Source organism: Synchiropus splendidus, chromosome 10, assembly GCF_027744825.2.
Source record: "Synchiropus splendidus isolate RoL2022-P1 chromosome 10, RoL_Sspl_1.0, whole genome shotgun sequence".
In the NCBI taxonomy this organism is placed as follows: domain Eukaryota; kingdom Metazoa; phylum Chordata; class Actinopteri; order Syngnathiformes; family Callionymidae; genus Synchiropus; species Synchiropus splendidus.
Window position 1 is genome coordinate 12,003,512 of NC_071343.1, and position 64,354 is coordinate 12,067,865.

Genomic DNA, 64,354 nt, shown 5'->3' on the forward strand with positions numbered 1-64,354 from the left:
CGATGCGTATATATTTTTAATCCCCCCAACCTTTTCACATTCAGTGGCAACAGATCCATCCTGTATCTTTGCTTATCAACCACACAAAGACATCTTTTTTGCTCACTTTCATGCTGCTCTTTTGTGGAAAACAAATGGGTTCATGGAGGTTGAACTGGTAACAGCAGGACTGCAGGCACTTCTTTTTAAGTTTAGTTTTAGACCCATCAGTTGAGGGTTTGTCGTGCAGGAGCAAGAGATGCAGGCAGAGGTTGAATTTGTTTCTAAATGATTATTATTTTTTGAATAAGTTCATCCTCCTCTTTGAGTCTTGTGTTGCTTCTTTTTACCACCCTCATTGTGCAGCCAACTCAATACTCAGTAAAGCCTTTTCAAGGTCATTCCTTTCAGGCCATTCTTCATTACTGCCTTCAACCTTCATGTAGAGGAGGCAACGTTTGCATCTGTTATTCTGCAAATATGCCATCAATGTAGCAGTGGCCTTGATTCTCTGCCTCGCCTCCACCTTCTGTGATTGTTGGAAATGAATGAGACCGAGCTGGACATCTACATTACATTATCTGCTGTCGTGCTCCTTCCACACCAGCGAGCAGACCGACTCTATGGCTACAGAGCAGTTATCTGTGGAATAATGTGATATTCGGAGGTGAGCGTTAGCAGCAGGAAGAATGCTAGCGCCCCACTAACAAGCAGCAGCAGCAGCTTTGACAGCAGCCTGACAACCTCCGGACTGACAAGGCACAGGCTTTTGTGCTGAGCAGCTTGAATTTTCTTGGCATATCTGGTTCGGGGTTAACTCCTGGGATCGCGCCGGATCCGTTTATACTTCGCAGGATTCTGCCGTTTCAGACCGTTTCAGTGAGGAGAGAAAAAAAAACAGAGGACAAGAGCGGCTTGTTTGTGTGAAATATTTTATTGAAATGTCATGGTGACACGGGTGTAATGGGTCATTTACTTACCTGTTCCGGCACCGGGGCATTTCTTTTCCGGGACAGCAGGTGATTATATTGCTAGCCAGAAACCCAGCAGACAATGTAGCTGTAGAACTTTACCACACAGAAATCTACATTGTATGCCAGGTTCAGGACAAAGCAAAGGCTCTGAAACTACCGATATGTTCGGTAAATACTTACACGTGGAGTTTATGTTTCTGTCGAATCGGTATTGAAAAATGAGCTTTAAAATAGAGAACACAGAGATGACAAGGATGTGCGGAACGGAAATGGCCGTGGTTGTGGAAGAGGAAGGGTTGTGGAAAGAAAAAAAAAACACAAAGCCTTGACAAGGGCCCCTTGTGGAGTTGTGACACAGAGAACATCCTGTCTGTGGGGTCATAGGATGGAGCCCCCCTTTCACGGGAGCCAATGGGGCTGAGGAACTGTTGGCCGAGCCGCCAGAGACCCAGTAGCCAGATGTAGCTGCTGATTGCTACACAGGATCTACACTGCCTACTGAGCAACTGACAGAAGCCACGGCGGATCCGCCCGGTCATGAAGGTGCCAGGGCTTCGTGCGTCTTCCTGCGGAGAGCGAGAGAGGAGAAATAAGTGACAATGAACCAGAAGGAGAGAAAAAAGCACGGCCCGAGGGAGGGGAAGGATATGGGAGATTATCTGCTGACGAACATCTCCAAGCATGGCATTATCAGTGGAAGATTCCTGTCATTCTTTCCCATTAGCCCTGAGGCGCATCAGCCATGTCGGCTCCAACACTTAGCCCGACACATAATGGGAGCACTGACCTAGTCTCAGGCAGACACATGTAGGTGAGGAGAGGGGAGCGTGCCTGATCCTCTTCCTCCATGGTCACATTCCTGCCGCCGCATACCTAAGGCCACATGACCCCGCAGATCAAACAGCCAGCTCATGGTCACTTGACTCCAATTTCATGTTGTTATGGGAAATGTGCCACCGCACGCTTGTTTCTGGTCCACTCGTTCCCTCGCCATCGACGCGGTCAACTGGTTTATCACGCTCGCAATGATGACGACGCCACAGTCTGAATTACAGAGTGAGGGATCGGTCGCTCCACCTGGGTCTGAGGCTTCTCACGGGAGGCTTGAATCGGTTCCACCTGCCAGTGACGCCCCAGGATGGATGGTTACATGAGTGCACTAGTTCACTAGTGATGCAGCTCTGTCACAAGCCTCATTCACACAGCTCCACCTCCCAATCTAAATAACAGAGAGCCTAAAATTAAACTGAAAACATTTGGTTTGAGTCTTCATTTTCGGTCGCCATTGTTGTTTATCCACGTAATAAAAGTGTTATAACTTGGTGGAGGTGAAGCGTTGACAGTGGTGGGAGGAGAAACTCAACATAACCTGAAGACATTATAGTTGAGGATGAAGCAGATCTGAACTTGGTGAACTCTAAACAAGACAGTGACTGCATGTATTTCTTCTGAAATCCCATTTATATGTAGCGGCTGAACAAGCCTTGGCATTTTGATCGACATGAAGCAACAGTTGAAGCTGAGATGACTGCTGACCCAGCCCCTCTCTCTTTAGAATAATGGCTTGTGAGCTCCTATAAACTGAGCTAAATGAGCGTCTGAAATGATCTGGACATTTCATATTGGACTGATCGCTAAGTTGGGCTAAATATAAAGCGATCAGCATTCGAGGAGTCATGAGACAAATAGTAGAAAATGAGTTGAAGTTGAAAAGTGTCAAAAAAGAGCCAGTCATCTGAGTCTGGTTTGTCGAGTGCTGCGTCACCACAGACCGCACAGGAAGTCCCTGTATCCCTCGGCTAATCCTGGAAGCAACGTGCGGCATGTGATCCGAAAGCATCGGTCGATTCACTAACTGATTCCCATGTCAGCCATGAGCAGGCATCTCAGCTTTCTGAGCTCTGATTCATGAACCAAAAGGAGTCCTACAAACTTGGTGCTCCAATAGAGGCTTGAACAGGCAAGCGTGTGATGTTAGTTGCATTCAGCAAGACTCCAGTTATACTGGAGCGTACACGGCGCAGCGTAGTATTGACCCTGCCTCGTGTTTGACTGAACACCGTTTTCAAAGTGAAATCCGTCTGTGACAGATGTTTGGATGGAAGTGAAAGGGTTGGCAGCGATGAAACGTTTGTGACTCGAGCAAACTTGAAATGAAAACAAATGAGTCAGTGCTAACTGACCGCTACTGAGACAGATCTGAGACAAGCCACTGGAAATCCTTGCCGTGGCTGCAGTTGCTACTGAGCGTGGGGTCGGTCCACGGGCGCCACGGGACACAGCCCTGGTGACCTCCTGCCTGGTCTCATTAGTCATCACACTGACCCTCTAACAGCCACAGAAGCAACAGGTTTGGCATTGATCTTGTTGTGATCTGTGCTTTGATCTGGTGAGAAGAAAGTCCTTCTTTCTCTACTTCAGCTCAGATAACCCATGTATCATCTTCTATAAGGCACCAGCTCAGCAACACGGTGAAAAGGCGAATCACCGACTCGAAATTTGTGACCGACAAAACCAGGCTGAAGGAAACGAATAGTAATATTCGCTTTGTGAATGTCCTATTGTTACCTTGGATGAAAGTAGCCGTCGACTCTTGCAGAGGTCTCTCAGCAAAAACCTGAAACAAGAGAAGAAAAGAAGAGAGATTTACAGACACTCTGCACCTGTGGATGACCAACTCAATCGAAAACAGACTCAAATGAGCTCAATTCTGGAGCAAGTCTGACATGACCTGAAAGTCAAGTCGTGATTTTTCACTCCGCTTACAAGTCTAAAGATAAGACGATAAGGTCTTCAGCTCTTATCTCCCTCTTTTTCCATGCTTTAGTGATGCAGCCTCCACCACCAGTCGGGACAGATCTGTGTACATAAACTAATCAGATTCTTTCCATTGGAATCTGAGTCACTGGTGGTGCTTTTTTTGGGGGGCTAACGTTTTAATGCCTTAATGTCTGGTCTTGTCCCTTAAATTGGGCATCCAGTCGACCAGTTCCAATCTACTATTGAGTCCATCCATGTCAGTGTAAACTTGACTTGATATGCCACACTGGCTTGCTAGTACGAGTTGAAAAATGCCAAGAGAATCCCGGTCTCCCGAGGTGCACCCAGGTATTGCTTCAGTAATGAAGCCATCACCTTGATATTTTGTCTATGATGTGGGTTCGTGAACAAGATGAGACACGCTTTTATGACTGCAGTTGAAGAAAGACGACCAACGTTCGCATGGTGTTGATAGTGACGCACCAAACCGCTATGGATAATTACTCACTCATAAGGGATAAAAGCGTGGCGCTAACAAGTTCTGGGCTTGTTGGCAGCGACGCTCTGGGAAGGAGACATGGATTCAGTAGCTGACAGAATCAGCATATTTTACATGGCCTTTTACGTTTGAATGTCTTCATTTGAATCAACTTTTTTTTTTTTTTTTTTTTTTAATGGAGAGTCACTGCATTTGGACATTGGTGAACATCCACTTGTTGTCTGAAGGTTAAATGCGCTTCCAAGACTTGTTCTATCCACAACAATGCAGTGTGGTTTAATGTCCTGAATTTAGTAGGAGAATAACAGTTTTGTTTTTTTAATGGTGAAGGTGGAGCTGCCAGGAATCACGAATGGGGAACTAAGCCTCAAGCTACGAGGAAATGGGGAAACGTCGACTGAAAAAAGTGACACAAGACGACAGCGCAGATGGAACTTAAACAGGGTCGTTTGAAATGGGTGAGGCAGGGTGAGGAGGGGCGAGGCCAGCCGTGCCATTCCTTTCCTGCCCTCACTGGGCAAATCTATTCCTAGAGTGTGGTGTATGGCAGTTGATGTGGGTTTCCTCTTAGCTGCCTGGAAGATGACTGAGCCTGACCACATCCACATTCACGCACACAACGCATAAACACGGAGGGATGCAAAGGGAATCATTACTGTGCATTAATCTAGAAAGTGCCCACCACCACACGTGTACGCTGCTGTTTGTGTCAACACGATTCACATGCTGTTGATATTGGTTCGATGGTCACGCGCATGGGTTCAATGCTGCTTCAGTATGTGTAGGCATGTGTGTGGGTGGGTGTGTAGAATGTGAGATCTGGGTGTGGATGCATTCTCTTTCTCTATAGAAGTGTGTACGTACAGTATGTTCCGTACTGTCAGGGCTTACCTCAATATTCTTCTCCAAACAGTCAATTTTTACATGAAGAAAGTTTAAAAAACAAAGGCAGTTGAATATTATTTATAAGGACTTACTAAAGCTACCGTACAGGGATTTCTTCACTGTGAGAACCCAGGAACTAAGACTGTTCCAGAGTTGGACAGTTTTTCCTTCTGGGCGAGATTTTTGATCCCATCTTCTGGACAGATGGATGACTGCATTTTATAATGATAAATAAAGGGCCACATTCAGTTCTATCATCTCTTCCACTGCCTCACTTCATAAGCTGAAATTGTTGCTCATCATGGGGTGCAAACAAACACAATATTAGTGAGGTACGAGAGACTTGTTTGGCAGTGAGATGAGTGAGGATGTGAGAGCGAAGTGGTGCCAATGAGTACTCATGACAACAAAAAGAGGATGTACGTTACAAAACAAATAGCATGATGCACGAGATGAGCAGCGTTGTGGTTCTTCAGAAACGACAACCTTGTATTGTCTAGACAGACTTGTCTTGGTGTTCAGTTGACTTGGGCCAGCTACGAGTCAACTAATGACGAAACCGTGTTCGCTCTCACTTCTGCTTCCTCCAATGTCTAGGGATAAACAAATGTATTCAACCTTTTGTGCAAACAGGATGAACATGGAAACAAATTTTAGGGTTCAAGATCAGACTCGTTTTCTTTCGGTATCTCAGTAAGGAATGGGATCATTTTGTGGCGGGCTGCCAGGGTGCAGCTCGAATTTCAGCAGTTGCGTTCAACGTGGGAAAGTGTAAATTTAGTCTGGCAGGACAGATAATTCCACATGTATGACCAGATTTCTTTGGGGTAGAACCCTGTGTACTAGTTCATACTGTGATCAAAACTGTCCGCTGATATTTTGGGAAAGCGTGAAAGTACATCTCTGATTTTTGGACGGTGCTAGCTGTGACATTTATCCCCTCCACAAAGAAGGCAATTGGGTTTCAGTGTTGGTTCATTTGTTTGTCAGCAAGGGTTGTGAATGCATTTGCACTTGGGATTGGTCAGAAATGGGCAAATTTAGACAGGATTCGATTAGTTACTGGCATGTGACCGTCGTGACAAAACCTGTCATTGTTCATTCAGCGGCACATTTTGGTCAGAGCTGGTCACAATAATTGTTACAAGCACAGGAACCTAGTGAATCATGGAAGTTGTTAAACAGATTGGACTGTATTCTGTGTTTTTATTAAGACGGCAAATGAAATCCTTGGCAGACGGAATGCACTGTCTCAGTACTTTTCTAGGTTTCATGATGGTTTTGGCATTACTTTTATCACAATTTAGTTGGATTAATTTCTATGGACGAATTTGTCTAGATGAGGTTTCACTCAATTGCCTCTCAAAGCCCAGACAATGCTCACTAGTATTTCACACACTTGTCATCCGTTAAACATCTGGGGCCAGCAGCAAATCAGATAGCACTTTTATGCTCCTCACATTTCCTGCGATCAACTCTGGGAGTCTGATGTGCTGTGATGGGTGCGTGAAAGCATCTACACAGAAGAAGCCAATAGTTCAGATTCTGTGGAGACTGGAGTTACGGACGCTCAGCTTTTTTTTTGCCACCTTTGTTCGCGTTCCAAAGTTGTTCCCTTCCCAGAATATTCTCTTGCTATAGAACAGGCGGTCACTGCCAGACGCGCTGAAGTCACTCTCTCCTATTTCTCTTTTACCCTCCCGCTCGTGCTCGTGTTTGCCTCTCGCTTTCGTTTCTTATTATAAACCTAGCGGATGAACCCGTAAACCGATCCCCAAAGGTTTCTTTTGGTGGTGCTGCTCGGTTCACGCGGCCAGGAGATGCGAGGACTGAATCCAGGCCTGGAATCAAGAGCCAGGGAGTCTCTCCAGAGGGAGCCCCAGACTTAAACAAACCAGTTGTACCTCAGCAACCCCAGCACCAGGACTCTAAATAGGGGTGTCTCCAGGCCCTTCCAGGGGGCTGGACTGATGGGAAAGAGCTGGCAAGTTGACTGAGGAAAGCTAACTCCTTCCTTAAGCTGCTTTATGAAAGCCTGGCAATTGTGCAGAAAGCGAAACAGCAGCAGAACAAGGGAAACTAAGAAATGTACAGGAGAAGGCATCGAAGTGACGTTTGTGTTTCTATTGCTCCTCATATCTTGGGTTATTCACATGCTCATTGAATGGCTCCTTGTTATATCCAACTGCTTCATGTACTTCATTAAAAGGTGAAGTCATAATAAACCAAGGTAAAATATATTTGCATCAAAGGGTGGGTGGATCAGACGGCTGATCGACTGTAATGAATACCTGCAAAACTGTCCTTGCTGGCATGAGCATCTAGATTGAACCTCTTATTCATTTCATCCACAATCTATTTTCAATAACGACAATCATTCCATGTTCAAAAGAGTTTTCCACAGGCTGTGGTGTTACACAGTAACTGAGGTCACAGATCCTCCTCGATGCAGAATAAGCAGCCAGGCTGAGTCATTGTGTTAACTGATTACCTAAGGAAAACAAAAGCAACACCTTAGAACGCCGCTCTACGGGCCTTGCCCATTGATCCTGGTTTTCCATGACGTGCATCCGTCTCTACAGCGTCTTCCTTGTTCTCACACACACACACACTGCTACCTATTGGTATTCACAGAGGGGCCCAGGTAGGGGAAGCTTTGCCCATATATGAGCAAAGGAGGAAGTGAGCCAGGTGTGTTTCGTTAGTACATCATTGAAACAGGCTTGAAGTGAGTTCTTGAGTACACAAAAACACGTCTGGCCGACGCACACAGCCACTCAAACACTAACCGACTTATTCTGTTGTGTGTGCACACAAACCCGGACGGCCCAGTGACGTCTCAGTTCCAGCACTAAGCTTTTAAGTCAACCCGCCTGTGAATGAAAGACTCCGGTGAATGACTTGTTGCTGTATAAACAGAGACGAGTCATGCGAAAAAAGGAAAGTTAGGAAAACAAAAGAAGGAGTCGAGCCATGGTTAAGATTGTCATCACGTCGCTTTAACTCACTTTAGGTTATGTAAGTGTCGTGTTAAAGCGCCGTGTGACGCCAACGTGGCTGCGCGTGTTCATGCTCCATGAGCTGCGGATGACGATGGTTTCCACATTGTGATCGCTCCATGGCAAAATGAGACATGAGAAAAGCGAGCAGTGCAGATGCTAATGAGCTACTTGCGCTCTGCTTAACCACCATCACACATTCTTGGGCTGCTTTCACACATTCCTCACAATCCTGAACTTATCTCATCAGGAAGAGAAGTCCAGTTATTGTTTCTAACAAGTTTAAACGGTCCGTTTCTTCTTTGCGTCAAAACAGTTCTGTCCATTGTGTTTTTCTTTAAACACTACTTATTCCGATTTTACTTCATGAAGGCGGAATGGAGTGACTGCGTGAGAGCAGATATTTAAGTCTTTGGTATCACCTGATGTGAAAAATCATAAAAATCTTGTGGATTTTGATTTGACACAGGAGAAAAAGAGGCGATAAAGCCTTGAATAAAAGTCTTTGGAACCCGGATGATTCAAGACCACGAGGGTGTCCGTCACGTTTCCGGAAGAACTGAAGTCTGAAACATGATCATTAACTGCGACTTTTCACACATGTTCCGTTTGCTCTGGAACTTTTTTTTTTCCCTTGGCTGCGGGATCAGAGCCGGCCTGCTCGGTGGCTCCCTGCCAAGTGGGACAGGACAGGGCAGGGTTCATTCTGTAGGCAGGCTGATAAGACAGAGGGCAGATTCCATGCTAATCTCCCCCATCAAGATTCCTGTGATGCATCTCGCCGACAAATTTCCCTGCTATCACGCCGGAAGTGTCACTTAACACCTTATCGCCCCTTTCGCTATTCTTCGATCAAACAATAAACTATCTCCTGGATCAAACGTACGCACACACACACACACACACCACACACAGGTCCACGCACTTCCTTGTGTCGTAAAATCGACGTTGGACCAGTCGGGGTTCTCGGCTTCATAAAAGGATCGGAGTAGAACGAAGAACTGGGTGTGTGAGCTGGAGCAGGTGGAGATGATTGGACTGTCGCGAAACAATTATTCTGCTCAAGTTTTGACGCATAACCCATTCACATTACAGTTCATTTTCAAACGCACATATGAAGTGAACTCAGATTAGACTACCATCACACAGCTTTTTATTTTTGTAAAGTGCACGATGAAGAGGTATTTTCAAAACAAATGAGGGTACTTCATGGAGGATTCGACAAACACATGCACATGTTGAGTGTTATAAAACTCCTCCTAAATACGTCATGTAACACTTATTTTTTTTAATCACAAACTTCTAGGGAAACTGTTTGATGCAACAGGAATTCATCTTCATGTATCGTATGTCTGAAGTGAGTAAATTCAGCCGAGCGTCCAGGTTTTAATCGAGCCCTGCATGACACATCTGCGATGATTCACACTGTGACATAAACGGTCAGCAGCTGGAACTCCTCGAGGAGAAAGTCGTTCACGATAAAACTTGCTTCCTATCATTACACAAGAAAACGGTTTACGGATCGTGAGTCAACGCAGGAGAATTCCTAACGTGTCGGTAATTGTCTTAGTCATGACAGGAGGACTGTCTGAAGCCCAACAAATGTGCGGAGCTAGACAGGCAAATCTGATCTAAGCTTGTAGTATGAATGGCACCACCTTATTACTCTGCATCGGAAACAAAATACAGATGTGGCTTAAAAGCTGGTAACCATGAGACCGTGGCAAAAGACACACTGAATCGAAGCGTCGAATCGCGGCTCAGCACGCAGCCCTCGTCATCCTCTCCCAGCCAATCGCGTCTGAAGCCTGTCATGCCCATTCATAAAGAAGCCACACCACGACTGTCCGAGGCGTATGATATTGTGCCCCCCCACCCGCCTCCCCGCCCCACCATACACTTCATTCATGCCCTTCTGCTGCGGAAGAATGGGTGGACTGTGCTATCTGTGTCGAATGTGAAGGGGGTAGGCTGCGAGACGGCGTGAATGAAATGGAGAGGAAGTAACTAGAAAATTCACTTGACATGATCCATTTCAGCTCCGAGCTGTGGGACTCGCGTCAGAGCTATGTAACAGCGAGCCCCTTTCAAAAGAATCTGGAACTGTCACTTAACAATCCCGACTTAACCGTGATCATCTGACTTTTATAAAGCAAGTTAAAAAAAAAGAAGCGGACCCTCCTGTGCCGCTCCTCTGTGTGTTCCTCAGCCTATTAAGGATCTGGGAGCAGTTTCCTAACTTGTAACATATGATACCCATCAACAGCAGCCGCTCCACCAACATCCCCCCTCCACCCCCTGTTTCTTTTTTTCACTTACCCGTCTGATTTCCTCCCGGTCGCTTTAGAATAAGGGAACCCCCCATTCTTAGCCTCTGAAAGATTCTTCAGGCGTCCTTGTTTCAAAGTCCATCCAGAAGGAGCCTTTTCAGATCTCCAACTTGTCCACAGATGTTTGGACACAAAAAACTTGCAGCGTCCTTACATGTCTTCTCATCTCCTCTCCCTCTCTCGTCCTCCTGTTGCATTCTTCTGAGTGTAATCAGTAACAGGCTTAAACTACATAGCCCGGCTCACACGCTCACACACATTCTCTCTCTCTCCTCGCTCTCTCTCTCTCTCTCTCACACACACACACACACACACACACACACACACACACACACACACACTCACACACACTCACACACACACACAGATAGTGTGCGTGAGGCTCCCTCTGGGCTAAAGGTGCTTTCCCAGAGCTCTGGAGACACTACAGCTGTTAAACTCCCTACAAGCCCCCACCAAGTCGTGCTGTTCTCCTCTCTGCTATTTTCACTCTCCCTTTTTCTCCCCTCATCCTCCCATCTCCGACTAAGACTGTCAGACATTCTCGTTGAAACACACATGCACTTCTGAACGGCGGTACACTCCACTTCTCTTATACTGCGTCTTTTAAAGAGGGGGCTGAGCTTCGCGGCGAGGGCAGTCTCCTGTTACACAGTTTCATTGAGGTTAAAAAGAGGACACATCCATTGAGGAAAAAAAGAGAAGAGGGAAGACGGAGGAGTAGGAAGGAAAAGCTGAGGGTAGCGTCTGTGTGTATGTGATGGGGGTCTTCAGAAGCAGGAAACGCCCCCTTTAAGAGTAGAAAATGACCTGACTCCTGATAAGGGAATGGAGATAAAAATTACCCCGAGAGATTTCTAACCAACAAGTCACATATGATGCCTAAATGTCTACATACACAAGTTACACACAAATACTCAGGAGAACAACTTTTACGGACTCATGGGGCCAGTAGAGGGTGCTGTGCCATCTACTGCAACATAACAAACATGGCATCCACTTTCTTCATAGACCCACTAGCACACTCCAGAAAGACTGACAACATATGAAGCAGTTACTATTCAAAAGGTCTTTTTTTCCGCCTGTAGCACCATCTACATAAAAAAAGATGCCAGCTGTCTTTTGTTTTTAAACATGATCATTTTTGTCCTGCAGGTGTGTCAGACATTAACAGCACGTTGATGGCGCAGGAACAGAAATGTCAGTGTATTTGAATACGGCAGACATTACCAGTACTACAAACCTGCATGAGCACGCTTGTCAGTTGGTTTGGGAAAAACTTGCTCAAACACTCATTATCTACTGGAGACACTGAGCGACCCTTCCATACAAGAATGACCTGCTTTGTTTCTGCCGCTTAGTAGCAAGAGAATTAGGAGAGAGAGGCTCAGCAAGTCAGGTTTTTCTATGTCCGTAATGTTTCTTTTCGTCCCTGTTTGCACTCTTGAAGATCAACATTGAAACTGAAGGGCTGTTGTGGGTGGAGGTTCGGCTGAATGGGATTTCACAGACTTGATGGACCAAGATGAAGGGTGAAGGACCAGGAAAGGGTTTGCACTGTGGCTCTTCCTTCGAACGAGTCCTTGACCCAGATTGAGAGTAAAGCCTGAACTTATCTAAGGGGATCGAGCTCGTCCAGCAGACGAGTCTGGTATCGTCCCTCCGATGATTCTGAAGTCTCAAGAGAGATCTCATGTGATTCAGTCAGAGCTGGTGCAAGTTGAAAGGGATGTTTGGGACTGGTACTGGTACCTTCTTGACCCATCAGAACACAATAATATATGGGGACATCGAAAACCTTAAATGTAGGGCTGGCTGATTAACCATCTCAATTAATAATCATGGACAATTTGTTCTTAATGATAAGATTATTTTATTGAATTTATTGCTAAGGCTTGCACTGTTTTTTTTTTCAAATGTTTTGAGTTGTGCTTTATGGATGATTACTATAATTTTAAATTTGATTTGCTATGTTGTTTTTCTGATGTCTGTTTAAATAAATTGGAGTTTCTATGGTTTATGTTACATAAGAATCCAGAATTGGCATTTTGAAAACTGAAAAAATTGCGATAAATCAAGCTTGAACTTAGATTTAGAAGCAAGTTTCAAAGTGTGTATTATACTCGGTTTACTTTCCAGTCCGTTCCATTCTCGTCATGCTGTCTTGTCTTGACAGCTGGGCATCATAAGAAGTCATTTTCATTAAAATATCACTTCTGTTTTAGCATCAAACCACCGTCATGTGAGCCACGTGAAGTCACTTGTCTATCCTGACCTGAACACGACCGCCTCATGACTTCACCACCCAGGACTGGACCAGCTTCCCGCGTTACCATTGACATCCTGCTATTTTAGTCGCCTGCTATTCTCTGCCTCTGCGAAAGCACCAACCACACCTTCCAACTGTAGGTCACACCCCACCCTTCCCCACCTCCTTCCTCCTGCTGGTGCGGCAGGGGCGAGTCAGGGTGGGCTGGAGTTTTTTTTTTTTTTGAATGGCAGTCGCAAACTCCATGAATTGCATTGCTGGCCTGTTACTCACTGAGGCCATGTGACTCATCAAAGGCCACGCTGCACCCATGCCCCACTCCTGTTACACACACACACACACACACGCGCGCACATGATGTGAGGTGGAGACCCACTTTTGTCAGGCTCCATTCATGACTTTTAAATATCCGCTTTGAGTCATGGAGCCAGCAACTTTAAATGAAATTTGACCTGGATGAAGAAATGTCTCCAACTACCCAAGTCACTGTTTTCTGATGACTCAACGGCAGCAAGAGTTTAAAAGTTTAAGATGCCAAAGTTGAATTCTCTCATCAAAGCTAAAGCGGCAGCCACTGATGTTATTCTATAATAAAACGCAGTTCGATTATTAACTTTGTTAATAATGCCATTTAAAATAAAAGGGAAAGAAAATATTGGATAATTGCCTAAAAGTTACAGCAAATACATTCAAATATAGATATTAATATTCATTTATTTAACTAGATCTTCATGAAAAGCTATTTAAAAAAAACAAACCAATACATTAAATGTTGTTACTCACTTTCAAACTAAATCACAATAAAGATGTCTTATTGTTTATTTTTTGTTAATAAATGTTGTATTGACTGGTCATTACAGTTTTTTTTACCACAGTAGAGCAGACAAAATACACAGTGACAAGTGTAATTAACTCGAAGGACAAAATAAACATTTGCTCATTAAATAAGAATAAAAATACTGTGGGTCTTACTCAGGGAAAAACAATGTTTGCTTATTAACAGGTGAATAGTCATTATGCCTCCATCATTTCTGACTATGTGATGCTTACAGCAGCTCAAACAGTATTTACATATAGTTAGCTTCCAAACTCAATAAAATTAGAAAAAAGTGACATTTGGTTGTTAGAGAACAATTTTGGTTCAAATACTTTTGACTAGCTTGGAACATCACCAATTTGATTCCTCCATGACTGTGAGACATCATAGCTTGACCAGAACAATGGCTGCAGGAGGTTGTCTGGCTTGGTGAAGAGCTAAAAATGTATAGAAATGAACCTTCAATTTTCAGCCACATGTTAAGTGAAGGATGACATTCTGAAAAGAAGTCAATTAGAAGCCAGACTGCAGCGGCGACATCAACATCCACCGCTGCATAAACCTGCCTCTGTGGTTTGTGTGTGTGTATATGAATCACTGCCTGTCGTGTGTTAGTGAAAGGGTGTCTGTGTGTTTCTCATTGTGCTCACTGAGTGCCACTGAGCCACGGCAGCAATCAAAACTCTGACTGGCGTTGAATCAGAACACGGGCGGCTCGCGGACTCCAGCGCTGCCAAGAGACGGCAGCATTAACCTGCAGGAGTCCTGCACCAGCACACAGTTCCGTCTGCTGTTTCAGCCTGCAGATGTACAATTACTGTCAAACCATGAGCAAAACTCTTGCTGCCTTTCAATGAAGTGACACATGAAGGTTAAGTTTAAAAAAAAATTCACTCCTGTTTATTGGAGAGGCATTTTTTTTAACTCAACCCTTGATTATCCAAGAGAACTTTGATCTCACATTAGATAAAGTTTTTGTTTTACGGAAAAGAAAAAAAAAGTGTTTCACAATAACGGAGCAGTTTGTCATTTTAGTGTGACTCAGGCCATTGTGGCCGCGAAGGCAGCACCACCCGCCCGCCTTGTTCTGGATGGATATCAGGGCGGAGGTGTATTTCAACACACACTCACAGCCTTTCCTTCATGCTGTTGCCCTTCCTACACACACACACACACACACACACACACACAATGGATTTTGCCGTGGAGAGAAAGAATTCCTGAGATTCCTGTGGACTAAAAGGTGTGAACTCAGGCAGTCCAGCGGCTTGGGATTTCTGCTGGGTCGGCTTGAGAAGTACTTTAATGGCTGACCGGAGTAGTCGGTGACACACACACACACACACAGATAAAATAAAGTGGCTTAAGAAATGACAGAGACAGACAGCAGCATCTTTTTCACAACCACTAAATTAAAGGTGAAGTTGGAGATTAATTATATCTGGTTAAATTGGATGAAACTATTCACTTTTCTGTCAAGGAGAATGAAGACAATTTTACAGTCAAAGATGCTGTCTGCACATAAAAACTCAATGTTAGGTGATGTAACTAACAGTATTGACAATCATGAAAAAAAAAAGATCAAACTGTGGACTGAAGAAATGTATTGGTTTAAGTTTGTGAGTGTCATCAGGTGTGATGTCAATGTCTAGACTGGAGCAAACGAAACTCATCAGAGAGTCAACTCCTCCACCTCCACAGCTGCCGATGCAGCATCCTAAGTGAGACTGCCAGGACAACCAGGTAGCATTATTCAACTTGACAGACCCCTACCGGCTTGTTTCAAGAGACTTTCAAGATCCTATGTTATTTGAAGCTCTTCCAGCTCTGACTCAATTAAAGCTCCATCAGGTCAACCTTGCTACATGCATACTTCTTCCCTCCTTTCCCCACAGTATTCACAAATCCCTGTCCTTGACCAACCCTCCTCCACCTTTCTTTAAACTTCCCATCTTCCTGCCTTCCCTGTTGTCCCTACATTTCCCACCTCTACTCCTCTATAGTGTGTATCTCTAAAGCTTCAGTTATATCTACAGTACATCTGACACACATTAGAATAAACTAAGGTGATCACGTCTGGAGCCCCGCAGGGGCCAGCAGATATAGAGCCGGTGTGTTTCCAGGCCAGTGTGACTGCGACAACACTGACGCAACTGTGATTTAATGGTCACGCAGCAGAGGCATGACTCTGTCTTATCTCTGCCGGCGCTCTTGTTCTCCATTCTGTTTGTTTGTTTGTGTGTGTGTTGCCCTGTGATAACCCTGCCCTTTTTGTGACACAAGGGGGAAGCCGCGACTGTCAGGCATCCAGAATCACAAAGAGGAATCCAGATCCGCCAGTTTGGATTTTCATGTTATCCTTAAACAATGTTAGAGAGAAAATGCAAAAACAAAGAGAGGATATGACCGGGATGAAGGAAAAGATTGCCACAATAAGAAGTTAAACATACACAAAATGATGAAATAAATACAATAAAGGACAAATAGCCCACATGTAGGAACAAGAGATAAAGAAATATATAAAAAGGAGAGCATAAATGATCTGAAATTCCTAACCAATGGTCAGGACTACATCACCCAAAGTCAATGAAGGCCGAAAGAAACAAGTGAAATGAAAGAGGAGTTCCCTTAAAATAAAGGCAGACGCATGCGTTCTCTTCACAGCTAAGCTGAGCACTCAGTCCGAAGACTCTAAAGTGGAAACCTATCAAAACCCATAGAGGTGCAAAGAGTTAGACATTCAACAACCACATGTACAGACAGAGAAGTGTAACAATAGTGCTTTTAATTCATTCATATAGTGTCCGTCAAGTACTTACCTCTCATGTATCTAATATACTAATATAATGTAATATAATGTATCTAACATACTTCATTAAAATGAACTTACACGAGAACGATCTCAAGTTGACAAAAAAAAAGCATTAAAAAGGGGGATCTTTGACAAGACCTTGGCTCTTTTTCGATCCCTGATACGAAATTGTAGGAAGACTTTCGCTGTTGTGTACAGTGAAAAAAACCCATCTTCCTCTCCATCCTCCTCTTCCCCTCTGGGGAGTTGGCGGAAAGGCAGCTACGATCTCTCTCGCCTGCTTCAACAACATGGTCTATGTAGAGCCCTTGTCGGCGATGCTGGTTGGCTCCATCCCAGCATATAGGGCCTGCCAACGCGGTGAGGGTTCACACTGCTGCGTGTGTATAGTAAGGAGTGTGTCTGAGGACGACTGTGTCACACATGAGCGCTGGCACTGACTGCTGTCTGAGCCGCAGCAGCGCTAACAGCAGATGTACTCATCCCCATGCTACTATGTACAGAGAGGTGCTTCTTGTGAAACATTCCAGTTTGGCCTCTGCCGATTTAACCGTCCTGCTGCTCCATTATCTGTGCCACCTTCAAACTGTGGTCCACTGGGACACCTTCTAGGCATCCTCATCCCTGGACTAATAGATGTTTGAAATGCTCACAGTCTGAAGCCCACAGAAATGTTACGACATAGTCACACCCCTACTATCGTACGGTTTACTTTCCGCTTCCACTTTCTTGCCCTGCTCGCGGCCCTTCCCCCGAACAGAGGCCAGAGAATGTTCTACAGTACTTCCTCTACCGATAACATCAAATGCAAAAATCGTCTGTAACACGATTGGACTAAAGAGGTCAACTAAACCAAGATCAACGCATTTGTCTACATGAGGAGGTCAGGTCATGTGTAACTAAACAAAAGAAAATCAGATTGCATTTTTAGCTCCGGAGCGAGATGAGACTTCATCAGCCCATATTTTAATAATGCAACGCGACGGTTCATTATCACTCATGATGATGATGCAAGTGCGATCTGATTGCGGTGGATAAGGCGGGCACACAACCCAGGGGTTCTGTTTTCTCAGCTTCCTCAGCGAAGAGTGTGAGAGCGAATGGTTCCAGCAGATGGCGGTCAGACTGAAACAGCCATCTGTGGCATCGCTGAAACAAATGAAGTCTCGACAGTAACTGGTGCTCCAAATTATATTATAACCGCTCGTGAGAACTGCCGTCGCTCATTCAGACTTTTGTAGTCGGCCAACCATGCGGCTGTCAGGTGACGGTAAACGTGGTCGCGATTGAAAGTGTAAATAAACACGTCATTTCCAAAATGTGATTCACAAATTTTAAGCATTTAAAAGAGGAAAATTAAATATAAAAATAAAAATATACAATCCCAGCACCAAAATGTCAAGTAAAATCTAAAAATGTAAAAAAGTAGGTAGTACTCTTCATAAACGCAACTGCTGACAATAGCGATGACAGAGGAGGAAAAAAAAAATCTGGAAATTAGGGTTTAAAGTCAAGATAATTCCAGCCTTGAAGAGTGCACTGCCATCAGTGGGGAAAACTTAACATAACCATGGATCTTAAAGCAAAACAGGGGGTGAAATCATACAATAATTATAATTATATTATAATTAACTATAATTATACAATAATTCATAATAATAAATGTATAAGAATAAAAATTATATGCATTGAACTACCAACATTACATTTGAAATCATCTGATTAAATGAGTTATCTTTGAAATTACATGTGAACAGAGCATCAACCTGACATGTAAGACAAGTCTAAACGCAGTGAATCTGGAAACGCAGCAGAGAGAGCACAGAATCAAATGGTATTTGTGGCTGGGCGATGTATTTTCTGGGGGTTTGACACTGTCTCACAACAGCGGCCCACTCACTCACTCCTCCGACTCAACCCCAGCTGTACCCCAGCGTGGGAGGCAGCCCGGGAACGGAGCCCCGGGTGACACACACTCTCACTCACACACTCAAATACGAGCAGCCAGCGTGGGCAAGCGGCTCCAGTGCTTTGGCTCTCATTCCCCCCTCACCCACGCATAAACAAAAAAATCACACACACACACACACACACACACACACACAGCACCCACACTAGTGCTGGAGCAGCATTCTAATGATGTCATCTGAAGACGGCTGCAGAGGCTGGGGAAACACGTGGGAGTGTGTGTGGGCAGGACGGTGTGTGTGTCTGTGTGTGTGCGTGTGAGTGTTACGTTGATCAATGCCGCCAGATTATTTTGGTTTTTGTGCGACTCAAATGTTGCTTTAAACGTACTATGTATTATGTACCAGCTAGTAAACCTCAACCAAATATCTGAAACAACACTTGCTGTCAGCTAATTTAATATTCACCAATGCTGACATTTACATCAAGCCTTCTTGCACAAACTCCATACCTGGGAGGGTGAAAGGGCTGAAGGATTTTCAAATAAATAGTGCGATTTCAAATAAATGTCAAGATTTTTAGAGAGTGAAAGCTGTGGTTGTGTGCCGAAAGAGCGGGAGAGAGCAAATCATGGATGTAAACAATATATAAAAATGGCGGCCTCCTCCCACAATGCATTTCGAGATCACGTGCCCATTCAAGGTCTATACATAGCTGTCGACTGCTGTGCTTTAGGAGAAAAAATGTCTCAGCTCTATAAATTAAAGTTGACTTCTACTTAATTTAGATAGATTTTAGTTGCAGCATTGGACAGGTGGTTCACAGGCGTAGACAGTGTTCAGAGTGAAAACACAATATGCACACAGCCAAATACCATCCTCCAGAAAAACTGCAATCCTTTATTTTTCTATTATTGTTTGTTTATATGTTCAATTTTTCATCGAACAATAATTAGTTGACAATTTAAGCATCCTTCACATCAAATTGACATTTAAGTGCAATAAATTCTAATGAATTTATTTCTTAGTTATTTTGACACATTAGGTCCAATATACAGTACAGTACTGTACAACTGTACTCTTGCAGTCAAAAATTATTATCTGATGAATAATATTGAGATAACTACTAAGGCAAGTGCTGACGCACAATGAAATAAAATGTTTTTGATGAACAATGTACTGAAGATGTTCTAAGATATAATTATACTGTACAAAGAACACTTAAATACAGGGTTAAAAATAGAATATGTAAATGTTCTCACACTTCATCTTCACGATAAATTGTAAGTAAGTACCCTCCCTGTAATATAAAACTCAACAATATAAATGTCAAGTTTTGCACAGTAATATTGTTTGAACCACTCAACATCTTGTCAGTACATTATAATTATCTTTAACTGTTTATGGCTTTGCGCATAGAGACAGAGGGAGTGGAAGTAAAACGGATGATTCAGCTGTGCGATGACAAAGTGTCTCTCACTCTGTTTTTTTTTTTCAAAATTAAAATGACAAAATAGAAGAAACCCAACATTTGATGGCACATTTAGTTCAAAACCTGCATTCACTTTTGTAACTTCAGTTTAAAAGGACCCATGTACAGACTCTGATATATTTCCATGTTTAATTACAGTGCTGGTTTTGGGCCCTGGAAAAAATATACTAAAATGTGATTCTCTGATAGTAGTGGCGGATAGTTACCAGTGGGTATAAGTTTTATTTTCAAATGAATTCTATTCAACATAGAAGATCCTTCTTGGGGCTTGATGAGTTTAAGTTTTCACCTCTGGAATTTAAACGCATGCTTGTACCAGAGACCCCACGTCTTGGTTTGGTTCTGACTGGAGTTGAGCTGTTCGCCGTCCGTCAGAGGGGAAAGTCATACTTGCACAGTGGAAACCAAAAGCACCAAAACAGAATTAAAAAAATTCAAGGAAACATGCATTCTTAAAGTGATTAAAAAAATGCACTAGAGAAAATTACACACTTTTTAAAATCCAAATGAAATAAAACTGTTTATTCAAGAGCGCCGTTGAAGGTCGCTACTGACGTATCGTTGAGTCACAACTCTTAAATGTTGCTGTAATGCCCTTCTTTTAGAACAAGTTGAACTTTAGAAAATGGTATTTTGCCTGTAATGTATTATTGTTCGGTCGATCTCTCATCCAGATTTTATTTGTAAAATAAGCCACAGAGGCGGCTGAAATGCCAAGAGTTGTAACGCCATTGGTGTGGATTCCGTAACGGTTGATCAAAACTTGTTGTAAATGATTAACAAAGGTGTCATGCACGTCTAGTTCTCTTACCCAGTGGCTCTTACATAAAGAACAGAAGTGCGCAGATAGTGGTGCCCCAGCCTCAGCATCACTCTTCTTCTTTTCATGACCATTATTTATATATTTTCACCTTCATTCTTAAAATTTTAGTGACATTCTCAGTTCCACCCAAATATATTTTGATATCAGTGGGGACCTTTGTTTGAGTGTGCAAAACGTTCTCCCGATATGCATCACAGCGCTCAGAAGCCCGCACCCGGACCCCACCCACTCCTCCTTAAGCCACGCAGAGAGGATCCTTCGTCCGGCAGCATCAGACAGGTGAAGTATTCATACGTTTTATTGTTCAAAACCAATGGTATCAACCAATTGTTCATTGTTTTTTTTTTTAAAGAATTCTAACTTTCTCATTGTAAAATGCATTAAATTCAAAAGCCTTACGCGGGACATGAAACGGGAACCTTAAGTTCTATCGGATTGTGCTCTGAACACGATGCCATGATATAGTCACATGTAATTATACTCTAATGTTTTGACATGCAGAACATACTACTGTCACCATTGAGACATCAAAGTTCCTCATGTCAGTGTCGAACCGACCCAGCAAGTATAACAACAATAATATTTTTTGCTATGGATGCCTATTTATTAAGGCTTGCGCACCAGTCACCCAAAAAGTGCACATGCTTACATAAGGTACTCGGAGAAAGAAGAGAGCTTAAGAAGGATGTGAACTACTCTGTGTTTCAGACACTGTTTAAATGCAAAATTATCAAGTCTTAAATGTGACTCACCAGCACGTTGGGTTGACGTTCCATCTCTCTCTTGTAGACTGTAAATAAAAAAACAGGTGTTAGAAGAGGTGGCAAAGCTGTCACTCACATTCATATCGAATTACCAGCCATTTATCCAAATTATCGCAAGGATTTCCAGCAAAAACGGACAGACTGGTGGAGTCTGTGGCAGGCTGCAATGAGGGGAGGCAGATTATTCAGAAGGGCCAGATTGCTCATTAGAATATCGCACATTTGTGTGTGGGCGAGCGTTTAGCAGTCCTGCTCCTCCTTGCTCTGTTCCAAAATCACTGTGGAACACCAAACGTGATCTGAACCCGCATTCTGTCCAACTAAGCAGTGAAGCCAAGATGGCACTTCTGTCCAAGTTTCGAGTCCCGTAGATGGGAAATGTAATCTGTATTGTCTTCTTGAATGGAACAAGTCAGAGCAGTGAACTGTGTGTTGACATGTGGACCCACACAATATTGATGTTCTCCTGATAACCTTGTTTGCGAAATGTCATTGAAGGTAGAACTCAATTCCAATCACGGCTCATCAGGTGACACATTTTAACTCTTACCATTTACATTGAATTCTAATTTATCTATTTTGCAGATGTTCATGTGTCTGTCTGCTCTGTAAGTGAAATAACTCAAAACTTATGAACCATAAATAAGTAGATAATAAATAATATGGTTTCTTCAAAAACATAAGACAAAATCAGTGGATGAGACTCACAAAATCGGACGTTACAAGCTGCTTAGCAGAGGTCTGCACTTTCTCAGAGATCTTCAATAAGTTATGAACTGTCCAATTGCAAAGTACAAGAACTGAAAGACCTTGTCCCAAATTCTAGTCTAGTACTTTTCTTTGGTCAAACATTTTAGTATTTTCTTTGAAGAACTTAAATATTTGGCAGGTGTAGTAGCAAGTGCTCAAGGCTCAGTGCAAGAGCATTGTTTTAATTCCATCTTGAGGCAACCCAGACATTTGTACTCAAATGCACAGATCACCCCCATATTGTCATATGTGCATTTTAAAATGCACTATTGCCCTACCAGTATTTGCAATAAAAGTTACCAAAAGTTGTCATAGTGCCACCTTTCTGGCACATTTCCTGGATCCATACACTAATTCAGGGGTGGCCAACCAGTCACAGGCTAAGAGCCACATTGTTTTACTTTGTTGCTGAAAAGAGCCACATCCTACAAATATGTAAGGACAATGAATAACAGGTGAAACACATGCCATACGTTTAGTATAGGGAATGACAAAGTTTGGTGAAGAGCCGCATGTGGCTCGGGAGCCACGGGTTGGCCAGACCTGCACTAATTCTTAACGCTACCAAACTGGAATCACCTGTCCTTCGGCCCATTATCAACACTTCCAGGTCACTTTATTGAAATCCTTCATCCGGTGATTGGAATTTTGTCAGACAGAAAAATAAAGACTGGTGGTTACCAAAGCTGATTAACAGACCTGATAAACAATGTTCAAGATAAACATCATTGATTATAAAATAAAACTCTAAACTGTCAAAAAAAAAAGATGTAACGCAAGAACGGCTGCAGCACACTGACGCGGTTCAGTATCAAAATAATCTGGACGATAAAATGGCATATGTGAGGAAGACCAACAATTGAAATTACTATGCAGCATATACAGCAATAAAGTTCGACATAAAATACCATGCAAAGACAAATGGTGCACAACAGGTAATGCGACAGTTACGATTACAGCTTGAGAAAAACTCACAACAAAAACCACAAATGATGACACATGGATAGAACAAATTATTTACATCAAAATCCTAAAAAAAGGCAATTGGGGGACAACACCAATACAGGAAAGACGACATTATGCACAATGACAAAAAAAGCACAATTGTTCATCTTGAATGAGAAACACTGCCAGCCCACAGAGATGGGCATGGTGACACAGCAAATAAAATGCAATTCATGTCGGGTGCGTCGAACACAAGGGGCCAAAACTTTGGTCACGGTCCAAGTTGCGGGCAAAACAAAATGTCTTTTTACTGTCCGGCAATTAACAGGAAATACAAGTGGAAAGACAATGTTATGTACGTCACATCTCTCATAGACGTCAGAACAGAAAAGACGGAGATGATGCTCTTACTTCAGCACCGGACTGCATTTATATAACATAAACTACAGTCTTTATTGCATCATGACATCATCCTAGACAAGCTATCTCAGAGCTGTGAGGAGCTCTCAAATCATTTCAAAATTGAATATAACCAGAAAAAATCACTAAGTTGTAAGCATTTTCTCTAAAGCCAGTTTTAAAGTCCAAAATTGGGCTAATACCAGCGGTCAAGCTGACTTCTGACCGCACAACTGCTGTCATTCACGGCAGAAGATAAAAACACCATGGTCAGGAGGAGCTGACAATATCGCAGATTTCAAAAGACTCCATTGGCATGGGGCCTAAATGGCAGATGGAGGGTTTTAACTTTAACTGGAGGTATAAATTAAGCATTCAAAATAGTCCTCACAGTGCCTTTTCACACCAGCATGGTTCCTTGAAAGTTCTGGTTCCTGAATGCAATTCTGGAACAGGTTTGCGACCGGAACCTACTAAAATTGGTTCGAGTACGTGGACCGTGACATCATCAGCGGGTGTGTCATATTCTCTGTTCTGAGGAAGTACTGGAAATTAAATGAAATTCAATGAAAAACAAATATGCTTTGTTCGCTCTGGTGTGAGGCAGCTACATGATCTCGGACAAAAGTCACGTCTGCAAAATATATCGGCCTATACAGGTTGTCTTCTACATCTCCTCATCATTAAATGTCGTTGCATGCTTGGCTGGATGAAAACAAATAGTCCCAGTAAAGCAACCAATGTTTTCAGAATTTTACAGTGTTTTGACTACATAACACCGTTAAGAACTCTGGTCACTGCTCCAAAAACTGCTATAGAAAAGATCGAAAGTCAGTTTGTTGTGTAGGTTTATTTACATGTTGTTTAGGATTGATGTCACTTTAAAAAAAAAAGTTGGGGTCGAAGGAAAGTACTTCAGTAGTATCTACGCTTCTGTTTCCACATGTCTTGGTATAACCTTGATAGCTAGACAGTGAGACTCTAAGCAGTGAAATTTTGATGGTTTGAGGAGACACATAGTGCTCCAGTTGAACTATTCCGCTGGACCGTGGCATGTAGAGGAAAGGAACAAATACATATAGTGAAGCACAATGCCCACACTCAATGTTTGCTCGATTGGCCATTGGCTTGGCCCAGTGTCACAGGGTTAAAGCCAGACTTGGCTTAGTGTCATCTGGGACAATAGGAGCGGAGAAGTATCAATCAACCTCAGTCTGGTTGAGTCCTGCCCTCTCAGCCAAAACAGGTTGTTCAGGAGAGTTGACAACCACAATGGGGACACAGGTGTTTATTTTTGGCCTTGAATGACGCTTACGCCAAAAGTGACTGGACAGCAACAAGTTGATGACATAAAACGATGCTGGTAACAACACAAATGGCGTCAGAATCACAACAAAGTGATGTCAACATGACAGGGGTTCTGAACAATGACACAAAAGAACTAATTTGGTTCGGTGACAGAGCGCTTAACTGAAACTACTAGTACAGCAAATCTATTTTCCCCATTTAAATGACTGAAAACACCATTAATCTATCGCAAAACATGTACCAATAAACAACAAATACAATAGAACATACTGCAATAAATTGGTATCATTTATTTGACTGCGTTTCTGACTCATATCCCTCCATCATGTCTCCTCGGTCCTATGTATCCGACATGCTTTTACAGCTATGTTGTCACTCAGTTCCTCCTCTGTAATTCAATGCACATCATCCATTAATCTTCAAACTCACTTTCTTTGAGGTTTTGCAAACTACAAGCGTGGACAGAAGCCTAGCCTCAGCCTTGTCACATCAGCGATGACGTCACCACCCAAAAGCCCTCATGGTGCGTTTCGTTTGTTTGTCAATAAAGTTGTGTGATGGCACACAGACTTGCAGTGGGTTCTTCAGTACAGTAACAACAATAAGATAAATAAACATGTGGGCAAGACAGGCAGACCTGATGCATCCACTGGGCGATTAAAGCGCATGCCAAACTCATGATCTGGGTGCCAAATCTGCCCTGCCAAGTAATTTTGAAAAATATCTACAGTTGTCTGAGAATTAAATTCAAAACTAGTTCTAAGTTTAGCACAAACCAGACCACCTCCAGTCCAAGATGCTTTACTACAGGTTGTTTTGTCTGGATATTAATTTATTAAGTTAGACATCGGATCTTACTGGAAGTTACAATGTTATAAAAATGATTCTGTTAAATATTTGCAACAGACACTTGATAAGAATCAACAGTTATTAAATTCACTGGGTAATGGCTCACTCGAGCTCACGTTAAGTGTTGAGCAAGCAGCACACGCTCCTAGGCTGTGAGCAGCTCTTCGAATATTCTGAAGTTTTGCAGGACAAATACATTTTTTGAATCAGTACCGTCCAGTACAGCATTAGCATTCAATTATTTTTTTGAAGCAAATATTGGAAGTAGTAACTTATACTACTTACATTGTTGATGTCGCTTTTAGTATTTTTACTGTGATACCTAACAGTTTGAATACAAAATCATTTGCCTGAACTTGAGATGAAATGTCCTATTTAAATGTTATTTTCAATGCATCACTCAGCCTGACCCCACACTTCTACTTTAAAAGCCAGCGTAAGTATAATCCTGAGCAGCAGCAGTAGCGGTTGTAGAGTTGCACTTGTGTTCCCATCCACCGCTTCACTGACTCAATCATTTCTTAGAAAGCCCTAAAAAAAAAACTCAATGCATCCAAGTGCTTCATCCTCACTCTCTTTTTTTCCTCTTTCTTTTCTCTCTCTTTGCTCCCGTGGTCTCCCCCTGGGGGAACACATTCCAAAACACAAGAATTTCCTCCACACACACACTCACACACAAAGGTCCGGCCGGCAAGGACCACACACTGCTGCACTGCGTGTTCTCAACACTGCCTCACATCACAACACCTCACAGTTTCTTTGAGAAAACAGGAGAATCACTCAGAATGTTAAGAGATCGCACCTTGTTAACGTGTGATGCTGACAAGTTCCGGTCCGCATCTTCGTTCCTTGCGCCGCCGTCTATCCGAAAAACAAAAGAAGATGAGTGGTGTTGAAGAAAGAGTGTCTTCATGAACACTGATCACCGGTTTGACGGGGCTGATACCTGATCTCAGATCAGCCACCAGCTACTTCCTCCTCCACTGCCGGTTGGCAGAGAAGCTACCGCAGACAGAAAATCCCCGTAAACCCCACCTCACCCAGGGCCCCCCCCCCGTGCGGGCCCCAGGACGTTCCCCTTACAACAACCAAAACCACGAAGGCTGTATGCAAATTGTTGACTTTATTTTAGTCATGAGGATTATTTGAAGAGATCTTCACACTATAGAAAACAACTACTGACTTCTGGACGCCTACAGCTCTCGTGTTTTTAAACCGTGTGATGCTGGAGAAATAGATTTGACACATGCTGAAATGGTTTGACAGGTCAGAATACTGTTTCAGGTTCAATTTCTGCCCCCCTCTCATAATTCTTCGTATTTTATTTAAATAAACATAATTTTTCCTGTTTCCTCTATGTCATATTTTATCAGCAACTTGCAGTATTTTTATCTCTTTTCATTATGAGTGTTCCTCTTACTTTTTAATAAAAATATTAAAATTAAAAACATATGCAGTTTACATTGCATGCGCTTTTTGGCTCATAAGTTATTATATTACTTATTTTTAAGTGTCATTGAGACTGAGATTTTTTAAAAATTATTTGGCTTTTATCCTTAAAGAAACTACTGTAGACAAGGAGATCATGGCAACTAAAATATTACAAAACTAAATAAAATGTGGAAAGTAGACAACTTTTTTCTTTTCAGAATCACAAAGAATTACTGTGAAAAAAAAAGTTGTACATATTTGGCCTCAAAAAGCAGAATATAAATTGTGTCTGATGAATAGACAAGAACCCAGATCCATCCTCTGAACGACCTTTCATCGACCTCTATTGGATAACTTCACTCACTTATGTTGAGCAATGTTGATTTAGCTTCAGTGTATATGAGGCTTTATAATCATAAAGTCATTAAATAAAATATTTTAATACTAACGTCATTTCATCACTTTCTTGAAGAGGAACTCGTAGAAGAACCCAAACTAGTTGTCAACATTTATAATGTCACCGTGAGGCGTGTCATTGGGAGGAAATCATATGTCAACAAGTGATGAATTCTCTTGGCTGTGAAATAATTCATTCAAACTTAGCAGGTTTAAAGCGAACAAGACTGAACATTAAAACTGCAAGAACAAACAAGCGTCATCAATGTCAGTAATGGATTTTCTTTTAAATCCCACCTCTTTCGTTCCAAAACACCTCACTCAGACAGAAACCAACAGAACAGTTTGACTCAAATTATTTCTCCAACAACCGATGGTGCTTGAGTTATTAAAAAAAAAAAAAAAAACGAGTCAAGGCTTTTTCTTTCTTCTCATCACACAGAAAACAGAACTACTCAATCATCAGACTCAAACCAAAGCAGATTTAAAGCACTGCAATTTCTTTCTCTGTTAGTTAAACTCTTAAATTGACATAAACTTCACAAAGTACCATTTAGTCCACATTTGCCTTTTGCTCAAATGAAGTGCAAAACCAATTAGGGGTCATTAGTCTGTTCACTCTCTCGTGCACCATTTGAGCACTCTTACTGTCCATGCTCCTCTTAATGACTACATCAGCTATTAACTCACAAATATCATTCAATAGATTCTGTTGCGCAAAAAAAAAAACCTTTCCATAATTTCACAATACATCAGTCTTCCAGTTCTAATATTTCCCCTTTGCCCTTTATCTCCCCTTAACTTAATAGAAGCTGTACTTTGTTTTCCGTCCAGTTCACACTTGCTTATTGTCATCACATTTTCCTGCTTCCTCTCCCAGCGTTTTCTTCATTATCTTGCACACACACACCAGCGACAATGCAACAATGAATCTATCTTTCTTGATGTTCAATATCATCGCAACTGTCCTTAAGTTTCAGTAAAACTGAAAAACTTCTTTGAGCTCATATTCAGCCGATTGTGCATCATAGCATTTTGCCTCGAAAGCAAGGCTGGAGACATTTTGCATCCATATATGAGTGTCTTCTCATACTGTAAAAATGAAATACCTTCTTACCCTTTTGAATTGAATGAATGCAACTTTTTCATGAGCTTTAAGATTTATGCTCCCTAAAATCCTTCTTTGTTAAATTCACATCCAAATCATTTGGTGTATTATACGCATCCTTTTGCTGCTCTATCTAATGGTGCAGACACCAACTGAACATCAAGCCGACTCATATTACATACACCCCCCCCACAGCTTTTAGCTTTTTCTCCACTTATTCCTACTGACAATGCATCTTTCTGCCTATGAACATCAACAGTCTTTCTCTCAGATCTCACCACCAGCATCAATTAACTACTGGGGATGTCATTAGTCTCCTGAATTTGAGTCTCTCTTGACTACAAATGTCTTAAAGGCTCTAAAATCAAACACTTCTTCAGGCTCAAAGTAGCTTTGAAAAATCCTTATTTTTCTACCGTCGCACAAATGAACTACCAATCTCTGTTAAACACACTGATTTCATCTTGGAAATTAGACTACATTACTACTACTTTGGCTACAGCGGCTACAAATCCTAATTTCCACTCAAATCAGTGACAAAAATAAATAACCCAGCTCTTCCTCACCTGTTCTACCTCATCTCGCCAGCGATCTGGGAAATTAACAAATGTTTTCTCTGCTCAGACTCGCCTGCCATCGAGATATGAAGCTCCTGCATGGACAACAAAACCAGGACAGGCTTCATTTTGTAAAATTCCCTGAATAAATTAGGATGCCCACTCACTCTCTGTTGCTACGGTTATGACTGTTCACCAGCCTGAGATGTGTCTTTCTTTGAGAATTTCCGATCAAAACTCTGCGAGTTTGTTCATCATCACAGCATCAGCAGCGGACTGTGGTCAGCGGACAGATGATTCACCACTGAATCATCTGTCCTCTCTGACTGGAAGTGGCTGTGTCTGCTAACATTCATTTAATTATTGCTCATTTTTATTGTTTCATCACTTCACATTTTCATGATCTTAAAAAAATGCAGCGCAGAATGCATGGCTGATGAAGTTTAGGTTGGTAGACAACGCGAGTTGGCACAATAAACGTCTGATTTGGTGAAATAAACATTATTTGATCAAGTTTTTCATGAAGTGCTCACAACAGTGCATATTTGATACATTGAGAATTTGTGAAAACATTATGACCATGATAACAAATGACAACAAAAATGGTGTCCTTCTCTGTGCCCTCCAAAATGGCTGTTGCAAGTACGGGGCAGTAAATTTAATTCCTTATACCATGTGTCAAACTCAAGGCCCAGGGGCCCAATCCGGCCGACCAAGTCTTTAATGAGGCCTCTAAGAGCTTTAATAGCATGTACTGTAGATGGCTCAAAACTGACTAAGACACTAGTTTAAGGCACAACAATGTTGATATACTTTCTTACAAAGGTTACGGTGTTCAATCTTTGCCTTGTGACAGGCTGCTTTTTAGTATTCAGAGATCTTAAATTGATCTGAAGATCTTACCAATACATGTGATGAACATAGATATGACTGGAAACATGTTTGATTCAGTGGCCAAGGAGGATAGTCAACGCATTTGACGGGGCGCTTTAAGCTTAAGATCGCCTCCGAGTGTCTGATTCTGTCTCAACTCTTATTTCCCAAAGTGTCAGATGAACAGGCTGACTGGTTAACATTTTGACCTTGACTGAACTTTGAACCCAACACATTCTCACTCCGAAGGCATCAATCGATCATTGATGATCGCCAAGTGACTTATGCGTCCAATGTTGATTCAGAAAGTGCGAGTGTTGGGAGTTACATGTTGACGCATAAGGCTTTTCACTTGAATCAATATGGATGGATATTCATTTGCATGGTTGGGGATAGGTTGAGGACAGGGGGGATCTTAGGTGACCATGAGCACATAACTTGTAAAAATGTACTAGGTATACAGTGAGTGACATCAATGTCAATTTTAAGACATGAGCGCCACCACTTCTTTACACTTACCATGTTCACAAGTGCCGCCTATGGTGTCGTGAAATGCAGAAGGTAGGGAAACATTTGATTCCGCTAGACAAACATGAACATTTACAAGTGAGACCCCCGCCTTACGTGATGCCCGAATACCTCAGCTGCCCCCTTTTTTGTGCCTATGTGTTTAGCAGATTCATTTCCATCTGAGGAAAATGCTTGATACCTCATTTTGGCTGCATGTATCACTTGTACTGAAAAACCATGACACAGCCCAGAAAAAGAAAAAAGCCTCTTCTACCTTCATGTCTGACTGCAGTCATCATCCTGGGCACCACATAGTTTTACACGGGTGGCGTCTCACGGCCTGCTTCCGTAGCCTACCAATGGCAAAGGTTTACTATTAGACTGAATGCTGTTTCTGTGGCTTATTTACTGCCACATATCAAAAACTGGAAAATTTGTCCTGATAAATAAATTTTGCGATTTAAAATGTCTGTACTGTACACTGTATTCCGTCACTGAACAACAGTTGCATTTTCCTCTAACTAAATGGGCTTTCTACCGCGGCGGTCAGCCGCATCGCAAACTTGTGCTCGTGACGTTTGGCGGAGACACGGCACCCAAAAGTAAGATAAAACGGACAGATTCAGTTGAAAAAAAATGATGACACAGGTTGTGACATGGTCATCGCAAATTTTATTTTTTGTGTCAGTGAAATGTCTTCAATAAAATGCCGTGTGAGAGTACAAAGAGAAAAACGACAGATGGCAGTGCTCTGGAACACACGCGGATGACCATAGAATACACACTGCCGATGCACGATTTCTACCTTGAATCATGAATGTCGCAGACGTGTCCAAGGACATTGGCACATTCTCAAAATTGAAATGAATAGAATTTTAAAGGAAACCACAGGCAAAGATCTGAGCCCCGCACATCTTTGAATAAGTAATGTCTATTCAGTATTACACGTAAAACAGTTTGTAATGCGTCCATGCAAATATAAAAAAATATATATGTTATATATTTTATTAAGTAGACAAATACCTCAAAGACGCACAACACATGGCTATGGTAATGGAAGCGCACTCAGTGTCCATTGCTTTATTAAGGCGAATCTGTGGTCGCTAGGACTTCTGCTCGATCGAGCAAGAGGTTTAGAACACGCTGAACAAATCAAAGGTCCAGGTTGAGTCACCCAACCACTTCCAAATAGAACAGAATTTACCAGACTCTGTCATCCACCTGTGGGAGGCAAGCAGAGTGTCGCTTCTTTACAGATTCATCCTCCGACATTACGAGACAATTTCGGTGAATGATTTGCTGTTTTCAATCCTGCGTGTATTGATCCGAGCAGTATTGATCGCAGGTCAACACAGAGGCTCGTACGTCAGTGGAGGTTTTGACCTGTAACGTCCACTGAACTCCATATCCTCTTTCCAGGTTCAGCCCTCAGCAGAGACGACAAACACCTGACGAAACGCTGAGATACCAGCTTCGCTTTGAAGATATAGACCTACAAGGACGGGTTGCTTTATTCTCATGCTTTTATACTCAGCGGGTGTGACGCAAACGCTGGAAAATGATGTGGAAAAAAGAAAAATTCAGTTTGTCTTCTCCCTAATCCTGTAGGCGAGTCGGCCAATTTCTTTATGAGGTTGTTTGACAACCAGCTTCTGGTTGATCTTTTACACACAGAGTAGACAAACAAGACGCTCTGTCGCGCCGGAGGATTCATGGCTGAGATATTGCTGCGGAAAAATTTAGCGCCATGATTGAGACGATCTTTTTCACCCCGCCATCTTTAGTGAGGACTTAACAGCCCCTTCATGTGGTTTACAAACAAATACCGCAAGATTTCACTGTGAAACACAGTATGAAATCGGACACAAAATTGATGAGGTTAAAAACTATACAGGCAAGCACCGATCAGTAGAAGGTGGGTGTAAAAAATGTCTCAAATTGCGAATTGTCGAACACAATTTTCTCCATTACACAAGCATTGAAGAGATTAAAACAGAGCTAGAGTAGCTTCATATGTTGGCAAACACGACAGTACATCCAAATACCACGAAGTAAGAAATTACTAACAGCAATACTAAAAGATTGGACAAAAAACAACCTGCCAGTTTCAGTCATTTTTGTTGCCATTGATAATGATGCTTATAATAATAATAATAATATTAATAACAATAATAAAATAGATTAAAAAAACTATGAAATGAATGTAATGGCGGGAAAAATCTGTTTTATTTGTGGATGTAATGTACTGAAGTCTAATTTAGACTGCTGTTACTACTGTTATTACATTTGGATGCTAATTATAAGCCTGATGCTGATGGATATTAATTCATTTGTTTATTTTATTACTTGCATTTATTATTATTATTATTATTTGTATTTGTATTTATACTGAGATGAATGTTTTGAAAAATGCACAAAAATATTTAAAAATCCAATATAAATTTCAGATGAATAAGCAGATGTCTATTTCAGCGTTGTACTTTCTGAACAGACGTGTTTGCTGGCTTCATGTTTGAGATCATGGAAATACATAAAGAAATTAAGATGATTGCACGTCTGCGTAGATGATAATAAACATTGTGAAACTTTTAATCAAATGAAGGTACAGTACTATCATATACTGAAGATCACAAATGCCTAATTTTCTTTATTCATCGTGTTTTTTTATTATTCCAACATTTGACCAAATGTTGGAATAATTATGTTTTTTTCCTAGCATCTAGTTAAAATCAGTTTTTGTTTCCATCCTGATTTAATCCCACAAACACGCTGAAGTCTGTGGAGCAACGTCAGAAACTGCGTCTTTCCTTCGAGGGGCTATGGAGTGTGTATATATATATATATATATATATATATATATATATATATATATATATATATAATAAGTCTGCACATATAAGCACAGTTTTCGCGGTCCCCTCCCTGGGAATTCCCCGTCTGCTGCAGCTGTACATACGTGTGAGTGTCTGTGACGGGATGTATGTATACACGCATGGAGACACACACGTTTGGTTCTGCGGCCATGTCGGAGTGTGAGTGTGTTTCCTGCCTTATTCCCAGGGTTCTGCAGAGTTAAACCCTCTTAAATGTCCCCCTGGCTTTTGTCCTCACGTTTCAGCCAAATTTCCCCTCATTCATCCCACCATTCAGACTCTGTGTGTTCCAGTGCTCAGGAATGCGCTCGGTTTGACAGGCGTCTGAACCGTGTGTGTGTGTGTGTGTGTGAGTGTGTGTGTACATGTGTGTAAATGAGCATACAAGACAAAGAAAAAAAAAAGGACTCGATTTTTTCCTCCTCCATATCCAGTAGAGGAGTGGACTTTAGTAAAACACAATCGCCTCACCTTTGTACACACGCGTTTCACCTTCCTATGCATGCGCACACTCAACACCTACACACACACTTTAAGTATGTGTGCGCACTCTAAGAGAGTTCTGCACCCACTCACCCTAACACCCACACAACCACCCACACACTCACGTGCACTGCCAAATAGCGCTCGCTCTTTACCCTCCACCCCGTCCCCTCCCTACCCACATGCATGTTTACACACACACACACTCACAAACCTACACACGCACACGTTTCACACCAAGTTCTGGGCGCCTGATCTGGTTTCCTCTTTGCTTTGCAAGCGACCCGCAGTGATAAAATAAACACAAATATGTGATAATCTCATTCCAGACATTTCTCTCCTGCCGGTGGGAAGTTTCAACTGGTTTTGTGCAAGAGTTGATTTCAGATTGTGAGTGTGTGTGTGTGTGTCTGTGTGTGAGAGAGAGTGTGTGTGCAACCCTGGAGAGAAAAAAGAAGAAAGAAAATGAGAGCGAGAGGGAACAAAGAGATCTGGGGCGAAGTCTCACACATTCCTCAGCCTTGCCAATATCCTACCAGTACACTAAACCATCTTAGCTACACACGTGATAAGAACAGTGCGGATCCAAACAAAAATCTTATCACTGTTCCATCTCATGCACGGACCTGAAATTAGGATTTCAAAACTTTGCAAATTCATTCGTGCACCATTTCAAACTAGAGGACAGACACAAAACTATCACAGCAAGAGCTGACAAAACGCAAAACACCAGAAAATTGCACTTGCACTTTCCCAAACAAATTTCACTTTCGGATTGTTTGCAAGAACGGGAGAGCGAGAAGCAACTTAGTTGTGCAGAGCCTATGTAGATGGCACCTACCTGATGAGCACATGGCAGCTCACTTCCTCCGTCAACATGCTTTGTCTCTCCTCCTGTCTGCTGCATGCGTCTCCATCTGTCTGTCTTTCTGAGTCTCCCCTCTTCTCTTTCTGCCCTTCCTCTCTCTCTCGCTCTCTCTCTCTCTCCCTCTCTCTCTCTCTCTGTCCTCCCCTCTCTTTCGAACTGTTCCTCGATAGCATAAATGGCCCTCATAGAGCAGCTCGCTCCTCTTCTAAAACTTCGGGAGAACAAGTGAGAGTGATCCTGTGAAGGCAGCCCCGATCCCTGGGTATCCCTCCTCCCCTGTTCCGTCCTGCCAAGTATCTGCGTTCATGTTGCAACATTTTCTACCTGAGAACTTGGGAAAGTGTAGCTGTGAAGCATCTCAGCTGATGCCTGGAAAGTTTTGTGGCACTCCAGTGAAACAAGCTCTTCAAGGAGAAACACCAAGGCTATCTTAAGATCCTCTGTACTGCGCTCTATTTTGTTCATTAATCTCTTCTCTCGTCTAGACCAAGTTAACAAGGAAGATAACACGCGCAAAGTTTGGACACAAATGGCAGGAAGAGAAGAGACAATGGACATGTTTTGGATGAGGAATATTGGCGGTAAAAGAGGGAGTCGAACAATGAGGTGAGGTGTGATTCCAAGAGAGGTTACCGTGCAGGAGGCTAACTTGCTGTGGCAAAAGAAAAGTATAACAGATGACGCCTAAAGCACCTAAACCATGCAATTACAATGTGCTGAACTAAAACGTCAGATATTTGATTCAGTAGAATTCATTCAATGTATATCTTTTTTCACTAGAGTTGCCACAGCGCACAACAGGTGGTTAGAATTCAATCACTTACAGGTGTGTGGAAATGGAGGCGTAGTTCTTGCTGTTGTCTTGACTGAGCGTCCAAACAGAGGTACCTATGGACAAGGGACACACTAATGTTGTAATATTTCATATTAACCACAACCAGTGCATTATATTTTGCATGAAATTATTCACTTTTCAGGATGAAGTAAGTGACAAATTAACTGGATTTACTTACGTTAAAGCAACGTTTCATCTGCATTGTTGTCATAATTCATGAAATTGAAAATCACTGTTTAAAAATAACAGTGCAATTATTGATAAAATAATAAACGATAATACATTGAGATATGTAACAATTGCCAAACGTTACATTCGTGACATATATGTAATTTACAATGAGTTAGCATGCACCACGCCAACGGCTCATGTTATTCCAATGGGGAAAGTTAGCTTAACGGCTAGCGCACCTGCAGTGACTTGATACATACTTCATAACTGCATGCCACACAACTACATAAATATTTTCTTACTCGGTGGTGTTCTTATTAACCTCTCGCTTATGCCGGACGCGAGACGAGTGCTTGTTTTCTGTTATTTTGTGGTCCGACTTGACTTGTGGAAGAGTCGACCTTACGTCACCGGGGAATCCTGAAACGCCCGCTGATTGGCTGATGGAAGTAAATACAAAACGCAGAAAAAGTCACAGAGAAAAGATCCTTTCTGGTGATAACGCCAACGCTGTCACAGAGTGCATTTTTTCGACTTAATAATTATAAAACTGCATTAATCGGATATGTTTATGTTTTGGACAAAGGAAAGTAAATACAGATGGGCATTTGCATATCTTAAAATAACTAAAACTTTTAGTTTAAAGTCTAAAGCTACGTCAAAATGACTGAATTTGGGGAATGTTATTCACAAAAATCATTATTTTACTTAATTTATTCTTCAAATGTATTTTCATATACTTGAGTGAAGTAGGTTTGAAGTAGTAAGAGGTTTTAATTGATTTTTCCACTATGCCAACCTTATTTCTAACCTTTATTTATTTGTCTAGAAGGCTGTAACTCTGGAGTGTGGATAGGCCAGATTTACTTTCCAGTCATGTGTCAAACAGTTCAGCTGTGGCACAAGTCCTGCGTGATTGTTGACCTGCCAAAACATTTTTGTTCAAGTCATACTAATATAAGACAAGGTGAGATGATGCTATAGTGTGTTGCTGTGCTGTGGACCTGATTCTCCGTCAAAGTATTTTGTGTCAAAGACTTTTTGATCTTACAGTGTGAGGTTAAAGAAACTACACTAATGTTGCAGTGCCAAACACGTGTCACATGGCTGCACGAGGAGGTGAATGTTGTCCTGAATCCGTAGTTGTCTTTTCCACCCCTGCGTTAAATACACGTATCCACCGGCCCCATAATATTATGCAAGGGAAGTGGACGGGAATCTGGGTGCCGGCGCACGCATGACAGTACTGCGAGATTGGTTCTAAAAAGTGCTGACAATAATGAATGCTGCCCTTGAAGAATACAGACATCACCACAAATTTAAGAAAAATACTGTCACTATATAGATCTTGAAAGTTCTTAGTGTACAACTCACAGCCTCCCTTCTTGCTGACTGTCTTTACTTCATGTACACTCAGTTATCGTCACCTTTGAGAGAATTAACAGAGAAATGGAGCAGAATCTTGGGGTCACTTCAGAACCTTCTTAAAAGCCCAATATCGCTGACCATATTAGAGAACAAGCTTGGTGAGGAACAATACACAAAACGTAGCGATCGTACTGTACAATGGTTCAAAATAGTTCCACCTAATTGACCAAGTTGGCCAGGTAGATGTTGTCCAGATCCACATTTTACCCCGTAGACCTGTGCTTGTACCCTTTGCTGTGGAGGACGTGGGTCCCTGATGTTGGGGAGAACTTCGACATGAACGCAACCCATTTTTCACAGTCTTCATGTTTTCGATTTTTTCCACACCAAGTTACAAGGCAAACATCTTGCCATTGAATCTCTTGAACAATACTGTATGTTGCACTATTCGACGCTGGAGCCCAGATAGAGAGGTTGTCGAGGACACGTGGTGTATCGGATTGTTTCAGAGAGACATGTTCTGGGCAGGAAAATAATAAAGTCCATGAGCGCTGCACGCACGGCAGCGAGACACGGACCTGTCGAAAAGCTTCAGCGATGTTTAACCGGCCCCGCAATGTTGCTGCCCACTGTTTGAGCCCACATCCACCAACTATCAGGGCAAAATTAGCTATTTCATCTTTCTGTTGTATTCTGTGTGGCAGCGGATCAAAAACTTGCTCTCCCACTGAATGGCCATCCTGCGTGCCCACCTCCACACCTCTGCACCTCCTTCCCTCGGTCATCTGTGAGTGTGCATGTGTGTGGGAGTTTGAGGGTGAAGGAGGACCACTCTGCGTGGGACGAACAGTGCTCCGGCTCTCTGTACTGCCGTGTTAATAGGCTGTTTTTCTCCCCGCAGCAGGAAGGAAAGCTGTCATGTACATGGAGGTAATGGAGTGATGGAGAAGTGGATGGAATACGAGTGGGCGAACAATGACGAAGGCCTTGCTCTTCTCTCTCGCTCTCACTCAGTTTGTCTCATCTTTCCCTGTGACTTTCTTCTCACTCTACATGTGAAGCAGTTTCAAACATTAGTCATCAAGGTAATTTCTGCCAAAACACTTGAAAAAAGTCCCAGACTTTGATCAGAAATGTAAATGTCTGGGACTCAGATGAACTTCACTTGAGCTTCTCAAACAAACTGAGCATAGCTGAACAGAAATTATTAAGCAAGTAGCGTATTTTAACTCTGGCTGACTGACATTTGAGTATGCTGTAAAATAGTCAGACAACATCGATATTAAATTAACATGACAAACAATATGAACATTTTTTTCTGTCAGCAGCTGTCTCGCAAGTTTCTGTTCTCTTGAAGCATTTTTTTTCTCTAAAAATTTAAATTAGCATCAATGACACAACTAAATACGGTGCTGTCACAAGAATGAATATAAAAGTTTCATTATTATATTATTTAAATATATATATATATATATATACCCACAAAAATTGTTGTGGTCGGATCAGACATAACAGTGTAACTGGTGGAAAAGTCACCTGAAAGCAATGCAGGTTGAGTGATTCAAAATATTGACATTGATTGAGGCCCTACTTGAAATTATTTAAGCGTTATGAATATTTAAAGCAGCTCACACCTCTAAGAACCCTCCGAGTTCCTGTCCTGCATTATTAACAAATGTCAGTATTTGAATGTGTAATCTACAAATAATCCTCACGTTGAAATGGCGTTCAGTATTTGGTGGTGTAGAGTATTTAGAATTAAAGCTCTTTTTTCAAGTAATGCTGCAATGTTTTACAGTTACAATCTTTCTTCTGAAAGCCATTAAACATCACAAGATTTAATCCCCTCCACAAAACATCGTGACTCCCAACTGCAGTGACGTCAGTGAGCTAGCTGGCTGGAGCGACCATGCGGCACCGACAGCAGCAACAAGTGAATATCCTCAGCAGTGTCCCAAGGTCATTATTGACAACAGCTGTGACAGACGTTTAGACGGACAGCCGACTTCTGCATCATAATAAAATATCAACGTATGAATCCAAAAATCATCCTGATAAACATTGTTAACAGTTTTCCAAAATTAAGATTTCTATCCTTTCACAATGAAATGTAAAGCAGATTCATTTATTCTCAAAGAGGAGTGTTTGTGGTTAAAATATTTGGATGGTCATTTTGAATATAACACATTGTCAGATATATCCTTCCTGGTTTCACCTATCCTCTCATCGTGTCTTCTTTCATCACTTCCATGAACCCTAGACAATGTCTTCCTCTTCTTCTTCTGTCTGGCGCTCCCACTCCACCCTGTCTGCACTCTCCTCACCACCTCATTTGAGCTCCGTCCATGATCCCACATACTTGAACCCATCTGTTTTCACTCCCTCTACTCCCAGTGACATCACCAAAAATGGATGATAAGAGCTTTATTCTTGCATTCAGATTTGGAGTTCCATTTAAAAGCCAATGGTGAAAAACTGAAATTTCTAAATATGTAAGCAGTGAAGAGAAATGATCTTATTCCTGAATAAATTCTCACATAATAGATGTGTATTCCATATAAGCAGTGAATGACAAGAGTTGGGTATATCACCGGCATCTGCCGTGAATGGATCACTCAGTTATAACAACACTTGGTTAATTTTTAATGCAACTAATCTGTAATAAAATAGTCTTAGACTTTATTCCTGTGAAGAACCTCACTTGTCAAAGAGCACTTTAGCACATAAAGGGACATATGAGTGATCATAAAGATCTAACAGTTCAAAGGCATAGTAGTAACAGACGGAAGGAGATCTAAGACGGTTATACGCTGTTATCACTTCTATTGTCTTTTATGCCACACGGACAAACATTCAGAGTTGCCAGTGGCTTCAGCATGTCCCAGCTACTTAGGGTGGGATGCAGTCATACCCCGGACGGCGGGGCAGAGACAACTAACTCCTTCAGGGAGTATATGGATTGGGACACACAGCTGTTGTTTAAAACTTCTTTTAGTGCGCACCTTCTTGTGAGTATATTATGACAGCTGGACATATTGTCTACTTCATCTCAGACTGACAGATGACCATAGATTTTCGGTGATACTCATTTTCCCAACATGATCCCAACAGCGTGCAGCAGTCTCACACTCTTCTGTTAACTAGCATTATCTAAGTCATCTGCCTCATCTGGCAGATTTGACGTGCACACCGTCCAAGCACAGCGGAGGAAGAATTCACTCAGAGAAGAGGGTGGCAGATTTCCAGCCAATCTGGTATCAATGAGGACAATTCCAATCGGTTTCTGCCAGCATGCGACAGCAGATCATAGAATTTGTACTTAAACCAAAATGAAGAGTTTCAACGCGGATTCTGTAACTTCTTCATGCGTGGCTTTTCTGAGTTAGTGCCTCATGTACCTTTTGTGTTTTCAGGCTCAGTCCAACAGTCATTTGTGTCACAACGTTCATCCATAAAGTCTCATCATTGATCAACAAATGTATTACAGAAGCAAATGAAAAGGCCAACGAGTTAATTTTTATGTACTTCAGACAAATAAATAATGAAGATACCCAGTTTTTAACACCACTCAGCCATTTTATACCTGTTATTTTCCAATCATCAGTTATAGACAGTGTGAGGTTTCCCAATGGAGTCGTCCGAATGTCCTCCTGGAGTCTCACCTCTGATACTGTACACACACACACACACACGCACACACATTTTTGGCATCATTGTTTTGTCTTCCATGAACACTTTTGTGGGCGATGTCCTTATCCCAAAGTCAAATTGTTTCATCATTCATGACCTCCGTTATTGGGGAAACAATATGTGGCACAGCTGACCACTGTGTCGACTCTTGTTTACCCGTTGACCCAAAAAAATTCATGAGAACAGACTGATGCAACTTGAGGAAACAATGGGGAGGGGTCGGGTGCGGTGATGGTGGGGGGTTTCTTCCACCTTTTTCTGAGAGAAGGGTGGTCCTATCATCTAGTCTGTGACAGGAAACAGTCACCACAGCTCGTTTTCTCTCACCCAACTCACACACACACACACGCGCGCGTTACCTGACATGACCCGCGTCTGTTGATGGCACACATATTCATTACAATCAGGCGACTAAATGGGGATGAACACGTGTGTGTGATTCATCTTAAACAGGGAAACCCCCCACTGCATAAGGGGACTCTCAACGCATGTCCCAGAGGAGAGAACATGTCTCTGCTTCGCGGAAAATGTCTGGTCTCTTTTTCCACGAAAATCATTCTCGTCTCATTCCACCGTGGTCTTTTAACGGCTTTTTGAAATGTCTTACCTCTCCTTGGTCCCCAAGTGTTTTTGCGGTGGCAGATGAACACGTTTCATTCAACTGTTAATATTTCAGTGATATGGTGGCATCTGTGAAGGAAGTTTGTTCTCAAAAATGTTTCGCAACAGTTTCATTCTAAAATGCTGATGGAGCTCGCTGAAGAAGCAATGAAACCTTTCATGATCGTGTTGACGTATGTCTGCAAAGGTTCTGGATCAGATCATGTGACCTTCTGCACCCAACTCATGACCTTGTTGAGTTTCCATCCCTGAGCTGTCAAAAAAAAAAATCCAATCTCTTCTACCAAGAGATACCAACACCAGAGAGAAGATCAAATGTTACACCAGACCCTGGTGGTTTGGACTGAAAACCTGTGGAGGGTTGCAATGTTTTGCCATCAATTTCACCTTGCACTGATCCAGACCAACAATCAGATAAGACAACTCTGCATGTGGTGGTTGCTGTACACACACAGAGTGGAAGGGGGTGTCGGAAGGGTGTCCTTCACTATGAGTGTGCGTAGGAAGGGTGGATCAAGAGATGCTTTATGTCGACAGCAGAGGATCCTTGTAAACTCAGTGAAGACCAGAAAAGATAGGCCAGTAGCGATGGTTACATTCAGTGGCACTCAATATTCTTGGTCAACTGCCGTCATGCCACATTTTATCTGTAAATCGAGGTGATTTTCTCTGCACTCCAGTGGTGTTGTCACTCTTGAAAAGCTCTTAAATGTCCTCAGTCTCATCCGTGAAAGAGGTTTTAATCTAAATGAGAGGGTTCACCTGCACAAATAAATGTATTGTTATCGTCGGCGAATTTCATTATTGAGAGGCACGATAAGTACAGATTAAGTGCTGCAAAGTTTTGCAAGGGGAAACTGTGACTGAGCTCAAACATGTGAGATGCCCAACATCTGGGCAGAGAAGTGTTGTGGTCACATGCTGTCATCATCCTAGACCTGACACACGGTCCTGGAGGTGATGAGTGGTAGACTGTGGCAGCTCTGCCACAGGTCATCATGTAGAGGGGAAGCAGCGCTGGTCACTCTGCCTTCAATTTTGTCCCCGGTCCTCCTCCATGACCTCCTCCACAGCGTCCTGTTTCCATCAACAATGGAGCCAGTAGTCATTAGTGTGACAATGAAGACTGTCCAGCTGTCAGCTGTCTGTCAAGGACCCGCAACTCTTAAAACAAAAGTCTAAAAATGACCTCGGACTTCATTCTCTCTATTCCAGCGTCAGAGTTGCAGACTTTTTCCAACTTTTCTTTTTTTTTTGGTGGGTGGGGGGTCATTTGAGGATGGACTGAAGTGTGTCTGAGGCTCGAGTGTCCTCGTCCGGCAACACTTGACAATGTCACTTGTCGACCGCCCCCCACCTCGACGCCGATGACACTAGAGAGGAGTCCAAGTGATGTCGCCCTGTGCTCGTGGCAGACACCTCTTAAAGAGTGGGATGACATTTGGAGTCTGACCTGCAAGGATGTTATCAAGTCCTGGATGGTTCCACAAGGTTTGTTTTATGCCTGTTTTTGAGGTAGGTTATTACATGAAACCTCAAGGTTCCTCGTAATGGGAGGCGTGTACGTGTGTGTGTGTGTGTGTGTGTGTGTGCGGGGGAGGACAGGTGTGTGTCGCACCGTTATTGGAGTTCCCCACCTGAGTCCTGTCAGCTGTGTATCAATCGCAGCAGCCTGAAGAAAAGGAACAGTCGTTAGAGCAGTTTTCAATTCCGCTGCCAAACACGCCGTGTTTGCACAGGTTTGCTGTGTTGTCTTGTTCCTTAAAGCCTTGCAGGAGAAAGATTTGCAGTCATTCGTCTCACTCGCCCTGCCACCCAACACTACCAGCAAGTGCAGCACAGTGATGTGGCAATACATTTTAAGGAAGTTATCAAGCCTTAACGCTTTTGTCCCCCGTTTTTAAAGTTTCTATTGTGTCCACGGCCGAGGTCATCAACAAAAACAGACACATCCAGCATGTTTTTCCATACTCAACAGCAAGGGTGGGCAATCCGGTCCTCAAAGGGCCGTGGTGGTGCAGGTTTTTCTTCCAACCAAACAAGCTCACACAGTTTGACCAATGAAGTGGAGGTGACTGACTGAGTGATTGTACCCCTAAGACACCTGTTGGTGAAAAAGTGTCCTCTTGATTGGTTGGAACAAAAACCTGCACCCACTGCGGCCCTTTGTGGAACAGTTTGCCCACCCCTGCTCAACAGAGTACTTCTCATCTTGCAGTGACCAAACTTGGTCGGATTCACTGGAGGGAGCAGAGCGCTTGTCACTCCACGGTACACATTGATAAAACACATTTATTTATCTATTTATTCATGTCAAATTTGTGTTAGATAAAGCACCTTTATATATATATATATATATATATATATATATATATATATATATGGAATAAAAGTGTGTGTGTGTGTGTGTGTGTGATGTTTCTTTTGAGTCAGGTGCTATTCCTCACTTTTGTGAGGTGTCGATTTTTTTCTACTCGAATTGATTCGGTTATGAAGGGACTCAATTTGAATCCCAATTGGTTTCAATTTAGTACAGAATATTTCCTTCCCAATGCCAATTTGTTTGAATACAAAAGAGATTTTCTGTAAAATTATGCTGTAGAAAGTTGAACCATTGAACCACCAGTTCAAAATATCAACGTTTACAATCTGGTTCCAACTACTACTACTGGTGACATGCAGTAGAGGAGACTGAAAATAATAAGAAAATAATCGATTTGCGGATTTCATGAGTCGATATCAGGCTATTCAGAAGGAAATCAATTCAAATTGATTCGTTTTATTTTTATTTTATTTTTTTTTTTACCCAGCTCTACCTTGCTTTAAGCTGCTGACTCACATACAGAACTAAAAGGAATTCTCACTTCACTAATCCAAGGAGTCCAAAAAAAGCAAGAATGATTTGCATGTTCAAGAAAGTTACAGTGAACCATTACATTTCAATAACTTTCCTTGCAAATCAGAGCTGGTGACTTCAGCGAAACGATCAATCAAACTTCCTAAGAACAAACCAAAAATGTGAACCATTTAAAAGTGAAGGGAACAATTGAGTCATTTCTTCGACAGTTAAATGCACTCAACTTCTCGAAGCAACACAAGATGTCACTTGGAAGGTAAAACAACTTGCAGCCATCACAACATTCACTCTCAACCTTTTCCCTCTTCGTGATGGAAAAGAACACATTTAAATATTTCCGGTCTCAAGCCTTCATCAGTAAATGGCAAACTCTAATTGAGCCTTCACGACCTACAGCAGGTGTCGGCACTCGACAGCTCCAATCACTCAACCGCTACTTAAAAACAGCAGCCAAAAAAACAGCATCTCGACACATTTGAGCAGCTTGCAGCGCAGACCAGCTCAGAAGAGCAAGCCCTGACTTTTCATGAGACTGAGGCAGCTAGTCATTTCCACTCCCTGAGAAACATGTTTTTTTTCTCACCTCAGACACAGTGTTCAGTCCCTTAAATGATAGTAAGATATTTAAAAAAATGCTGCACGGACCATGTCATTTACTGAAAATATTTGTGTGATGTGTACTCATAGGTCGCCTTCTGATGTGGTCTGTGGTGGTTTCCCAACTGAAGGTCAGTGGTGGAGAGGGGATGTACACTCAACAATTAGAAAGTGCTAACACACTTACGCTAACATCATTGAACAACTACACTCCACTGATGAACAGATACAGATGTTAAGTCAGACTTTAACTCTGAGCCCATGAGTCATTTATGGGAACTCCCATTCTAGATGAATAAAAATGTAAACAAAGGTTACGCTTAAAATGTTGAACTCATGAGGCTGGCATGTTTCTAAGTTATCAATGTTTTAATTTTCATATCACTCCAAAGTCTTGTTCCAGAACCTCTTAAGTCTTGTGAATTTCCTCCTACGGCAGGCCTGGGCAAAGTGTGGCTCGGGCGCCATATGTGGCCTGATGCTTGTATTTTCGTGGCCCTTTTGAGGTCAGACTAAAACTATAATTGATAAGTTGTCATTTTTCTGCCTTTTTTTGTTCTTTCTTTTTTAGTCCCCACCACCACTTCAGCAGTAAATATAACATGTTCTTGTTTTAAGACTAAAATTTTCTTCTTCTTTTTTACTTCATTTTTGTGTTTTTCTTGGTCCTCAAAATACATTGAAAGGATATTGAAAATATATTGAAATAATTTGCCTTATTTTATCTTTTACTTATAGTTATGTTGATTTATATTCAAATTAAATGCATATGAAATGATGCATTTTGAGTTGAGGTTTGTAGTCATTGCTGTCTTTCTTTTGATGATGGCCCCTCACAACAGTTACAGTTTCTAATGTGGCACTTTAGGAAATTGAATTGCCCACCTCTGACCTACGGCAACATGGTCAGCACAGTGGTAACCCGCACCTACCCTGTTTTGTATGTTTTGTTTTCACCTGGATCTGAATTTCATAGCATTTAAAAAAAACAAGCGTCTGGTAAACAAACCTTGACCTGACCTTCTGGAAGGAGGTTTCTGCATTTGAGCCGCTTGGTTAAGGAGAGGAGACGGACACCTGGAGATTTACTTGTGTGGCCCAATATGACGAAAGCTGCTGAAATGAGGAGGATAAGGAGCAAGATATCCAGCGTTTGGATGGAATCAGAATCAGAATCAACTTTATTGCCATGGTCAGTGGGGATCCCACCAACTAGGAAAGTGCTTCGGAATAAAATAAAATAAAATAAAATAAAATAGATCTGGGCCAGATCTGCCAAATGGATTTGGATCAAGTCGTATGTGGCCCAGATCTGGAGCGGATCCCATAGTACGGGGTGCAAAGTGCAGTCTACGCAGAGACAAAAACCACTTAGTCCTTAGATGCAGAGATCATCTATACAGAGTTGTCGCTGCCTGAAATTGGTCCCCGGTGGGCAATTTGACGATTCGACGATGCCTGCTTTTTGCAAATACTCAATTGAAAACATCCATAGAATTTGCGTACGTTATCATAGCAACGACAGTAGCAGCGACTGTACATCAACTTCTCCTGATTCTTCATTGTTTTGCATTGGTGATGCGAAACAAATGACGGCTGATCAGAACAGTGAGGTGATATTGCAACTCACGGTCGTCATATCTGTACTGCACTTAGGTGGTGCATGCACACAGCTGTTCTTTAGTGACCTCCCGAAACCAGCCTGCCACTCGACCAGTTCCGACCAGTGCAGTCGCTGCTGTGTGGGCGTGGTTTCACCAGGAGGGAATTTCCTTGCATCCACTGGTTTCCACTGTTGCTGTGCAAACATGGTGAAAGTCAGGCTGATCAAAATGTGTATTCCTTGGTCTGTATCTGCCACTCGATATGCAGGAAATAAGAATGAAAACAATGATTGTCTCAATTATTGGAATTTTCAGGGATGCCTGATAATATTGTCAGACTGGTGTTATTATGCATATTACTGAATCATCTACTATCTGTATTGTATTGCACTGTATTGTTTTTTCTTCTAATAATGAAAAAACAATGATTTCACAAAAAGGTTCAAAACGCATGTCTTGAGACGTTGACCTCATCGAAGTGCACTAGGAGGCCAACTGACGGTGTTGTGGTTACACACTCACACGTTCGTGGGCTGGAGTTCTTTTTTCACTGTGTTTGCAATCGGTCGATGGCAAAGCACTTGTCATTCGAGGGAGAGAAAGACACATGATTAAAAAGCAAATGCTGCGTCATTTGAAGTAGGGTGATTTAGTGGAAAACATCTTGCACCACACTTAAAGATTGGTTCCACGACAGGAGATATTTGATGGAACCCAAAATTAGCAACCCATCCTCACTGCCATGGCGTAATATATTGACTTTGGGAAAGTGGACTTTTGCGTCCTATGCTGACGAAAAAGGCAGGCTTCAGCATAAAATGTTGGTGTGCGGGGTGCTCCATGGCTCTTCACCTGACAGTACAGTGACAGTACTGACAGTCACTAAAATGCGTCGTGACTAAAACGCACAGCCGTTTGATGGCTTTTAAATAGCAATCTGACACATTATTGCAGAAGGAAGGGAGCCATTGCATAGCTTACCCTAACCCCAAATACAGTATTTTCTTCATGTGTCCCGCTGCTGATGCGTCAATATATGACGCGGAAGGCTGCCTTTTTCGTCTGTATGAGACGCAAAAGGCAACTTTCCCAAAGTCAATGTATAACGCCATTGGGGTGAGGATGTGTTTCGACCGCAACTTAATGTTGTTGCACTTATCAGAATGACTTGACCTCAGAGTTGGAAAGTGTTGAAACACATTTTAGCATAAAGCACTTCTGTCACACTTGCACCTGCAACTTTCACCACATTCCGTATGATGTTTCCTCATGAAATGTCACTGGTAAAAATCTCAATCTGTGAAAACCTCAGCCGACTGGGGGCTCATTTGAAATAAAGACAGAACGTAATAAATAAATGAGCGGCTAAAATATACGTTTACCAAGACAGCGTGTATCTTGACAGAGCCTGTTGCTGCTTGTATTCAACAAACATTATCTCTGATCCAGCACCTGAGCGGATATCGGTTGGAGAAGGCGTCTTGTTAACGCTGCCCAGCGACAACCCCGGCCCACTCTGCGATGAAATAATCTTTGTGTAAGTGTGAAATCCAGCTCGCTTGTCGCAACAGTGAATCTCTCATGCCGCTTCCTGAAAATGTCAATCATTCCTGCCACCCTCCATCCAACTGGTACCTGAGGCGTCTGTCACATCAGAGCCAGCTGAGACGGAGAAATCTTCTGCCCATGCAGAGGGAAGTTCATCAGAGGATTTGGAAACACTTAAGCAAAGTATTGACTGAACTGCCGTGTCTCTAGTCAAAAGAAGAAGGCGTTAATGTTGCGTTTGGAGGCTCAGTCTGTGAAAAGGCTCTGGTTCACGTCGCAAATTTGGAAAGTGTTTGCCTCCTTTTTGAATACATTTAACTTTAGAGAGACTGTGGAGCCAGTTTTCTGGTTTACAATGTGCTGGAATGAATGTGTATCCCCTTGACTTATGAAGCAGAGACAGGGTCAAGCCCCCTTGACATGCTTGCGTGGGACTCCTCCTACAGTCCAAAAAACATTCTGGCAATTGGATGATTTTAAAATGTCTGCCAGGGAGAATGTGAGTGGTGATCTGTGCGTACAGTATGTGAGGGGCTGGTTAAGTGTGCTGGGTGTCCCTTGTCTTGCTCCAGTACCCTTCACCCTTTTAGTAAAATAATCTAAATACATTTCTTATGTCATCTTTTGACTAGTTCTTGGACATTCTTGGTACCTATGCCGACTTCTGGTACCTGAAAATGACTTGTCAGGCGACTCTGCTGTCACTATTCATAGAGAGAGAGTGCACTCACACATGGACTGCACTTTCCAAAACATTCCCAGCAGACTTATGTTTAAGAAGACTGACCTGCATTTGTGCTGCGGTAACATCTCTGGTCTGCCAGGCTGTGCTTGTTGTGTTCCATCAGCTGGTCGGTGAAAACCCTTAGGAGTCCTGTCTGAACACACATTTCAAATGGAGCATTCTTCTTCTTGCTTTCAGTGAAATGCAAGTTTTATTATGGAATGTACCTGGGTGCTTTTATTTTGTTACGTGCCCTACTTCCTGTTCATGCTGCTGTTATGAAGGAAAGTTCTGTATCAACTGCTCCTTATGTCATTTCAATGAACTGACCCAAACAATGACACCACAAAGTGACCCTCGCTTCCATTTTTGTTTTGTTTTCTCCAGTAAAAAAACTGTCAGGGTTCAGGTGAAACTACGGCCTCATGTGTAGCCACCGACATACTAGAGGGTTAAAACAAAGCAAGCAGTCTCACCTCAAGTTTGACTGAGCAGCAATGTCTTTTCATTGTCTACGGTGCCACAGGCCTGATCCTCTGACTCAACATTTACATACTGTAAGTCGTTGCTGGAGTTGTTCAAACGGATCTTGGGTCTCCGCTCTCGTGGCCTCCCCAGGGTTCCACATTACACCGTATAATGTTCCATTCTCCTCCTCCTCCCCACATACTTAACCCCAAGCCTCACCTGCGTTACTGTGACTCAACTGCCATGATAATCAGAGAATCAGATGCTGCAGGCGTCTGTGGATGCGAGCAGAGCAGAGGAGGAGGAGGACTCGAGGGAAGTCTTCTCCGTGGAAATGAAGCATCGTCCACCTTTGTGTGTCAGTCCTGCCTCTTCTCCAGAGCTGCTGCTTTTTACACCTACGCCGTCCTCCGCCTTCCTCGTCCCATCGCTACTGTCCTCCTCCTCCTCTCCGCCTCGCATCAAAGGACTCGGCGAGAGAGTGAATGTGTCTTTTAGTTGTTGGGCAAATTTAACACAGCGGAGAGAGATTTATTGTCAGATCTCGCTCTTCGATTTTTGGATTACGCAACGTTATATAATTGTATCTGCGACTGACAGAACATTTGGTGGGAGTTTGTGCAAAGCCTCTCCAAAAACTTAACGAAAAATACAGGTAAGTAAATGCAGATAATAACCTGTGTACAAATCACATCTTTCTCCTTCTGATTCTGACACTGTTTTGATAATAAATTCAACTACACAAATGTTCAGTGTACATTATTGATCACCCGCAAAGTCAAAATATATTTACATTTAACTTAAGTGTAAGATTTGAAAAAGTTTAAATAATAGCAAATATATATTTTGTTTTTCGCATTAGCGTTATTTTTTGTAACTAAGCAAAAGGTACTTTTTTAACTAAGCAAAAGTGTATTTTTCCCAAGAAAACCAGAGGAACAGACAAAGCTGAAGGGTTCAAAGAAAAAAGGCAAATATGGTGGTTTGTTCTGCTGTAGTTGAAATACAGTAGAATAAACATGGCACTTAAGATGGAAATTACAGAACCGATCTTGAAAATTTCTCACTTTAATTCCAATCCTGAACTATATCAACGTTTTTACCTTGTTGGCTTGTTGACAGCAAGAAAACGCGGCATGGCGTCGCATGATTCCCTGCAAGGCTCCGAGTCTCACACCACTGCTAATCACGCAAAGTCCTTCACCACCTTCATAATGCTCAACAATTTAGCCAAATGCAGAAGGTTATAGTGGAAACCGTATGTTTGCACGGCAGTACGACAAAGACTCAAGGAGAAAATGGAGCGCTGTTTTCGTTTCCAAGCAACAGTTAGCAGTCGGAGCTGCCGGGTGGGTTCCTGAGTTCCCATGTTTCTGCCTTCGTATCCACATTCTCTTCCTGAGGAATTTGACCCCCCTGACCTCCACGGATACGTCTGGATTTACCCTCCCCTTTCAACACACAATCGCACTGCACTGTAATCGAAAGCCTTTATGAGAGCAAATCTCACTCCCTTTTCAATGCGGCGCTAACCTTGGACACAAAGACGCTTGTTCGCCGGTCGACTTGCTGATTGATTCGCCGACTCTTTCACGGCGCTCCTGCATCTCACGTCGTCTAGAGTGAAAACAATCTTTTATTAGTTGTCCTTAGTCGTCCAAAACCACAGCAATTGTCACGGCCAGTGAAGCAGGAAGCATAAAACAAGCGTCAATATTTATCGCCTTTTCACTGAAAGAAAACACAACAATATAGGCAAAGCATAATAGCAATTCTGAAATAATAATTCACACTAATACAGCATCAGGTAAATAGCAACATAATAAGATAAGTAATGTATATTTATGCAATTAAACAGACTAATAATAATTAAATAATAATAACTGATTCTATAAATGTAAAATAGCTCACCATGAAATTCAGCACAATTGAAAAAATGAATCCCAAAAATCTTGACAGCAATATGTGAAACAAAATATGTGAGTACAATGATAATTCTAATACACCAATGGAAACAACCAGAACTAAATGTGGACTGGCAAAGTATGATAATACAACTGTAGAAAAGGTATCACTCTGTAACAAATAAATGGACAGATTTACTGTACTGATTCACAGTTGGGAATTACCAAACACGTTTTAATATATTAGATAATTTAAAACCTAAAAATATACATAACAATTTGACACAACAATAATTCTTAATATATACAACACAAAGTTATGCCCTGAAACATTTAAAGGCATTTAAAAAAAAATTAACAAACACAACTACATTTCACAGTGCAATATGCATCTCTGAAGGGGAACATGAATATGACCTTAAATGAAAAAAGGCATCTGTCTAAATCAAATATAAAGACTCATACGGCACTACAATTTAAAATTAATTATTTAAAACCTGAACAATTAATGTTGCTAAACACAATTTTCTGTAATGACAACAAAACCAAACCAAAATAAAAAATTGTAGATGACAACTATTAGTTCTACGTGCTGAAGTATGAAGGACGATATAATAGCATGGTTGCAATTATGCTGAATAATATGTCTAAAATGTAAAACAAAATGATTTGTTTTGTAAAGTTGCAAAAATAAATAAATACTGCATTATATAAGTAAATGTTAACCAAATACATACGCACAGATATATCAAAAAATAAAAAAATAAAACGGAAAAATACAAAAGATAGTCTGCAGATACAAGCAGTTTCCTCCTGAGTAATAAAAATTCTAAATAAAAATGCATGAATATTCTGAAGTAAATACAAGTGATTTTGAAAACTTCTGGTTGAAAAGCATGAAGGACATCACTACTTGTTTATGATTACAATGTGATACTAACAGTTAGCCAGCAGCAATATTCTCATGACAACTAACACACCTCATTCCAAACAATTTACCACACAGGTTCAGGCTCCTTCAGACGCATATATTAAAACGTAATGAAGAAAGTGGGTTAAAACACGGAGGTGTAGAGGGGCCCATCAGACAGAGGGCCATCTGAGAGCTCGCTGCAGTCCATCTGGACTCGCCGTCTCTGTGAAACAGAGTGTGAAGAAAGAGTGAGCGTGAGAGGATGGGAGACGCTTTATAGTCCTGAATTTGAAAAAGCAAACTGTTGCTCTCTCCTCGGCGCTGACGTTTCCTGCTTTTCTCAACATTTGCATCTGTTCTCACGTACAAAAACCTTCCAAACTGAGGTGTCCATCATCCGAGGTTGCCAACAGACAGACACCGGAAATCTTTGGGTCAAATGCTGTTTTCCTTTTACATGTTTGAAGTGTGCTCAGAATGAGTTATTCTGTTTATGATTGAGACAATGAAGTCCCCAATAATCTCTGTTTAGTTTTGGTGTTCTGAATGTAGAGTCTCTTGGATGGTCCATTCAAGTCAAGACTCACTGTAACATAGCCAGTTAATTTTGCCAACAACAAACTCGGAAATAAATCCAGAAAAATGTATAATGGATATATTTCTTTTCTTTGAACAGTGTTTACATTTATGTTTTCACTTTTATTTCCATTAATTTTTCCTTATTTGTCACCAGATTGGTTCTGAATTTTGGCACTCCTTGTATTCCATACTTCACATTTCTCGTGGGCTCCTGTACAGTATACCTTCAAAATGCAGCTACATTTGTTGTACATACTTATATATAAAGTATTGCAAGAACCTATTTCAGCGCGTCTCACTGACATCATGAGATTTTACAGAAATGAAGTTGAAAATATCCAATATGAAGCTATTGCATGACTGTTTTATATATATTTATAATAGGTTGAACATAAAACATAAAAAATGTCTTTTAAAATTTAAATTTCAATGAAAAGATGATTATCTAATTCTGCATATAGCTGGTAGTGTAAGTCATATTCATTAATGGAGTGGATGATAAGAGAATATTAAAACTATTTTTTAATATACTAAGTTGTTTTTTTTTTTTGTCAAGTTTGAGCATGATTTGTCTTCTCATAAATATTTACCAAACTTCAATTCTATGTGATCTATTTGAGTCATTCATGAACGCTGCAAAATAAATTCAATGATCTAGAAAAAAACAAATAAATCACTTCCGACTGATACAAAAGCAAATTTGGCTCCACACACACGTGTCTTAATTATTTTACATTCGTCTGCGGTAGTTTGCTTCTAAACTGAAACCGAAGATCTTTAAATCACCACGTTGTTGCAGGGGTGTTCTGAGAGTCGACCCACGACCTCCTCATCGGCACTTGCTGTTCAGCCTGTTATATAAGTCAGCGCTGAGTGCGAGTCACTTCCTCCTACAGATGCCTGAACAGTCACGACTAATGTGGATCCATCCATCCACTCTGACCAGCCAGCCCACCCTAACTTCACTTGTTACGCTCACACACTTACACAACATGGCGTAACGCGCAGCCCATACAGTGGAGCCAATGTACTTTTCCAGTCAGTCAGGTGATTATTTTCATTCCGATCAGGCTTTACTCAGCAACAATCCTCTCCACTCCAGCTATGACTGTACTCAACACATTCATTAGCACTATGGAAGACTCCATGTGTCGCAGTGATTTCACGGACACGTAAGTCTCACGGTCACCGACTCTTTTATTTATCAGGCAGCTTTAAGGGAGGTGACAATAATGCTGAAATGCAGTCGACACGTGAAGGGCAGCTGCTTCCACAAGAATGTCAGTGGGCCAACATGAGGTCCTCTGCTCCCACATTAAACAGCTACGACGAGAAGATCGACCACACGACGGTCATCCACCTTCACATGCAGTCACAGGGACGTCAATGGCAACCCAAAGGAGGAGAACTGTTCCCACATGAAGTGAAGGTCAACATGTAGGTCGATCTAACCAACGGAGGTCAACTGCTACCAAATACGAAGGTCAGCTGGTTGACAAGAAGCTCACCATGCCAAGAAAAAAGTCATCATGCCAACGTGAATGTCAACTGTAACCACTCCCTAGTGTTGTCGTCGAAACCATCTAACCCAAGATCAAGAGATCAAGTCCAAAACCAGGAACAATGACTGAAACATCAAAAATGTGGTTGACACACGGTCTTGATACTGAGACAAGTTTCTGTCCCTCAAAGTCTTAGACGTGGTCTCTGTATGCTCTGGTCTGGCTCTTGACTTCCCACGTGGAAGTCAACCTCCCTAAAGCAAGATGGCGGTGACCACAACCAAACCTCCAAACAGCACGTCCTTCCCCTAAGCCACATAACTGGGTCCTGGACTGCAGCTGCCTCTTATTCCGGAGTCCATGAAGCACACAGTCGATGTCACAGCAGCACTCATAGGACGGAACGTGTGTCTGTGTGTGACAATTTTCTGGAATGAAATTGTAAGTACAGATATATATATATATATATATATATATATATATATATATATATATATATATATATATATATATATATATATATATATATATATAAAGCACTGAGCGTCTTTGTCTCTGAACAAATATAAAAAGTACAAATACCTGGCATCACACCTACAACACTAGGCGACAGACCATTATTTTTGGATTTCCTTCACCACCGGTATTTTTTCCACCAGCTCCAAAGCGAAAGGTGAACAATCTCTCTTGCTCATTGCCAACACTCACTTACATTCTTTTAGCAAACTAAAGGATAAAACACTGGGAACTGTGTTGGTCGGTCCATGAACCCTTGGACTACATCAGAGTTGGCGGACGATTTAATCACCATGGAGACAGTAGCCCTCTCCTCGATGGCAATGGATATCCTTTTATTAACTGGATCCTTTGGGTCAAGCATGTGAACGCTTCACAAAGTTTTTGAGGAATTGAGAAGCTCCATAAAGACAGCAGCGGACTCGCCTCCACCGATATGCGCGTGTTTATTTAAAAATTATATGCATTAAATCAATTACTGTAAATTCTATTAGCAGCAACTTCTAAATTTAAGAAGGAAAATAGATCCTCTTTATACATAAGCCGCAGCAGTCTACAAGCAGCGGGTGCAGTGGTTCTGTCTGTGCCGTAGAAAGGTCAGTGGTGCTTAACAATGCATGAGGATTACAAGCATTGAGACTGATGCATGAAACAAACTCGCCAATGTTCTGAACTTGAATCATGTTTTCCCGTGCGTGTCCGAAGTTCCGACACCATAGCTGGTCTCAGCTGCTGGTTCTTGTCTCTGGTCCTTTCTTGGGGGAGCTGCTGACACACAGGTAAAAACAACGCATTTTGAGCACTTTAAGATCTATATAAACCCTGAGATTTCATCGGTTTGATGTGATGAGGCTTTGATGTGAGGTAAAAGAAAAGCAGCGAAAATTACGGTAATAGATTTTACTTGAAAAATATCACATCAAGCATCCAGACAGTCCCTCATCGAAGTGGATCATCCTCATTATCGTGAACTGAATCCAAGATTAGTCGGACACCTGAGTGTATGATGAAGTTCTGTGCATATTTTAAACTTGAAAAGCTCCTCCATCACTGCGCGTCTTGAAAGCACATTCTCCGTCATTCATTCCTTGAGTTGCTGCATAAATAGTTTATCGGTTCGGCTTGACCTGCAGGCTGCAGAGCAGAATATGTTAACATGAGCAGCACCCACTTTGTTTTTTTGTTTTTTTGCTGCTTTGCTCAGCATTTCTTAAACCACCTCAAGTCAGAGTACCAGACTGTAGTTCAGGTACTGTATGGAACTATGTAAGAATCCGTGACTCATTCTATCTAGTCATCTTCTTGAAGCTCAAACATTAATTCACTTTCCGTCTATAGAATTCATGTTTCTTGCATCAATTTAAAGCAGTTGAATTCTTGATATTCGTGATTTCCACTTGCAAGCCTGTTGAAGAAACATCGAAGTCTTCATTGGCAATGATATCAACCTGCTTTGTTGGCATGGCCAGATGTTTGACCAGAATGAAATTGGAATTGTGACGCCAAAATATGTGAGCATTCATAAGGTTTCTCCTTCAGGGTAATTGAAACAGCCAAACACTCTAGTATTAATGGTGTGGGATACGCAGCCGATGCCCCAGAGAGACACTTTCTGTATCTACGCAGACAACAAACATCGTACCAACCGTGCTAAATGTTGGTGCTTTGTGACCAAATGACTATTCTTAACAATCTCAAAACACTTCAGATCTATTCCTCTGGTCTCAGGAAGAGAAGGGTCAGCCCACCACAGACCAGAATCAGCCTCTGGGGGACTCAAGGCTCAGAAAAACCGAGAATAGCAGGCAAACCCAGCCCACAGTCTGATGTTCTCATGCAGTCTGCAGGGAGAGAGATGAACTCTGATGAATAAATATGAAGATAACCTGCACCTCTGCCTCGCTTTCCCTTCCCGTTCCCCATATGGTTCTACTGAAGAGACGGGGAAAATATCTGATTTTCAAAAGAAGCCTGTGGGCCATCACATTTGTCCGTAAGCATGTGTGTGCTTATTTTATGGGTGTGTATGTGCAGCTCTTTGTGTACTGCCATCTGAACGTGTGTGTGTGTGGGCGGTACTGTGTAGGAGTGTGCAGTAGCTTTTGACAGAGCCTCCAGTAGCATGTATTCATGAATCTTTTGTTTTACTCTCCATCTCCTATTTAGCACTTCACTAATCAAACCTGGCAGTGTCGCTCAAGTGCTGCTGCCCTTGAATAAAGGAACACATAACGGGCTCTTTTCCACTTCTCGTCTCTGCTCGATTAATTATGAAGCTGAGAGCGGAACAGTTGCGCGCTAGTATGATGTAGAACAATCTCTCAGCTGAACTCGGGGGAAAGTTTCTCAGGACTGGTTTAAATGAGCAGGCTCTTCGGGAGCGGCAGGTGGATGTCCAGGATGAAGCTTGCAATTTTGGCGTCGTCGGAAGGAGGCGTGGGCGGAGGATGGAGCCTTTTAGGGCAGGAGGTGACAAGGGGAACCACAGAGTCGCTGTACAGCTGTTCAGTGTCAGAATCAAGTCTGCAATCTTTATTTATGACTAACTTACCAGCCAACCTAAACCTTGGTCGTACAGCAACAATCCACAAGGCGTGAAGCAAACTACACTCTGTCTCCCTGAGAAGAGAAGAAAAGAAAAGAGGAAAAGAGAAAAACAATGTTTCTCTTTGGATTTTTCAGCTAAAAACATCTAAAACCTCCACAACCATGTCCACCTCCATGATACGTGATGTCTTCCTCTTGTTGGAATCTTTTGTCTCATGAGATCTCAAGAGTTTTCTAGCTTCTGGTTCGTTCCAGAGACTGAATCTCGATGTGCGCGGTCGCCGCTACTTTGAGATTCATTTGAAAATAATATGGCTGTACTTTCATTTCAATGTTCTTACATCTTGTTTGCAGTTTGTTGACTTTGAATCTATTTCTATTATCACCCCATAATTATATTTGACATTATTTTTCTCTCTCTAAGTACTATATTTTTAACTAGTAAATTTGATATGCATGACTTAATTCTTGTTCTGGTGCTAAATTTGGATTCTATGATAAATATATATGGACACTCACAGTGAAAACAGGAAGTTCGTGACCTTACAGAGCAAATCCTCTTTCAGTACAAGACAAATGTCACTCTGAATGTTAACCAGGTTTTGTCCTCCAAGTAACAGCAAGTGGTAAAAGTAAGCCGACTCTACATTGTCAGTTGGTGTGTGTGTTTCCTCTGCGTCAAACACTTGGGTAATCATTAAACATTTACTATCATTTGAGTGACTCCTTTCTGAATGACTTGAATTGAGTTGAGTATTCTCCAATAAGCTTACTAGAATCAACATGGCATTCAGAATAATGACCACAAAGAATCACAAATATTTTTGCAATGCACAAATCTTTTTTCATAGGAAAGAATAAGCAGTGTCTTTAAAACGAGGATAAAAATAGCAAACATGCCATAAAGAGTGTTTAAACCTAAAGCTTCCGAAGTTAAAGAGTGCGACGTGCCTGTGGTTCGACCATGAAAAATGTGCAGCGTGTGTTCGGCCAGTAAAAGAGTTAGTGAAAGGTTTCACTTTAGGTCCCAAATTGCAGCGCCTTCTTTTGTAGTGCAGAGAAATGCAGCATCGACCCAAAGTTAATCAGACAGTTGTGTGTCGTGTGAGTGTGCGCGCCGCTGTGCATGCGGCAGATAGAAGCTAATGGATGCCGGCGAGATCAGAAGGAAGCGGACGAGACATATGCTGCCCCATGTAGAGAGATGTGAAGTCAATGATGTGTTTGGTAGTAATGGAAGCAGATTTCTGCCTCATTTGTGCTGCAAAAAAAAAGAGTCGCACAGCTTCTGGATGTGCGTCGCTCTGCAGTGGCGCCACTGAAGGACACATCAAATAATTATTCTAACCCAATTGTTTTGTTTAATATCAGGTGTCTACCAAGTAAAAATACAACTCTCCAGCTGTGGAATGAAGACATATATAGAGCGAGGCAGCGAATATCGGCTTCATAGCTCCCAAACACAAGATGCATAAGCTCAAGGTCGTCAGTATACGACGACCTCGCGACTGCGTAGGTGGCTGCCGGGAGAGATGCAGTATGTTTTCCAGAAAGATGTCGAATTTTAAATACCAAGAAAGAATGGCTAACAATCTGCTGTGCTAATTCAACTTTCTGAACGCCTGATTGGTATTCAGGTTTACATCTGGGTCATCGGCTGTGTGAGCAGATGCTTGCACATGCACACAACGGATTGATTTCTTGTTCAGCTTTATTGGAAATAGATATGATGGACAGCATTTTTTTTGCATTTTTTACTGTGTGTGTGTGGAATTTTGAGGAGGAAGTCAACTCCTGCCTGCATGTTGCTCAGTGATGCAAGGCCGGTCATTTAAATCTCACCTGTCTGGGTTGAGAACTCAAGTATCGGCCGCAGCTCATATTTGATACTGACTTGATCCAATTGCATTTATTGAATATATATGGTTTGAGGGGTGTGTACAGTATCTCTGTGTGTGTTGTCTTAGGCACTGCAGAAACTGTTGCGTAGCAGCAGCATATAATATTAGGGAGGCCAATTTTTTCCGACCGAAAGTGACCCAAAAGTGCATTTCTGGTTTTCAGCTGGACATTTCTTGTGCTTCCCAATATAATACTGTATGAACAAAGTCCAGACATGGCAGATCGTACAGCTTAAGACATACAAAAATAATACAAATTTAAGTGGGGTACAAACATAAGCATGTCGGAGATGAAGATTGATAGTATCGTCTGTACCCCAATAATCTTAACTCACGCATCGACATTCTGTCCCACTGCAAAGACAGACACCTGTCCTCAGAGCCAGAAATCTCACATGATCACATGTGAATAAGTGAAAAGGATACAATGGAACAATGTGACAGTGGACAAAGGTGGTGTTTGTCTAACCCATTCTCACTCTGAACGGTACCGACGATCTTCAAGTGACTTTTGCACCCACTGTCAATGCCCAAGTCAACCCTCCACATCGCATTTTGACGCATAGGTATTGCACCTTATGTAGCTCTCCATATACCAAGTGACACAACATACAATACAGAAGACGCACTCATGGCTAACTCCAACCTCTGTTGACGTAACCCACTAGCCACAACGTTATTGCGTCAACATGTGAAGCAAATGTTCCTACCCCGTGTGGCGAGGTTAAATACTCCCGGGTCTTGTTCTCGAGTGAGGGTGTAAAGGAGTTGGAGATTGGTCAACAAATCAGTGGTCGCATCTACCGCACTGTTGTGTGTAAGAGAGAGCTGAGCCAAAATGTAACGCTCTATTTACCAATCAGTCTTCATCCCGACCCTCACCTATGGTCATGAGCTGTGGAAGAACAAGATAAAAGCGTCTGAAATGAGTTTTCTCCGACGGGAGGCGAGCATCTCTCCTAGAGATAGGGAGAGGAGTTCAGTCACTCAGGGTAGACACGGACTACAGCAGCTGCTTCTGAGAGGAATCAGTTGAGGTGGTTGAGACTTCTCATGAGGACGCCACCCTGGATGCCTCCCTTTGGAGGTGTTTCATGCACGGCCAGCTGGGAGGAGACCGAGGGGTCAATCCAGGACCAGGTGGATGGATTATATCTCTTCACTGGCCTGGGAGCATCTCAGGATCACGACCACTTGAAGCAGCTGTTTCTGGTAACGGACAAGCAGAGGTGGATGGATGGAGGAGTGAGAAAGTGTCGGCACGTGAAGTAATGGACAAGATACTGGTGCCGGCAGGTGGAGGTCAGATTTTCTCCTTAGGATAAGAGAAAATTCATATCTTCAGATCAATGATTACCAACTCTCCCCTTTACATCCTCCTTTATCATATAGATCGAATGTTGATTGGCCACATTCCTTTCCCACAGAATTTTGACTATAAATATTGAACATGTTTAACATTTATGATTGTGGGCGGCAACCTTCCATCACGATAAGCTCACTCTTAACACGCCTCAGGCCAACGGATTATCTTATAGGATAGTCCCATAAGAGATAAGAGAGTCAGCGGTTGAGAGGGGTAAAACATTAAGACTATTGACCTCTTTTGAGACCAGTGGAACACTAGAGTGTGAGACAATGAAACGATGACCGGTCCTTGTTGGGTCAGCAGATGGGCGAATGCAAACAGAAAACACAGGTGTCGAAGTGAAATCCATCAGTAGGCTGCACTCCCATGGTGAAGCCCTCTGTCGCCACAGTGCTGTCCATGATGGGTGAAAGATCCCTCAGCGCCGCCTTCATCTCTCCTCTGGGAAAACAGGCTCCTCTCTGGACTTGTGTCCAAGACACCGACTAGCTGGACGAGTGGCGAGCCCCTGCTGAGCCGTGGGAGCAACTTGGTTCCCTCATGTTCACTGTTCTGGTACAAAAATGGCAGCTTGATCAAGGAAATAAAAAAACAACATGGTTAGGTTTAGGATGGAAAGCAGCAAAGCTACCTTCCACTACATCAGTGCTATATAGACTGCACCAACGCAAAGAAACAAATGCCATCAGACCTTTCCAATCGCAGGCATCTGAGTGAGTCTCTGAAACTCCACCTGCTGCATCATTTCATGTGGTCTGTATGAGTCATAAATACATACAGATGACTCAAAATCAGATTGATTTAAAGTGCACTGCGAATGTCGATATCGTGGCCCTCAAAGTGTGTGTACTGTTTTCTTGCTGATGAAGATCAGACAATGAAGGATCAGTTCAGATTTCCTAGTAGCTCTCTGTCTGTTCAGTAAATATTTATTTTGTTTGGATCGGGAGTGGGGGTCACATTTTCCGAGTTTGACAACCCGGATTTGAGCAGCACACTGATAGAGATTGAAATTCATCAATGCATGACCTGTCCATGATCCCATCTAAAAGTTCATGTTCGCGGAGAAACATGTTTTTAAGTGTTCATTTATTTAAATTCTTTCTCCGCCTGCAAAGCCCTGGAATGTAGCAGCATTTTACGAGTGTTGATAGCAGTTCAAAGCCGGGCGGCAATAAAAAACGTGCATGTGCGATGAAGAAAATGTGAAAAATGTAACATGTGAGCCGCTGCAGCGCAAACACGGCGACGGATCGCATGAGTCTGAACTTGAGTCGGTGAAGAGCAAATACTTGTGATACAGTTTTCTGGTATGTGGGGTTGGTCTGTGGGCGAGCAGTTTGGACATGGGGTGTGGGTCCGACTCCGCCGGCATCACACGTGCGCGTCCGCCTCTGTGCAATCGGTGGATTCCTAGTGCGCAGGTTTGCATGCGAGAGCAGAGAGAAGGCACCTGGCTGAGAGGTGAGTCACAGCTCAGGTAATCACTCTGACATTTCATTCTAATGAAGCGCGGGGAGGATAATGGTACCTGTTGGCATAAGCACACACTGATCAAGCACACAGAACACACATCTGCATGTAAAAAAGGCCTTTTTCAACACTTAGCGCAGTAAAACCTGCGCTTTAAACCCTGACTCACGCACATTAAGATGGAAAATGCGGAGGCAGGAGGGATGTTTTCAGGCTCCAGACGAGATGACAGTCAAAAGGACACTTACACAGAGGAGCGGTGTTAACAGAATGCAGACGGAGGGGAGGAAAGCGGAGGGACGGCGGCGTGACTAATGCTGGATGTGCTGATTAGTTTACTTCACAATAAAAGCCTGAGAATTACAGCGAAATGGAAAGTGACAACATGGTGTTTGCGGACGTGCGCCGCGGCAGGAGAAGGGTTTTACGGGGCTCTTTTATGAATCATTAGGGAGCAAAGAGAAACCCAAGAAGAAGCACTGAAACTAGATTGAAGGCAAAGTGTGGAGAAAATGAACCTGTAATTGCTGTGAGAGTCTCGCTGGATTCCAGGTATTTCAGCCAAGGCTTTCATGTCGCGGCTAATCGAGAGAGTGGAACTGAGCTGTTAGCTAGAGTCACTGGTTCCATGTCTTGTCCGTAAACACTTGTCATATGTGCTGTAACGCATTTTGTATTTTCTTGTCTTCTTTGTTTTCTGACGACCAAGTTTCCTTGCAGGACATTGTTAACTTGCCTTGTCATTGTTATGAGTCATAATACAATGATGGTCACCTGTTGCTGAATGATCATGTATTTTGTTCATCTCCTTTGGTTGGCTTTTGTCAGAGAATCCTAACTCCATGTCTCAAACCCCCGCCCCTTGAGCAGAAGCTTTTTATCTACTGCTTTAATTTAATCTTCTCAAAGCAGCAAGCTACAAACACTGACTGGACGCACTGTTAATGGATGTTCATATCCTCTATGTTCTGTCACTGGTCTATCATTCCATTTTAAGTAAATTAATCTAATGATGGTTTTTTTTAGTTGAAGGTCTTTGTGTAGCAAGGGAGAGGGTTAGTTGTGGACATCTTCAAACGTGATATCGACTATGTTCATAGCGTAGGTCAATTGCGACAGAGGCCTCTTTCGTCTGCGGCTATAAATCAGATATGCATCCGATGCAGTATGGACGCAACACATCCGACCAACACATCATCGAGCGCACATGAACGTACATGAAGTTCTTCTCGTCGTAGGGAAATGAAGAATGAAGTCACATGTCAGTGAAGCGGCTCACATCAGAATCCCGTCACTCACGTTTCTCAGTATGGACTTTCCTGCCATTACCCCCACAAAACATTGTGACCTAAAACTTTTTTTTTTTTTCATCTTCACATTCTCCTTTCTTCTGGCTCCGGTAGGAAAGCAACGGTAAAACCGTCATATTTGCCCCTCCACTAGCATCCATGTTTACAAACATTGTGTCCTCCAGTGTGCATTCAGGACGCTTTCAAGGAGATTAAAATTCACACTGGAGAGACATACAAGTGGCATTTAATTGGAAATGTGAATGACCTCGAAAAACAATTATATTTCTTTTTAAAATCCAAGTACAGTGTCCAAGTCAGTTTAGTGCTTCAGTGAATATGTTGTCCGTAAACCTCATGTTCTGCTCCATCATTTAGTGCACTCCGTCCGTGAGTGAACATTCGGAGCAGGCACCCGAACCTTCCTGGCCTAAAAATACACAGTCGGCTGCCATTTACCTTCCAGGACCTGCAAAAATTTCAACCGTGGTATAGTGACAACAGTCATTGTGGCAAAAAAATATTGTCTGTAATTGTCTTTTAAAACTACAGAAGATGTCGCCTCTATGAACACTTTGTTTTCCTGTGTTTATCATCAAGAAGGAAAACAAGCATTCGATAGATGAAATACAGCAGTGTTTTTCTTTTCTTCCTTTCTCAGTTTCTTTTATATTTAATCATTTATTTTGGTTGTATTTAATTAACCAATTAATTTTTCTTGTTGACATCTTATATCTTGAGAATTATTGTAAAATATAGTTATTAAAAATTAATTACGAAATGGCTTGGAAATACATCTCATATTACACGTAATGAATGATCTTAAATATATACTGTGGCGTAAAAAACAAGTGAGTCAAAGGTATATAAGGTTTGGTTCGCTAGGAAATTGATGGTAATATTTTGTACAATCTTTTTTGAAGAGTGAAAAAAAATTTCTTAAAAAGATATCCTGACAAATAAAAGAAGGAAAATAGATCTTGTTCATACATGAGCCGCACTGGTCTTCTAAACTAACTTCTAAACTAGTTTGGAAAACAAGGTCCAGCATCGAGACTGACTCATGAAACAAACTTGGTAATGTCCTGAACTTGAATCATGAACTCGCTGCATCTTTTATTTACATTAAAGTGCTCAAAAAGCGCAGTTTTTGCCGACACCACAGCTAGTCGCAGTCTCGTGCATCTCTTCTCCGGTCCTGCGGGAAAACGGCTTGGT

General features: G+C 42.1%; 1 protein-coding gene across 4 annotated transcripts; it reads right to left on the reverse strand.

Moving 5' to 3' along the window:
• Positions 1–894: 894 nt before the first annotated feature.
• On the reverse strand, positions 895–36,070 carry LOC128765681 (uncharacterized). Of its 4 annotated transcripts, XM_053876634.1 has the most exons (6): positions 35,674–35,766; positions 35,485–35,548; positions 26,364–26,422; positions 21,299–21,336; positions 3,522–3,570; positions 895–1,519 (listed from the first exon to the last, which is right to left on the reverse strand). In XM_053876634.1, exons 1-6 carry the CDS (start codon positions 35,704–35,706, stop codon positions 1,130–1,132), a joined length of 633 nt encoding a protein of 210 aa, XP_053732609.1. In that variant the 5' UTR covers positions 35,707–35,766; the 3' UTR covers positions 895–1,129. The 4 variants fall into 4 exon arrangements, 3 of the variants coding, with proteins under 3 accessions (XP_053732609.1, XP_053732610.1, XP_053732608.1); XM_053876635.1 differs by lacking the exons at positions 35,485–35,548; positions 35,674–35,766 and adding an exon at positions 34,634–35,387; XR_008415918.1 differs by lacking the exon at positions 35,674–35,766 and adding an exon at positions 35,969–36,070 and having other exon boundaries at positions 895–21,336.
• Between the last annotated feature and the right edge of the window lie 28,284 nt (positions 36,071–64,354).

Excerpts from the sequence above, each read along its gene's own strand:
- LOC128765681 (XM_053876633.1), bottom strand. The coding sequence starts at position 34,846 with ATGAGGGCCATTTATGCTATCGAGGAACAGTTCGAAAGAGAGGGGAGG. Across the intron at positions 21,337-34,633 it reads AGCTGCCATGTGCTCATCAG|TCTACAAGAGAGAGATGGAA; the intron begins GTAGGTGCCATC and ends TTTTATTTACAG. Across the intron at positions 1,520-3,521 it reads GACGGCTACTTTCATCCAAG|GAAGACGCACGAAGCCCTGG; the intron begins GTAACAATAGGA and ends CGCTCTCCGCAG.